At 36.8% G+C, this 60,948-nt stretch overlaps 2 protein-coding genes across 2 annotated transcripts; one reads left to right on the top strand and one right to left on the bottom strand.

The window, feature by feature from the left end:
• Window positions 1-5,445: 5,445 nt before the first annotated feature.
• Proser1 (proline and serine rich 1) lies at window positions 5,446-28,535 on the bottom strand. Its single transcript, XM_027928926.3, has 13 exons — window positions 27,703-28,535; window positions 25,809-25,874; window positions 23,406-23,474; window positions 21,012-21,106; window positions 19,698-19,791; window positions 17,637-17,747; window positions 16,980-17,063; window positions 15,629-15,707; window positions 14,928-15,023; window positions 12,566-12,610; window positions 8,020-9,805; window positions 7,387-7,540; window positions 5,446-6,815 (listed from the first exon to the last, which is right to left on the bottom strand). Exons 1-13 carry the CDS (start codon window positions 27,745-27,747, stop codon window positions 6,693-6,695), a joined length of 2,847 nt encoding a protein of 948 aa, XP_027784727.3. The 5' UTR covers window positions 27,748-28,535; the 3' UTR covers window positions 5,446-6,692.
• A 327-nt stretch (window positions 28,536-28,862) lies between these two features.
• Window positions 28,863-39,547, top strand: Nhlrc3 (NHL repeat containing 3). The gene is made up of 7 exons (XM_027928946.2): window positions 28,863-29,215; window positions 29,520-29,672; window positions 29,975-30,122; window positions 32,151-32,351; window positions 33,817-33,908; window positions 36,267-36,379; window positions 37,647-39,547. Exons 1-7 carry the CDS (start codon window positions 29,132-29,134, stop codon window positions 37,897-37,899), a joined length of 1,044 nt encoding a protein of 347 aa, XP_027784747.2. The 5' UTR covers window positions 28,863-29,131; the 3' UTR covers window positions 37,900-39,547.
• Window positions 39,548-60,948: the final 21,401 nt, after the last annotated feature.

Genomic DNA, 60,948 nt, shown 5'->3' with positions numbered 1-60,948 from the left:
AGCCACCTTTGCACTGTATCAGTAGAGTTATTTGCGACAGAGACCATCTGACCTGCAGAACCTTTAAATATTGATTAGCTATCCCTTTGCAGGAAAAGCCTGCTGGCCCCATCCTACACTGCACATTTCCTTGAGGGTAGTGATTAGGTTTGGATTATTTACCAATGCATCTGCAGCATGTAGAGCCACACAGGCCCATAGCTGATGTTCAGCAATTTTTGTTGAATGAATGAATAAATAATTGGTCAAGGATTATGGCTCACAATGGCAAACCCTTTTCTTGAATCCAGAGTTAGGCTCCTGGCCAGGACTCTTTCTTTAATCACATCACATGGAATCAAGAACCATGTCAAGCTTATTTCAATACCAAAAACACCAGTTTTCCAATTTCCCAATATTTATCTTTCTCAAAACAATATCCCAAATATTGTGTCTTCCTTTCTGTAAAAGCAAAACAACACAAAACAGACTCCGATCTCTCCTCATTTTGTCTCTTCTGTTTTCTTCCTAGCAAAATCATCTTAAAATATTTCCCAGAGTCTAAGTTACTTTCAACAAATGCTTAATGATCTGCATTGCCTTGTCCACTAATTCAAATTGCAGTAATAATGATGGCTGCCAATGTGGTTTTAAGAGCTAATGTGGAGCTTGGGAACTTCAGGGAAGGAGACTGGGGACCAGAGACAGATGAGAGTAGACACATGCGCATGGTCAGTGTGTGTCACCTTTCTACACTTTCTTCTGAATTGACCTTATACACCCTTGGTTATGGCTCAATATGGAAATGATGCCAGATGCATGGGGTAGGGGGTGGTAAGAAAGGAAGCTTTGTGCTCACATCACACTGCCCCATGGAGAGAAATTCTTGCTCCACTGTGAATCCTTGAGGTGACCTTGGGGAGGTTATATAACCCCTTTTTCTTTCATCTTTCTCATCTGTACAATGGAGATAATAATATCTACCTGAGTTGTCTGAGAATCACATAAAATGTTACATAGAAAATTCTCAGAGCAAAGACTGGCATTCATAGATAGTAACCATCATTACCCTGTGTGGGAGCTGAGCTATATATCTCAGGGTTCAGTTATCACCTAAAATAGGAATATTGGGTTAATTTTCACAATGTCTCCCTTTCCCCCTGGTTTCAAGTGAATGCAAGATTGGTAGTTGACTCAGAATGTCAATACAGTCAGCATCTCTTTGCTTCCTTCTGTAGTCTAGGGTTATTGTTTGCTACAAATTTGAAAGCATGAGGCCCATTCCCGGCCTGCCTGCCTGTCAGTACATAGATCCCATCTTGTTTCTTTCTAGCCACCATGTCATCATCACTTTGTGATGAGAGCGACAGAAAAGCTTCCTGTTTCCAGCCTTTCTCATGAATGGGCCATGCCAATCTTCCCTGGAATGGGAGGCCCCTTTGCCTTTGAATCAGATGCCCCTCCACAGCCCTGCTGCGAAGGCTCTAGGTGAGCTCATTTCTAAATACATTTCTCCTTCATATTGGCCAAATATCATTTATGCTGGCCCTGCCAGTCACTGAGGTATAAGGTTCAAAACAACACAAACAATAATTGTTCCCAAGGGACAGCTGGAAAGAACCTCAAGGGACCTTGCTACATACATCCCCTTGGAAGATGACTAAGCAACTGTTTTTCTTCTTCCTGCAAAATGTTCCAATGTCTTGGCCTAGAAAGCATGAGAGGTTTCAACCAGTAATGAGCACCAACAAGCTGGGTCTCGGTACAGAAGGACCTGGGGAAATAACACCCAAGCCCATTCTTAAGTTGCCTCCTTCTTTGTCCATAAATATCCACAATTACGCTTCAGATGATGAAGCTTTATGGAATTTTTCCCCACTTCATCTTGAAGGAGTGATGGTGGTAGAATTGCTGGAAGGTGCTTTTGATGAAGATTTTTCCGTCCCTACACAAGTCCATTCCTACACTAGTGAAAGTCCTGAAATGAGGAGTTTCCCCTACCTCCTCCAATGTTTGTAAATACTGTGAAGTTTCTACTGTCTTGATAGCTATATCTGCTGAACTTTCAATAACAATAATTGCTCATATTTACTGAGCTGGTTTTCTGTGCCATTTACTGTTTCTAGCTCTTTAAGTGCTGTCTTTTATTGAATCCTTACAACAATCATGAGAAAAGCATATTATAAACTTTTTCCCTTCTTTTGCCTGTGCTGAGGATTGAACCCAGGACCTCATGCATGCTAAGGCAAATGTGCTACACCTGAGTGACATCCCCAGCTCTTTCTTATTTTAAGAAAGGGTCTCCTTAAGTTGTTCAGGCTGGCCTCAAATTTATAATCCTTCTGGCCCAGCCTCCCCAATATCTGGAATTAAAGGCGTGCACCGCTATGCCTGCAGACAGCTGTTTTTAAATGTTCAAATTCTAATCTCTTTTAACGCATAAGACATCTATTCCTAAGTATGAATATTTGCTTTTCCTTAAATGATCATCTTAGGCAAAACTGTTGCTTGCAACAATCCCTTTTATCCCTGAGTCTTTCTCCTTTCCTAAGCATCCAGTTTCAGGAACATTTTTTGGCCAGGTGTAATTCACTATGATTTCTTGCTAAAATGCACACAAATATTCCAGGATATTTGCTACTTCCTTAGAAAACTTTCCCTTTTCTTTAAATGAAGAAGTTCTCTGATTTCATTAACTCTTCACCATACACATCATTCACTGTATCTTATTTCTTCTCATTTCTTTTGGAGGGAGGTACTTTTTCTTAGTTTTATATATAATATGTACATATACACACTTCATACATTATACTTAATATATAAATGATACTTGACAGTTATGAGTGGCAAATATGCTTTCCAAATTCTTTTTTTTCCTTTTACGATGTACCTAATATCAAATATGTGAAGTTTCAATGTATTCAATGTCCAATATACTTTGTTTAAAAATCCTCCCCTTCCTAAAGTTTTAATCACCTAAACCTCTAAATATCAGTCAGGCACAGTGGCATACACTTTGAAGGCTGAGGCAAGAGGATCACAAGTTTGAAGCCATCCTGGACAACTTAGCAAGATTCTGTCTAAAAAAAAAAAAAAAAAAAAATTCTGAATGTTGGGGATGTAGGTCAGTGGTAGAGCACCCTTGGGTTCAGTCTCCAGTACCAAGGGTGGGGATGGGGGCTCTAAATATTGCATTGATATTTGGTACAGCAGGTCCCTCCTCCATTCACTGCCTTCAGAAGTGTTTTGCTTTCCATCCTTTGGCTGTGGACATAAAATTTAAATTAAGCTTGTAAAGCTCTGTTGGGATTTTGATTGAAATTGTGTTGAGTTCCAAGGTTGAGAGATTTGATATCCTAAGTCTAGACACTACCGGCAACCATGATCATTGTATATTCTCCACCTTAAATAGGTTTTCTTTAATGATGTTCAGTTTAAAAAATCCTCCTTGAAGTTATCATTCATCTCATGTTGGATTTTTTCCTAGGTAACATGTCACAATTGCCTTTAAAAATTATTTTCTGGAGTTGCTCATGTTTGATAATGCAAACTGATCTTTGAATATCTGTGAATCCATTAAACTTTGTTAATTATTTGTCACCTCTTGAATATCGTCACATCTGTATTTTGCTTTTATACCTACCTACATTAGTATGTCTTGTTCAATGGTGGATTGCACTTTCCTTGATTTCTGATTTTATGCTGATATTTCTAATGTTTCATAATTAAGAATAATGTAAGCTATAAATACTCCATATAGATTTCCTTTAGCTGATAGCTTCCTTCTTTTCCTAGTTTGCCAAGTTTTAAAAAAACTATGGTGAAGTTTATTACATGCTTTTATGCCTACGCTAACAGCATTTTTCTTCATTTGTTAAAGTGGTGAATTGCACTTTCCTAGTGTTATTTGACTCTTGCACTTCTGATACAACCCTAACTTGATAATGGTATGACATTTTAAATGTTTGCATTTCTATATTTATTTATTTTACTATTCTCTTGAGAATACTATTCTCATACCATTCTTCTCAGAGTTTTGGTTCACTTTCTATTCTCTTGGAGAAAACCCCAATTCTTCTGATCCTGCTGCTTCCTTTGCATTTAGAAAGGTTGTGATCACTAGTAAATGGGAAGTTCAGCTAACATCTTCCTGTGTGCTTATTTCTTCAACTTGTCTGGGCCTTTCTTCTCCTGCCTTCTTTGGACTTTTTTTTTTTTTTTCTTATTTCAATATTCCTCTCTACCAACTAGGAGTTATAAACACTATTGATTTTTAGCTATTACCATACAATTTTATTAGAAGTATTTAAATTTTAAAAAATCATAATGCACCATCTGAATACAAGGACCTTTGAGACACTTTAATTTTGATTACCCTTCCAAATTTACTGGCTAATCTTGTTCAATATTAATGTCTTAACTAAATTAGACATTGTTTAGTAATATGGTGTCACCTTTAAAATAAAATTGGAGGAAGGTCTTTTCTAAAATTGACATCAATTATATTTTATGAATACACAGGTTGAACTTATATGGGAAATCAAGTAGTGAGGATTAAATTTAAGTTTAACCAATTATATTAATCACCTTTACTTTATATGGACTATAGGACTTTACATTAACACTTCTGTTTTCTTTATAGAATGCCAGTCTTACAATTTTTATTTTTGGTTTTCTACAATAACCACCCAGTCTATCACCACTAATCCAACCTCCATGTTGCAGAGTTTTATATATATATATATATATATATATATATATATATATATATATATATATATAAAACCTTTATTTTTATGTGGTGCTGAGGATCAAATCCAGTGCCTCACGCATGCTAGGTGAGCTCTCTACCACTGAGCCACAACCCCAGCCCTCTCTTGCTTTTTAATTTTGAACTGTATATTGTGCTTCCTCATATACTACAGTCTATATACTATAGTCCCTAGTAATTAGTGTGAGTGTTCCAAATGTTTTCTTCACTTTTATATAAATCTCTGAGTGCCAAATATGTGCAAGATGCCAGAAATACATCTGAGATGAGGAGGATACAGTTTCTCTGCTCAGAAGCTCATAGGATAACAAAAATACACCTCGCAGTAGCAGCACTCTATAAAGATCACTCATTGAATAACTATTTTCTGAATGGTCAACGTATATAAGCAATAATACAATATCATCTTAAAAAGTTTTATGAACATAGACTTAAAATGAAAAAAATGATAAATTCTGGCAACTGGTATCATAAACTGTAGGAAATATATGTATTCAAAGACAATTCAATGTATTTATTCATCTGTTTCAATTGTTAGTTATAACTTTAGCATATTATTTAAAGGGTTGGGTAATCAGTAGTATAAGTAGGGTTTCAAATAAATTCAGACAAAGACTATTCAGTATGTTCGTTCAAGCACATACACAAAAACCCAAAAACCCTATCCAAGCATTTAATAAAACACTTACAAAATATTTGTCATATCCATAAAGTTTATTTTAAAAAATTGTTAAAAACTAACCATACAGGAATATTTAATATACTTAAAAAGTTTGTTCCCCATGTTGAAGGAAAATACATTTGCAACATCTTCCAGACACCATCTTTATAAAAGTAAAACTTCTAGATGCTGAAATGTACTACAGTAGATTCTATAATTTACAATTTTAATCACAGGATTAGAATTCATTTTTCCTACACCCCCCGCCCCCAATGTGGCAGTTGTTATTCTTAAATTAATGACATTCAATCATGTTATACTACCACAGGTCCTTAAATAGAGTACACACTGCATTACTAACAGAGCAAGTATTCTCTATTTGCTGTCACATAATTATTTCAGATAAGCATTTGACTTTAAGTACAAAGAGAAATACGACATCCCATGATTGTAAACATTCACCAAGAGCTTCCAGAGTACAATGAGTAATAGAGGTGGCCCAAGAGTCAGTCAAGTGTTCCTCACTCATTTGGATACTGCTGAGATTGGGAAAAATGTTTTGAAGGCAAATATTATCATAAGCCTTCCTTACTTATATTTCCGTAAGAAAGTAGTTCTGGATATATATTTTTAGTCGAAAACCTGAAAGTCATTCTAAAGACTACATTAAGCACCATTTTCACTTACCTGAAATATATTGAGTTAAATTCAGCAGTATGTATGATCATTAATATCAGAAATAAAAAATAATAGTGGGTGTCAAGTTCCCTTTTGCGTATACATGTGGAGTATTGAGTTCCAACTGATGCTAATAGGAACCATTCATGCATACCAAGGGTAGTAAGTCCCCCAGGGCCACATGCAACCCATAAGTCTGAGGCACAACTATTACTTCTGTCCATGGATGCTATACAAGCAGATTTAAGGCTGTATTCGGCTATAAGGAGTTCAGTCTCCTGCTTAATATTCTTTCTATGTAGATCACATACATGATTCAAAATTTTGCAGACTGGGAGGTGAAAAGTTCCCAAATACTTTTTAAATACTATTCTCCATACAATTTATTGTCAGCATATTTACATAAAGAAATGGGGAGTATTCATACTTAAAACCATTTTAAAAAATGCAACCAGACTTTTCAAATTCTTGCCACAACTTTCCTAGGATTATCCTCATTTTCATATTCTGACTTTTGGCCAACTTCACATTTGTCAGATTGTTCACTGCAGTTCTTAAGAAAATCTCATGTTGCTCCCAAGAATAATAAAAATTAAAAAATATTCACTGCCATCCACTTTGGGACAGGCTTGGCTGCAAAGAAAATGGAGTTCCTGGTGTTGAAGGATAGCTAGGAAACCCATCAGGCTGAGCTGGATAGCTTTCCAGAGCTGAAGCTGAATGCACCTGAAAGAGAGAACACACATGCAGGTTAGCACAGGGCCAAGCTCAATTAAACCTGACTTGCTTTGGCCTGTGCCACACTTCAGATAATCAGAATAGGAAGAACATATTTTGGGCAAAAGAACATTTGCTGAATCTTTTAAAGAAATATTCAGTCTTCTTCAAGTGGAGGAGAGACATAGAAATGCCAATTAAATAAAAAATATTCTTGCAAAGAAAGAGTAACAGGTTTTCTACAATGTGTTTGAAAGGCCTATTATAACTTAGAAGACAAGTTAAAATTTAATTTTCAGGAATAAAGATTATATTTTATTAAGTAAAATCTCCAAACAGATTTTTAAAAATCTGTTAAGTGGGAAAAACAACTCATACAGATGGACTTTATCCTACCCTTTTGTTATTCTTCTAAAAGAAGATAAGCATAATTTGCAAGTCTGAGGAGAACTACATATTAAAACTCTAGGCATTCTGATAAGAGGCACTTTTTGCCAATACTGGGATGTCACAACATCAACACTACTGATTACCATTACATGGGTGACCATTTTATTCATGCAAGACATCGCCTGCCTACCTGCTGTAACAATGCTGACTGTGCCGCTGCTGCATTATGCTGTAATTCTTGCAAGGATGACTGTGAAGGATTCTGGGAAAACCCAGGGATACCTGGGAGGGACAGGAGGCCTGGAAAAACAGAACTGCCTGCAGCTTGAAGTCCAGACGATAAACTAAAACAATTGATAGAAAAACAGGTCAAACTGCAGACAAGATAGCAAAGTTCTTTTTAGATTTACCAAGTAGTATCTTAAGGTATGGAAAACAAAACAAAAACTTAGAATTTATTCTTCTGTTGGAAAAAACCATAAAAGTCAGCCACTCAACTAATGTAGAACTTACTGTTATGAAGTGTATTATTCTGAATTCATCAGTCTGTGTTTTACATATAATTCTTCCTATTTTGAAAGCAAGTTAAATTACCAAATATAAATTCTACAACTTTGCTAATAAGTATTAATATTTTATATGCATCTAAACTAACAGTCCAAGAGCCATAAAACATTTTTTGAGCACTGACGTTTTGGCCCAGAAAGACATAATTCAGCACGACTGAATGACTACATTTTGACTTTCATTTGAATAACTTAAGACAATGAATTACATGTTAGGTGAAGAATGATTCAATCCTATTCCCACATTATTCACATACCCGGCTTGTGCAACAAGAGCAGAGTTGAAATTAGAACTAAACGCTGAAGCAAATCCCGGGAGGACAGGAGCTGGTGACGGGGCCGTAGCTGCGACAGGTAGTTGTGTGACAGCTGTGACTGTGGAGGGCGCCTGCAGCCCCGGGAACGAAGGGAGAGCAGGGGTAACACTTGGGGTATTGGAGACAGAAAAGCCAGGATAGGAGGGATTTGAAGGGGGAAGAGGTCCTTGGGTAACTGGAAAAAGTGAGGGGACGGCAGTGGATAAGTTGAGGGGGAAAGGTGCTGCCGAGACTGGTGCTGAGGCAGAGAGCCCTGAGAGAACAGCTGCCGTGGAGCTAGGAGGAGGCATAGCTGCGGAGGTGGCAGTGGTAGATGAGGTGGCTATTAATGACCCTGGAAGAGACACCGATGGATTAAGAGACGGGTTGCCAGGTAAAGGAAAACTATTGGTCAGAGAAGTAAAAGGAGGAAGAGCAGTAAACACGGGAGCAATAGGAGTGGAGGAAGCATGAGGTGGAAGGGAAATAGAAGAAAGGGGATTTGAGCCATTTAAGGGAGTACTCAAACTGGAGAGACCTGATAATGCAGGATTAAGGCAAGTAGATAAACTGACGGGCACTGACGCCGAAGTATATGCACGACCCAATGTCCCTGACAAACCTAAAGTGCCATGAGAGGGAGTCACAGAATGAGATGGGCCTTTGAAGGCCGAGGGAGTAGGACTTGTGGGCTCGGTTTTGATCATTACAGGAATGGTAGTAACTGCAGGGGTAGGTGAAATATGCAGGTCTGAGGTACCTGGGTGGGGGCCATGCAAAAGGGAGGCTGAGGAGCCACAGCTAACGGGCACTGATGTTGAGGAGGACGTAGCAGTAGCCAAAGGAGACTGCACAGGCAGCGTAGGGGGAGTGGAAGTTGGGTTAGCCACAGGGGACGGCAGGCCTGGGAACATGGCCAGCCCAGGAGTGGAAGACCCCTGCGGGGTGGGGACAGTTGGGGGTGCATAGCACTTGCTAGGCGCTGAAGCAGGAGAATCAGAGTTTCGCTTAGTAAGAGAGGATAATGAAGCCAGCCCACTCGTGACAGCAGATGACAAAGCAGAGGAGTTGATTAAATTGGTGTCATTTGATGTCAGAAAGCCTTTTAAAGCAGACAGAAGAGGACTATTTACACCAAGTGGACCAGCAACACTGGGGGCAGAACCACCCGCAATTACAGAAGGAGTCGGGTTGGATATACCTTGGGAGGTTGGTGTTAAGGGCAAAGGGAGACCTGCAAAAACCGATGATAATGAAGCCGAATTTGGATTGTTGGTAGAAGCAGCAGCAGAGGTGGCAGAAAAGGAGAGGCTAGTGAAAGGAGCAGAAGTAGAAGCAAATGATTCACTGGAAGCCAGAGTAGCCCGAGGAGTGGTTGTGGCCTGAGGGGCTGGGTTAGGAGTAGCAGAAGGACCTGGCAGTGGCACCAGGCCAGAAAAAACAGAAGGAACAGGAGCAGATGTCGTACTGTGGATGGAAGTAATGGGTGCCGTAGGCAATGAGAGGGTCCTGATAACTGTAGGGTTTGGCGTCGATGGCTGAGGTGTATGAATGGCTGCGGAGACCTGCCCTGGGAACACAGGGAGGACAGTATTGGGCATGTTCATTCCAGAACCGGTGGCAGCTGCTGAGGCTGATGGATGGTTTACTGTCTTGACTGGGGATGCAGTAGGGACGGGAGTCGCAGCAGGTGTTGAAGGATTAGAACCATGGGGAGAAAAGAGTTGACTTGCTGGGGTAGAAAATGCTGTGTGAGGAAGAGAAAAAGGCAAGAATTTATTATGTCGAAATGCCCAATTTGAACTCCAAAGAAATGTATAATGATTTTTGTCATATTTCACAAATATATGACATCTATAATCAGCTCTTGTAATATCTAAATTTCTAGATTCCACTATCCTATCTTCACTCTGAAGTCTCAGTCAGATCCAAATGTCTTCTAGACAGTGCCCAGAACATCCACCAAGTCACACTGAGGAAGCCTTGAGAAGCTTAGAAAATTTCATATTTTTCTTTTTTTAAAATAAAAATAAAAAATCATTTAATTGTGATTAGTGTTAGTACACTGACTTTCTTTCTTTCAAATCACTTAGAGTAATAATAACAAACCGGTCCTCTTCTCAAGAGCTTTCAGGACACCACTTCCCTTTCAGGGACATACTAGGTCTTCCAGGATTCACGTCCCTCTCTCTCAGTATTGTTTGTTGCCACCCAGTGAGGTGAATTTAGTAGTACATGTTATTAATATGTACGGTCCCCACTTGCTGCTTTTGCTAATACTGACCAATATTGCACTCATACTATACTTATACTGATTCAACAGGGAATGTTCCTTCTGCAGTGATAATCAACTGAAATCATTTTTATGAACTAAAACAGACATTTAAACATCTACGCATAAGTAAAACTATTTGATATGAAGAGATGACATGTTAATGAAATAATGCCATGTTAATCACAGGGGAAGGACATCCAAGGAATAATAGAGGTAAACAAATAGACCTAATTCATTTGTAATGGTCAAAGAGTGCACTGGGCTGAATAAGCATTGCCGTTGTTTTACAAAAGAAACATAGGAGGAAAAATTCAGAAACCATAATACATAAATGCATAAAACTGCAAACTCAAAAGGCCAAGCCTAAACCATAGTCATGCCTTTGTTTTTTTGAGGGCAAGCTTTGAGACTGAACTAAAGCACACATTCTACATCTGAACTATATTCCAGTCCCACCGTGTTTGTATTGTTAAGTAGTGATTTAATTTCAGGAAAGCTAGACTATCATTTTAGAGTACCTATGAAAATGGATTTAATCTTATTTCATAAGAACTAGACACATAAGAAATATATTTCTAATTTTGATTTTGTAAATAATGTACCAAAAAAGTATTTAAGTCTACAGTGGTTGGAAAAATTTGAGAATCCACTATCTGATTTAACTATGTGCTGAAGACTATATAGTCAATGATAATCTCAAGAGAAAACCAAGCTAATCCTAGAGTGATCTTTACAGCTACTTCTACTAGATACTTTTTAATATAATAAAGCACAAGCTTTGCCCTATTAATAATTGTGCCTACAGTTAAAAATGAAACAAAACAAGGTGCCAGGGTTGTGGCTCAATGGCAGACTGCTTGCCTGGCACAAGATCTTTATTTTTTTTTTTTTCTATGTGGTTCGATCCTTAGAACACATAGGAAAAAAAAAAATAGAGATATTGTGTCCACCTAAAATTAAAATAAAAAATTTTAAAAATAGAAACAAAAACCCCTATAAAATCCCAACTACATACTATGATAAACATCAATTTCTGCTATATAATTTAGTTAATAATTAAAACACTATCTGCCACAACCCCTGCTAGTAATCTATAGCTATCATTTCATTTGTTCCCAAATTAATCCTGAGATAGACAGTAACACTTCCATTTTATAGGCTTAGTGAGGCTAAGCAAGCTATTAAAAGATCATGCATCTATTAAGTGGTAAAGCCAAGATCTGAACCTAGTCCTGTCAGATCCTTACTCTTAACTATTACATTAGTTTGTCTTTATTAATGTTTCCTAACATGGTTTAAAAAAAAAAAAATAAGAAAAAACTCCTAATCACGTTCATATAACATAGCATAGGAAATCAAACTATGCTACTCCTACCAATGGTATTTATGACACCCTGGTTACCTCTTTCCAAAAACAGATTCATGAATAAAGCTGATCATAAAGGATGAAGTTTCCCTAATCATCTTTCCATAGAAATTAAATGAGTCAAGGTCACAAAACCTCGTGGTTCCAGAGACAGGATGAGACACTAGGTATCCTGACATCTTACTTGGTATTCTTTTCACCCCATTTTGCTCCTTCCTTTAGAAACCAGCTCAAAAGCATCCTTTTTACGTACTGTACTCAGGAAAGGGAATTTCCCCACTGAAACCATCTGCTATAGTAATTAGATTCATATGCTACTCTGCTACATAAGAACTTACTCCAGGTCTCATAGCTGAAACCATCTCATATCCTCCAAGAAAGGAAGAATACAATGGTATCAAGCTGCTGCCACAGGACAACACTGTCCTGGCCACACTTCAATTTACTTTCTGCTTCGGCATCACTTATTCTTTTCTACATTCAGTTATGTTTAATAATACTGAAATAATTAAAAGTAGAATCCAAAATAGCACTTGTCAAAAAGGATTTTTATCATTCCATGTGTTTATATCAAAAAGAAATGAGGCTTTCAAAATCACACAATGTATATATGGATCCACATGCTACACAGCACTTAGATTTCATTACAAGTTTTGCAAATAACATTAAAGTAATAGAATTAATTTTAAATGTAGTTATTATATGCATTTCATTAAGCCACTTTTAGTAAGTATCAATTACATTCTTTATCCAGGAACTTTTCTTAGAACATTCCAAATATAATCAATTCAAACTGTCCTCAGTGAACAACAAAGAGCAGACAACCATGACAGACATGTTATCTCTGGATCAGATCTGGTACTTACTTTGATTTTGTGTAGGTTTTGACTGATTGGAAAGGTCTTCATTTTCTATGTAAAAGTAAATAAACAGAAATTGATTTCAAACTTTAATCAAATTTTTTCACCACCATAACAATCAGAGATTGGTATCAAAATGAGAAAAACAAAGGACATGAACATACAAACACTAAGTTAGAAAACACAATGAATACCTATGGAGAAATAAAGGAAATACACAAAAGTCATAATGAATCTGAGAGGATTATAAATGATTGTTCTTTCCTTTCTCTTAACCCATTCTCTTCCCCTGCTGGTCTCCCCTGAACTTGTCAAGGTTTAAATTCACATTGTTAAATTCACATTATTGAAAAGGAGCCAGCCTGAGTGTAAATGCAGGAGAGAGTGCAGACACCATTTTTATTGGCTAAGCTACCAGCAGGCCCCTCTGCACTGCTGCCTATAGGAGTGGAAGACTAGGAAGACCGAAGCAGGAGGCGGCTGCTGGGTGAATGAGAGCAGAATCCCCTGAGTGTAAGAGGGCAAGTAGAGTAAAAGCTACATATTTAAAAATCAACATTAAAGTAACGTGAGAGTATACAAGATACTTTCATACTTTTGGGCTGAGGAAGGGTGTCCTGATCAAGGCACAAAAACAAAGAGCTAAGTAAAATATAATTAATCCAAATAAAAACTAAATTTTTGTCACACACACATACACACACACACACTACAGTCTACTATTAAATTGGCAAAATTAGAAAACTGATTATCTACCATGTTGAGAAGGTGTGAAGAAACTAATTCATATATGCTCATGGGCAGAAGTAACTGGTACAGGGTTGCTGGAGAACAGTTTGGCAATAAATGAAAAAATATTTATTCTTCATATACGGTATGAACCCTTCTCATCACGCTTTACTTTCTCTCTTTTTTCCCCTCGATGTTGGGTCTCAAACTGAATGCTCGCACTACCTTTTCAAAGTCCTTGCTCCCTATGGTAGGAGAAATTTAGCCAAACTGTACACTGTACCATTAAGTTAATTACTTCTTCATAGTTTGTCAAAAGTTTATCACCCATGAGAAATGGTTCTTTTTTCTATAACAACCAGCCCCTGTTCAAACATGTGGCTCAAAGGCACTCAAGTAGAACCCTTGTCATTAAAGAATGAGTGGGCACAATCATGCCAACTGGCAGCAGAGCTCAGGCTACAGGAGGACAGATTCCAACTCCCTTCCTGTCCCTCTAAGACATGGGGTGTCCAACTCTTCCATAGGGTTTTACCCTTCCAATATGCACAAAATAAATTATCTTAGGGCAGAGTATCCTCTGCTACTCCACCCTCTGCTCCACATACCAATATCCATCAATTCTGGTTTCCCTCTCTATCACTCCTTTGGCAAAGCAGACAGGCATCTGTCCTAGTGTCTGAAATTTTCAAAAAATGTTTGGAGGCAGAACACCCTCAGTTCTCTTTAACTTTGCAGTTAATAGACAGTCTTTGTAAAAAAAAACCCTGATATGCTGATACTTTGGGAATTCTGTGTGCACAGATTCTAGTATTTCCCAAACATGCTTGAAGATAAGAATCACTTGGAGTCATTGGAAAACTGAAGATACCACAGCACCACCTCTCATCCACTGAAGCAGAATCTCTACTGAAGATATTTTTAACTGTGCCCCAGGTATTTCTAGGCCACAGAGAAACTACCTTATTGTCACCTTGTCATTCCTCTCATAGTATTTCATTACCAGTCCGTTTTTACCTGTTTGTACTTCAACTTAGGACATTACTGAGTCAACAATGTCTACTGATACATGACACAAGCAACTCATATTTATTTTAACAAGACTGGTTTGGATGCCCTTCCTCTGAGATTGCACACCACCTGTACTTTTTCACAGAAATAATCATTCTTCTATCTCAGAATCTTAGCTGCTATTTGCTATAAAGCACATTCCAATTTCAGAGAAATTAAACTATAAAAATGTGCAGTTTAGAATGAATGAAGTAAAATAAACTGAAATTGTCTTCTCCTTCCTCGCCTATATTTCTCATTGATCGCAAATTCTTTGCAAACAGGACTTTGTTCACATTCTTTCATTTACATATATATAGCACATTGCAGATCATCTCTCTAATGTTAATTGAATGTTACTAAACAATAGTTTTTAAAGTATTATTCTGTATTTCAAATGGAGAAATGGAAGTCATTAAGATTATGAAAACTGCCCAATGTTACCAACGACTCACACCACACTGGTAAGGCTCTTGAGCTCATGCTCCCATTGTTAGGACATGCCATGTCAAACAACTGTCCCTGCCAAATGTATGTTTGTGAATGACTAATTTAGTTACTTTTAACACTCCAAATATCATGACTTTACCTGTTCCTACAGGATTCGGAGTATATGAAGATGGAGGGGGTACACCTGGAGCTATCATGTTGGCTAACGGTACCAGACCTGCATTGTTGTAAGCACCTAAAATAATAGAATATATGTAATTTAGTATTTCTCTGTGGTTAGGAGTTCAAAGTATATTAATGCAGCTATCTCATTTATTATTTGAAATTATTTATATAATGGATTTGCAACTTATAGATTTGGGTCTAGGGTTAAATAAAAACTGAGATAATGAGATAACAGGAGATGGCTATTCCCATTACATGTTCATTTCAGGCATAAGTTCACTGAATGGCATGGCAGGCAGAATCTGCCATACATTTAATTTAAATATCTATATTTGACAATATTGTAAGTTAAATTACCAAAAAAATAAAAAAGATTCAAGGTCATTTACCACAGTGAAAACCCATAATAAGGAATGATTAAAAATAATCTGCAACTAACTTATAGTAAGAAAAATAAATATAAATAAATATTAACAAATATAAATAAATACCACAAGGAAAATAAACTCTGCCTGATATAGTATTGCAGACCTAGAAATTGGTAGCTGACTGTGAGCAAACTCTCAGAGAACTTCATAAGTGCAGCAGGTTTCCCAATTACATAAAATTAGAATTTACTCTCAAATTAATAAACAGGAAAAAAGAAAAAGAAGTAAAAATAAGAGAACTCCTTACTTGGTGCAATGGTTGCATGTGGCCGGCATGGAGGTATGGGATAAGGAACAGGTTTATGTGGGTTGTATGTCGAAGGAGGCTAGACAGGACAAGAACAGCAGTTAGAAGGAAGCCAAGTAAGATGTCTCCTGGTAAAACAAAATACAACCTGCCTTTTAAAATGTTTAGTTCTAATAGGCTAAAAATGTCCCCAAAGATCAAATGCTACTGGCCTAAGAAATGGCATAAATGAGGGAAATTTCTTTGCTTTAATAAAAGTAGTTTCTAGGTACTCTGAAAAGTAAATTCTGCCAAAGATGGCCAAGTATTTTTTTTTTTTTTTTTTAATTTCACTACCCAATCATCTCCAATGAAGGGTCAGAACTTATCCTAAATAGCAAACTACTCTCTGATCCAGACAAAATTAATCCAAGGATTCCTCTCCTCTTATATTAACTAATGCAATAAATCCACTAGGTTTTGGAATCTCAGCTACATAAGAACCCCAATGGCCATATCCTCCTCAATTGATTAGGAATTCATCCTATAATTTTTACCCTCTTTTCTTCTTCTGGAAGATAAATGCACTGTTTGTTTTAGCATTTGGCATTTTGACAACTTTCATAAAATGTATACTAGAACTAGGAATTGAATATTTCAGGGTTTTTTCATTTTCTAAAATTCATAAATGCACAAATACTTTTATAGTTGATGGCATTACATAAATAACAAATATTCAAAGAATGGGTTTTTAGAGAACCGCAAGTATTTGAAGCTAAGGCAAATGCTGTACTTTTTACCTACAGAGAGGGGGGCGAGCATGAATGCCTTTAGTGCAGAAGGGACCCACTGGGGGAAAGGGACCCAGTTTCTTTCTAGCTGTCACAAAAAACAGCCACTGGCATTCTTGTCATATGGATGGGCAGAGATTACAAGGTGGCTGAGTACAGGCCTCTAATACTTCAATTCTAACAATACTTTAAACCCATAGGGCTACCTCTGCCTGTTCAGTTTACATTCTAATCACCATAATCACACCCTTGAAAAGACTCTCAGTCTCCTGGTGTCATTCTTGTTTCACTAAAATTAACCCGAGTTTTGTTAAACCAGAATCTGTTAAAGCAGACATCACACTTTGAACTGAACAACTGAATGTGTCCAGAGAAAACAATAAAAATAATTAACTCATCTCACTTTAAAATAATGCTTAACCTCAAAAAGGGTCTTAACACTGCTGATTACACTATACTTCTCTAGGCTACTCTCTCTTACTCTTCCAGCATTTCTAACATAATTAAACTTTGCAATACAAAAATTTAATAGAAAACTACTAGGAGTTAAGAATTATTTTCTCTTTTATTTTCACACATACTGGCTTGGATGGTCCAAGAATCCGTGCAGCTATGCCTTTGCCCTCATTTGTACATTCTTCACCATCCTTTTTCAAAGGGGTTCCCTGTGTTATTAAAAAAAAAAAAAAAAAAAAAAAGAGGGGTGAGGTGGGGAAGAAAGGTAATTGAGATTTCAAATAAACCCAAGCCAGAACAACCACACTGTATTATACTAAAACAGAAAACAACGATAAGAGATAAAGCTGGTAAGAATAAGACTTGAATTCCAGACCCAGTTCTGCCCTGGCTGGCTGCATGATCCTGATGAAGTTCTTAAACTTCCTCTTTGCATGCAAAGTTTCCCAAACATATTTAACTGTAAAACTGAAAATTACTGACGATTTGAGAAATTTTCCTTTATTAAATGTAAATCAGTACTTTTAAAATATGGAAACAAAATAAAACAAAATCATCATCTTTTTTTGTTTGGCTTGAAGATTTTACACAAATGTTAATGAAATTTACACATGAACTTTCAATCAGTGATGAATCCATGAATTATGCTGATGACATGATGAAATTCCTTTCCTTTGCAGAAGCATCATCAACTGGTATTTTCCCTTAAATATCATTAACTTGGGTTATATTTCACACTTAGTCATGAGAAGTTTCATATACAGTCATAAAAGTATGCTTACTGGGAAAATTCCATTTATACGACTAGGTCTTCCTTTGGGATATGGATTTCCTGGGATTGTTCCACAAGAAGATATCATAGCGTGAGGAGCTTTGCAGCCCCCCTTAAAAGCCTGTAATATACAAAAGAGGAGAGTGGTTAAAAAAAAAAAAAAGTCAAACCCATAAAATCAAATATTTTGGATACTAGGAATCCCAGCTAAAAAACATGAATTAAGGAACAGCATCACATTCAATCTGTTAACACATCAGTCAGCACTTGCAATGATTAACATGTTCAAAGGCAATATGCAAAATCACTTTATTTAGGTGGAATTATTAAAATGGTATAATATACTTTAAATTGCAACTAACAGACCCTTAAACAAAGAAATCTTCACAATGCATTCTGTAAATTATGTGCAAAAAAAAAAAAAAAAGTCTATTTATTATCAAATCTGTTCCATTTCACCAACCAACAAGAAATAATACAGTCCAAATCTCTAAACACCAAGCTCATTAAAGGCAAGGCAAGAAAAACACAGGGGTGAAAGAGGCAAAGTCCTCGCTCCGAAAAAGTTTACATTTTAGTGGGAAAAATGCAAACAAATAACAGAGGATGCTACTATTCAAATAACTGCATTGCTCAATACACTTGACCACATGATGTCCAGAATAATGTTACACCCTTGAGACACAGTAGCAGAAGGGATTTGGGTCTAGGCTTTTCATTACTAGATCTCTGGCTTCTAAAATGATGCTTCACATATACAGAGTTGAAGCTCAATATTTATTAGATGAGGTCTGGGAATGTGGCTCAAGTGGTAGCGTGCTCGCCTGGCATGCGCGGGGCGCTGGGTTCGATCCCAGCACTACATAAAAATAAAATAAAGATGTTGTGTCCACTGAAAACTAAAAAATAAACATTAAAAAATTCTCTCTTAAAAAAAATTATTATTAGATGAATGATAAACACTGCAGAAGGCAAATATATTCCAACAAGACTATACTGTATTACAGGAATATTCAGTTATATATAGACATGTAAAATATAATATATATGTGATTGTGATTATATGGTTTTACATATATATAAAGATTTTACAAGTATGCATGATTTTACACACATTTTTATAGTTATATCGGTTTCATAAATTCATCCACAACACATATCATATCGGTGATATAATCCAGCCCCCTACTAAACACTTCAGCTCTAAAAATCATCCCTATTTTTGGTTATTATAAATTTATGTAAAAGCATTTAGATAAGACTGTATTTCTAGTTGTTCCACTGGAAAAAATTCTTAGACGTGGAACTTTTGTGTTAAAAGGTAACATCAACAAAACACTTTGTAAGGAATAAAACTACAGTGGCAGAGGCATGATACCATAAAGATTTCAGTCAAGAAACCCAATGAATTCATTAAAAAGTAAAAGAATTGTAGGCTCAGACCTTATCTCTACTACAATAACATAGGACTAAAGCAAAGTTGCCTACCCTCCCTAAGCTCAGAGGAAGATATAAGAATTAAATAGGACAGAGTTACAAGAGCAATATGCATCTTCTTCAAGGAGGTTCTGAATTATTAATTCAATTTATAGACATCACAGTCCCAGGAACTTACTAACTTAGATGACATATCAAGTTTTCTAGGCTTGGACAAGAACTGCTTTTCCCACTTTGGTAGGTTTAAATAAACCGGAACTTGGCTTTGGTATTAATCTCTTAGGAATCTAATTAACATAAGCCTGAAAACAAAGCAAATTTGAAAAAATCAAGTTCCTAAATACATAAAATTAAAAACAAAAATCGGCAGCAATGGCAAAGCTATCAAAGGACCAAGACGTAACAGCTTCATGGGGCACAATGTGATGCTTTTCACTCTCAAGCCATCTCTCCCTGCTCTACTATCCCCTTCAACCAGATCTATTTTACTCCATGAGCTGCAGGAATGTACACTCTTAACTCATCACATACCAGCATTCGGGTTATTCTCAAAGTTAACAGAGAAAAAAGACAGGTGCTTTTTTCATCTGCTACCATTCAGAAAAAACGGCACAGCAATCTTGAGAACAATTACCTGTTCAAGTACTCTTTTGCACCGTTTCTTCTCAGACATATTTATCCTGAACAAATCTTCAATGGGACGAGAATTCTGCGCATCGACAATGTTTCTACCAAGAAAATACAATTTAGTTTTTCATTTAAGAATACACACAGAGTTCAGCAGCTTTTGATTACCACACAGACAAATCTGAGTAAAGCTTTCCCATGACATAGGGAGAAAATGTGATTATTTACTTTTAATAGGTCAATTTATATTATAAAGATAAATATAATAACTGAACTGAGGTTTACCTTTCTGATTACTGGAAAGTGACAAAGTAATACTGTAAATAAAATGATTATTTTGAGAATCTTGAAAATATGCCCTCTCTGATGGTGTTGAACGTTATTGCAATAGAGCCAAACCATGTATTTTTTTTTTTAAAGTGAGAGAGAGAGAATTTTTAACATTTATTTATTTACCTATTTTTTAAGTTTTCGGCGGACACAACATCTTTGTTTGTATGTGGTGCTGAGGATCAAACCCGGGCCGCACGCATGCCAGGCAAGCGCGCTACCGCTTGAGCCACATCCCCAGCCCCATAAACCATGTATTAAATGCATAAAAATTACAGTTAATCTAAAAATGAAGTCTTACCTTATGTTTTATTTTAATTTTGTGTATTTATGGACATGCATAAAGACATTAAGGACTGTAAAATATATGCTCCATAAATAAACAACTAATACATACTTTTCAATCATGCAAAGAATTAGGTTAGGTCCTCTCCGTTTCCCTTCATGCTCACATTTATCATGATCACCTATCAAATGCTGCCCTAGGTAGAGACATTTTAAAAGCTCTTCAAGTTTACCTTCCAGATAAGTTGTACTAATTTACATTAATCAGAAGGACTATTCCACAGAATACTTAAAATATTTACATATTGCTCATAGTGTTTAAAGTATCCCCAAATATGCTATGGGTGAGCAGAGAACCTCTGCTTTAAGTTGTTTATTCTACTGACAATTCTTAAACTCCTATGTCTTTACCAACTTGCCTGTTAAGTCACTCAGAATATGAAGGCAAAACAAGCTACTAAAATGTAGAAAAGTAAAATTAAAAAATCTTGATAAGCCCCACTATTTTCTAAGTTACAACCATATGTGTAATAAGTAAATTGAATGTTTATCCACAAAGAAATCTGAATTCATCCCTATGCTTTCAGACTATATTTTATGAGAGATTTGTTTACTTATTGTTATATCTTAATGTATTCAAATTATATAAGTTAGAAGAATTAAAAAGCATCCAAATTTGAAGTAAATAGAAAAAAGAAATACTTACGAAGCTAACAGTTCAAGAGCAACTAGCTTATCTTTACTGAAGGTGAAACAGTTGAGTATATTGACCACTTCTGCTGGGTGAACAGCTACCATTTTCTATTAATATAAAAGATAATTTTATTTTCAATGTAAAATCTTCATGCTGGAAATTGCCATATATTTTTATATATATATATTATATATATATACACACATACATATGTATATATATATATATATATGTATACATACTATATATATATTTGTTTCAGTTGTTGATGGACCTTTATTTTATTCATTTATTTATATGTGGTGCTGAGAATTGAACCCAGTGCTTCACACACGAGGCAAGTGCTCTAGCACTGAGCTACAATACAAACCCGAAATTGCTCTCTTTTTGAAATAGTTAAATACTCTTAATGTAAACATTTTAGTTAGGTGAAATATTGTATATTTTCGGTGAAACTTCAAATGAAAGTTCTGAAAATATGTGAATTATCCTTACTTTCTTTCAATGTAACAATTTCAGATCAAGATCTCAGTTCTCTTATGAGCTCTCTTTTAATCCACATTTCTCAATGTGTTCATTTATAGAATAAAGAAACTAGCAAGTACTACCTTCTCAGAAAAGTACATATCTAGGAGGCTCAATTGGTCAAGGAGTGAGAAAAAATTATATTCCCGAGTTGGGAGGTGGGAGCAGGTATGCCACAGATCACTTGCCAAAAAGCTGTGCAAGAGGCTAGTGTTACACAGCAAAGGATATACTAGTCACAAAAGCTAGACCAAAACTTAGCTAAACTGGGCTCCCTGTTGAACAGCCATCATAAGATTGATACGTTAAGCATACATTGTGACTATCCAAGATGATGTGAGATGTTACATAATTATTTCTCTGGGGTATCTCTATTTCTGAAGAGTATTCAAAAAATTTGAGCTGGGCACAATGGCGCACACCTGTAATCCCAGGGGCTCAAGAGACTGAGGCAGGAAAATCTCCAGTTTAAAGCCAGCAACAGCAGGACACTAAGCTGTCTCTAAACAAAATAAAGTAGGGCTCAGGATGTGGCTTAGTGGTTGAGTAACCCCAAGTTCAACCCATGGTACCAGAAAAAAAAATTTTTTTTTTTTTGGTCGATTCATAGTTAGTTAACAGTTATGGAAATTCAAATGCAAAAATCAATGAAGAACTAAGATTGGTTAGGATTAATACCCTAGCTCCTAAAACTCAGAGCAGTGATTTTCAAACCCTTTTATAAATGTACTACCAAGGAATTGATTTATGTACTCCTGATAGTGTATATCTGTAAAAAATACAGAACTGCTAATTTAGCTCATTTAGTTTCTAGAAATGTTCATTATACAACCTTTTTGGCAAAGTTAAGTCTTCAGTGTGAAAGCACCAGTAAAATCCAATTTTTTTTTTTTAATCTCTCCTTTGTTAGAAAAGGTGAGATTTAATTTAATTCAAGTAAGTGTATTGAGTTGTCCCTGCAATGTACTTCTCACCTCTAAATTTTAATCATAAAGTAGGTAGACAGGCAAGCAGGCCTCAGAGTTGTCATGGGTTTGCTGTCCTGATAAAATAAGGCAAAGCCCTCTCAGATATTTCTTGCTGAATAACTGTACTCTGCTTATCTTTTTGGTTCACAAAGATTTTCACCCTTTCTTTTGTAAAGTAGAAAACAAGCAATTGTTAAAGAGGTAGATAGAAGCATAACACACCTAAATTCTTTCTTAGGCAGATCAGTTTAAGGAAGTTAGGTCTTGTAAATTGATTCTATTAAAGTATTCATGCCAATCACTTCTTAGAAAATCTTCCTCTGCAGCCAGCTAACACTGTATAATCTACATACTGTTGTTGATCTAGGCTCCAGGCTATGTTATCTCTTACAGTAACCACAAGGCACTTGTGTCCATTAAATCTAATTACAATAAAATAAAACTAAAATAGTTCCTCAGACTAAGTGTTCAATAGCCACATGTGACCAGTGGCTCCCAAAATGGACTGTGCAGATATAAAAATTTGCATCATCACTGAAAATTCATTTGAATAGTGCTGATCTAAAGAATGTAAGTGTAACCTGATGACTCTTCTAAGACTAAATACAAGCAGGTAAAGATAAGTATTGAACAATAGAAGAAAGTGCATAAAAATACTTAAGAATTCAAATCCTTTGTTTTGTTTGTCAATTTGCCACTTAGGACATTGTGGCTTACAATTTAATGATACAGTATATGCAATTTAAATTTCACACTTTAGAAAATCTTGTAACATAGTTTTGAATAATCAAAGTATAAAATTTAAGGTTAACTTTTCTAATTCAAACATATTACAAGTTAAGATGAATCCAAGAAAACTGGGAGAAGTAAAAATACTTAAGATCTGTATTCTAAGCAAAAACAAACTACTTACATGCTGTAATGCTTTCATTGCTTTCAACTGAGGCTCAGCCCAGGAAAAATATCTCAGTAAATCAACTACCTGAAAGCAGAGAATTAATTACAGTGTGGTTTACAAACATTTCTTTAAGATTTATTTCAATATGTGAAATTCAACACAGCCCAAGTCCAGGGGATGAGCATGCACCAGAGTCTCCACCTGCTGTCAAACACAGTTAAGTGTGGTTGTTCAAATTTAAATCACTTAAAAATCAAAATTTAAAAATTCAGTTCCTGGCTGGGTGCAGCACAGATCTACGATCCCAGTTACTTAGGAGGCAATGCAGGAGGATCCCATGGTCAAGTCCAGTCTGGGCAACCCTGTCTTAAAATAAAAATTTTAAAAGGGGGATGGGGACTTAACTTAGTGGTAGAACACTGGAGTAGCATGGACAAGGCCTGGGTTTATACCCCAGTATCCTCCACCACCACAACAAAATTCAGTTCCTTTTTAGTATAAGCCACATTTCAAGTGCTCAACAGTCATACCAAATTTATGGCTAATATAAGGGACTGTAACTGAAGAACATGTCTATCATTACAAAAGTTCTATTGAATAGCACTGGTCTAGCAAGAAAGGAAGATATTCAATGGGGGGTTATCCTAATGAGGGCAAAAAATCTGAAAAGTACTAGATAGAGATAAAAATGACAGCTTATGAACACAAAGATGTATTTGAATGAAAAACTTTAAAACAATAATGGAGAGTGGCATAGTTTTAATCATTCACAATGGTGTGACAGTATGATTCAGCATAAGTCCACTAACTTCTACCTTTTTATTTGGATCTGTAATACTCGTAAATCATGTAAGAACCACCAAGATTTACTCTCCCAGTTCACAGCTCAGAGAACCAGGCTACCATCAATTCCCACCACCACCAGAGAACTTCAAATGAATGAAGGGGACATTGTGAGATGGGCAGTAAGAGGTGAGCAGGGCTTCAAGATCACAACTTTCAAGTCTCAGCATGATCAATACCACTCTGGTTCACAGCCTCTGAGGATACTCCAAAAGGGAGAAGAATTAAATAGGAAGAGTCTTAAAATCTGAGTTTTTTTACCCTGAATTCTTGAAAATGTGCTAGGAATTTAATTATTCCACAAGAACCAGTCAATGGTGTAAACTAGAGTGATATGGGAAGAAAGTGAAAATACTTTTTATTGCTTATAGAGAGACGCATAAATAACATATTAGGCATACTCTCCAGTTACTTTGGGAAGAGTTTATGTCCTTATTTTATGGGAACAGTGTTCTTACTATACAGTGAAGGCTGTACTTTACAAACCATAAAACTTAACTATCAATCTTCAATAAGGTAGACTCAGAATGTCTCAGTGTTTAATAAAGTTTTAAAGGATGTCAGCAAAGGCATCACTAAAGGAAGATGTTTTCTACAAAATGTCACATGCATGTATGTGGGAAAAAAAAGCTGTTAGTTGTAAGAAATCATAAATCTTTCAAAACATTTAGATTTAAAAAAAGAGCATAAGGCAACTTGTGAAGCAAAGGGAAAGCTGAAAAACTATCCCTAAAAAGGCACTAACAGATGCAAATCCTAAGAAGAACTTCAGGCGTAAAGTTATTCAAGCTGACATGTATTCAAACTCTGGAGAAATAAAAAGTTGGTACTATCTCTGAGTCTGCAGATTCATCCATGATTCACCCTTTCCCAACTTCTTTCTAAATGTACGTTTCTATGTCTGCCCGATTTTGCTATCAAGAATTTTCCTAGTGCCCTTCAGAAATCCTTCTTCTGTGTGTTTATATACATACACAATTTTTTTTTTTTCTTAAATATGATCAAAGTTGCCCAGCACAGTGGCTGCACTTCTTCTAATCCTAGCTACTGGGGACCCTGGGGTTGGGGGAGGCAGGGGGATGATGGGCTAGAGCCCAGCCTGGGGAATACGGCAGATACCATCTTGAAAAAAGAAAAAGAAAAAAAGAAAGAAATCAAACTCCTAATGTGGGGTTAAAGTTTTCATTAAACTATTATGCTTAAAACACTAGTCTTCTGGCTATGGCAGAAACTACTTATTAGACACAGTGTTTATATTTCCTTATTGCTAAGATTTTTATTTAGTGGCTTCACATAAGAACACATTTCATCACTTATTCATGTTTTCTTTTGAATTTTGCAATTACTGACATTATATTGTAAGTTTATCATTAAGGTTATAATTTTTGATTACTGTGTCCAGACTAATTCACACTTTTAACTACTTTCAGGCTCTGTCAAAACCACAAGCTTCTAAAGTTCCTGAATAAATATAAGAACAAAGTACAAGCAATTCTGAATTTGAACAGCTGGTAAGTTGGTATTAACCAGAACAATGGTGTAAAAAAGTTCATTTAAACAAATAATTAAAAGTACCTGTTCACTAGAGAAGTATCCATGCACATATTCAATTGCTTTTAATTTATATTCTGTCAAAACAGCCTAAAAAACAGAAAAACATCATTAATATATGTAAGGAGCACATATGCATATATCAAAACTGCCCAAGCAGCTCAATGGTGGCAGGGCTTCTTTAGCCCTGGCACACAGCAGCAGCTAAGGTCATGTGGTGACAGAACAGTCTATCCTTTCAGGTCCCACATTGTAGGGCCTCCCTACTCACTTTTACAAAGAAAGGGAATAAAATTGTAATAGGCAGATTCCACATTAGTAGAAATTACACAGATAATTCCTGAATATGTAATCAATATCTGAAAACCAAACAAATTTTCATTGTTTAAGAGTAAATGTATAATTTATCTATTATTTGTCAAGTACCCATTATGTGCTAAGTTATAGGTAAACAAGAGGACAAGGTCTAGCTGAGGCTTGGTATTTCACCAGGGAAATGAGAAAACAAAAAGCCCCAAAGTCCGTGAATTCAAGGTCTTTGCTAGGCATTTTAATTCCTTTAGGGCTTCCTCATTCACAAAAGGGAACAGAATTCACCACCTATTTCAAAAAGTTACATTTAGTTAATGGTTCCTTTTCTGCATAGAAATCTATCAGTAGGTGAAAGAGATGTTGGTGGCCTTGACCTCTACTATCTAGAGCTCAATTAAATCAAATATCTCCCCTTGCAGGTATATGCAGAGCTTAAAGATGGAAACACCAGGTTATCACAGCTTTGTGGCTCTAATCATTAAAAATAACTAATCCTTTTGCTCTTACTACAAAACAATTATACACTGATATCCTGTATCATCCAAAAATAGAAATCTGCTGGTCTAGAACTATTTTCTCATAAACAGTATTCACAAATTAGCTCATGAACAAATTGTGACAAACTCTAATTTTACACAGTTAGCAAATTGGTATTTGTTTCCAAACTTGTGGACAAACTAGATTTACAAAAGTAGAAATTTGTTTTAAAAAGAGCATTCAAAAGTATCAAATATAAAAAATAAAACATGTCAATAAAAAAAAGATTTTATAAAAAACAATATGAAACAGCAGCTCCAGAAACAATTTTAGTAAAAAACTCATAAGCTGATATAAATAATAAGCATGGAAGCACGTGGTAACAATTCCTTTGGTGTCAGTTAATGAGCCACAGAAGTTCTCAGAAGGCCGAAGCAAGGCACTCAGTTAACAGAATACTAGAAGTCCTTTAAATTCTAAATGGGTAACTAATTTTTGAGCTTCAGATAATGCTAGGCTCAAAACGACATTCCAAATTTTTTCCTGTGTTCACTCCTAGAGGCAGGATACCCAACTATATCTCAAAAAGAATCACGAAAATAAGAAAAAAATTGAAACTCAAGTTATCGATGGTCAATTTATCAACACAGTAAATTTAATCACATTTAATCATCAGAACATTAACTTTGTTCTTGGCCGAGGCAGATATATTCTGCCTATCTTTAGATTGGGGGGGGGGGGACATAATTGCCGTAATAGAAACTTTCCACCGTGGTACTTCTGGTTTTCAGTCACTTTCGTGTTACAGAAAGGAAAAAAGTAGCCGCAGAAATATTAAATTACTTATTCAAAAATGCACAGCTGTTAAGGATTTGCACAGCAGGCTTCACAACTGAGGAGTAATACAAATTCCACAATGCGGCGCTGATTCTCAAACTGGGATAACATAATTGCTATCCGTACGGTGAAACCTATCAAGGCACAAGCTCCTGCACTACACGTGAAAATTCAAACCAATTTGGCAATGCTCTGATTCTTATTTTGTGCAATCTACACACAGTACCTCCAAGAAACTAAACCACGATGATTCCTATTCCGCAGATTAATTTAAGGCATCAAGTGCAATTACCTTTCTAATTTCATCCAGCACCGTCTCGAAGGACTTTTTGTCCATCTTGACTATACTATTTCGACGTGGTTTTTAATGGTTACACTTTCAATCACAAAACGTTCATCTCTGGTTTGCTCCACTGATAGTAAAAATGTTTACAGCTGAAGAATAAACCACTCCAGGAGCAGGAGAAAGAAGGCGAAGAGGTAGAGTGTAATGCAAACTCCGCGAAAAAATTCTAAAAACGGAGACTTAAAAAAAAAAAAAAAAACTTTATTAAAAACAAAAATCCCTCCTGTCGGCTTCTCCAGATGCTTCACACAAAGCTTCGGGGCACCTCGGGGAAGAGCCAGGTCCTCTGTGTCCTGCAGAGAAACCCGGGGTCTCGGGCCGGGGCTGAGCGCCGTTCCTTTGCAGCTGAGGACCAGGAGCTGCCCGGGAGAGGCCGGGAAACCACTTTCCCCAGTGGAGCGGCCAGGAGAGCAGAGGCACCAGCTCCGGAGTGCCGCAGGCGGCGAGGAGTGGAGCGCCGGCGTCTCGGCCTGCACCAGCGCCTCGGCCGCCGGCCGCGCCCCTCACCGCAGTGATCTTGGACTCATGGTTCGGCTCGCGGTCATTACCAGCCACTCCTCCAGACTTCTGGGTCCCCCAGCCCGGGCAGCGGGCGGCCCAGCAGGCTCTTTGTTACCAGTTTCTGTGGCTTCCGGGAGCGGGCCGCGACCTGAGAGCACCAGAAGCCGGGGAAAGGGGGACACGGCCTCGCACAAGGGGGCTCGCGAAGACCGCAATACCTACAGCGCCAGGCGCCCTGCCAGATTACCCCTACAGCCCCCACCGGCTCCTAGGGACCTTCAATACATCCCGTCGCGCCCGAAGAAACTCAACTCTGCGCCGCAAGCAAGGGCCTCACTTTTCTGGAAGCCAGTGAAGGGTCCTGGTGTGGGAATGTAGGCATCCACAGCGGATGCCTGGATATTTTGGAATCGGGTGTAGCTTAAATCTTTCTCGGAGCCTAAGAATCATTTTTTGAGTGAGACTCCTCCCTTATCACTCAGGTGTTTGGTGTGAAGCTTTGATCGTTAAACCTGAATTAAAAGCAATCAACGACAAGAGGATAAGGCATATCTAAGGGAGCCGCGATATGGGTGGCTGGGAGAAGTCGGATGCAGAGACCTTCCGGAGGGCGGGGAAGGGTGGTCACTGGTTCGGCCCTCTGGGCACCTGACATGGGGCGGGAACCTGGAAAGTCGCTACAAACCCGGAACTGGTCTTCCTGGACTTGAGTTTCTTTTGCCTTCTGTTTCCTTGTACCTCTGGGAAGGGGGTAGGATATAAGGGTCTTCAGCCGGGGCATCCAGACTGACGCTCTGCAGCTACCAGCCTCTCAGGCTTGGGGGGTTGTCCGGCACCCCTCACCTGTGGACCCTTCCCTCCCGTAACTCTGGTCATGGCGAGATTTTGGGTCTGCGTGGCCGGTGCCGGCTTTTTTCTTGCAAGTCTGGTTTTGCATTCGCGTTTTTGTGGCTCCCCGGTGAGTTGAGTAGTGAGGAAACGACTGTCAGTGTTGTGAATGGCACGGTTGGGATGAGATGGTGGGCCCTGGCTCCTGCACCAGCTTGTCCCCCAAACCTACACTTGAGGCTGAACCAGTCGCCTCTTGATGTTAAAAAGGAGTGTGGATGCTATTTTCGCCTCTTCCCCAGCTCTAGAGTTTTATTATGTTCGTTTTGGTCTTTCGATGCATAACCTCATTCTTTAGAATCTTTAAAAAAAAAAAAAAAAAAAAAAAACACCTGGAGGGCACACTGAATCTTTATCTTCTAATTTTACTTAAGGTTTTAAGGAACTTTGCTTTTCAAATTTCCTGGAGATCAGAGAAAGTTGCTTACCGGCTGGATTTGGATTGGCCTAAGTATTCAGACTACTTTACAGGAACAACATTTTGTGTTACAGTTGACTCACTCAACGGATTGGTTTATGTAGCCCAAGTAAGTAAAATGAGGATTTTTTTTTTTTTTTTATGACAGAGGAAACGGCAGACTTCCTGTTTCACTGCACTAAGTATACATGTACACGCATATTATTCGAGCTATGCAACTTTTTAAAGTTGGCTTAAGAAAATATTTTGGTTTTAAATGTGATAGATATTAATATTGGTGGTTTTGAAATTGTTTTTTTTAAACATTACTAAATTTCTCAATTAACTTCATTTTTGTTTCTCTCCGACAAAATAAAGATTACCATTCCTTAAACCGATGCCATCTAAGCAGTTATTTTTGTATACCTTCAGAGAGGGGATAACATCCCAAAGGTATTAGTGTTCACAGAGGATGGATATTTCCTACGAGACTGGAATTATACAGTTGACACACCTCATGGTATGTTTGCAGCCAGTACACTACATGAACAATCCGTCTGGATCACAGATGTAGGAAGTGGTATGTGTAGTAATATCTATTAAATTACCTTGCGGAAAATCACATCTTTGCCCATGTTCTTGCTTGTACATTTTAAAATCAGAGTTGCCAAATCTAATCGAAATTTCTTTTATAATTCATTGAAATCACTGGTTCCTAAAAATCTTTATATTGTACTCCTGCAGAATCAAGAAATTAAGCAAGGAGGCTGTAATCATTATGATCTTTTAAACTTGTCAAGGTCCTTTCCTCTTTAAATCATTGGTGGTTCGTCTCAAGTTAAATAAGACTACACCTTTTAATGAAGCCCAATAAGACAGTGATCCTTAAATGGAATGACTGGAGTCCTTAGCTCTTATTTTCTTGCACCAGTTCTCTTTCAAAAGAGGTTGTGCTAAGAAGTCTTAATTACTTTGTTGCCCAGAGTACAGAGATTTATAGAAACTGGTGTTAATGGTTTTGAATTTCCGCTGACTGAAGCATGTCTGAAATCTTCTGTCTCAAATATTTTCAGTAGACAGTGCAGAAAAACGAAGTAAGCATAATTTAATTTGCAGCTATGAAGAAACTTTTCAGAGAAAGCAGTTCACTTGGACTGGTGGCTAAGACCACACCAGAAATAGCCTGTCATTACCTGAAGAATTCAGGAAGGCACGGGATCATAAATAGAATATTTCTAGTGTTCCTGGGCCCAGTTATGTTCTTGACTTAAGGGACATCCTGTTTTCCCATGCTAGCTAGTTTAGATATTAGGATTTTTTTTTTTTTTTTTTTTTTTTTACTTTTTCCCCCTATTTATGTCATTCTTTTTTTTTTTTTTTTTAACATTCCTTTTTTTTTTTTTAACATGACTTCACTTGTTCCCAGAAATAAAAAGAGCAGATGAGCTTATATTTCCATAATTTATTTTGCTACCCATGGATCTGGAAAGCAGGTTTTTTTGTTATTTCTCCTTTTTCAAAGGAGAAGATTTCCTCTAATGAAAATGTGACTGCAAGTCAATCATTTAAAAAAAAATTTACTAGTATTCCATCCTTTTTGTCAATTCTTGAGAAATTTTGAGGTTTGCTTTCTCTGATAATACTGTGTTCTCTTATTGCTGCAAACTTTGGCTCAAGGATCCAAAACATGCATTATACTAAATACACTTTTTAAAATGGAATGCAAGCTGATATGCTTTATTTCTGGTAAGCTTAGGGTAGCCAATTAGTTTGTTGATTACCAATCCATTAGTTCCTTCTTATATGCCTTCAAGTTGATTTCTGGTAACTGCTTTATGATTTAACATTATTAATTAATGTTCTGCTTTTTTCTTTTGCTTATCAGATCATGTTAACTCAAATTTCAATGTATGTGAGAAAATAAGATGCCAGTGATTTGGAAAGATTTTTTTTTTCCATGGGAAAAAAAATCAGTGGGTTCAATTTTTAATTTGTATAAGGAAAATATGTAATTTAAGAAATCTGTGTTATAGGGGCTGGGGCTGGGGCTCAGCAGTAGCACACTTGCCTGGCATGTGTGAGGCACTGGGTTCGATTCTCATCACCATATATAAATAAATAAAATACAGTCTATCAACAACAATAAAATATTTAAAAAAAAAAGATCTGTGTTTCAGAGAACTTTTTCTTGCCTACTGAAATTTAAAATCTGTACATTTATGATTGAAATAACAGTTTCCCATGTAAATTGTACATTTTAAGTTCCTTCTGATTTGCTTTTATATTCCATCTTTTTTAGGTTCCTAAGATAAAAGAAAATAGTACACATAGTTTGTTAACATTATGAACATTCTTTGTAGTGAGCCAGTGTTTTTTATTTTTTTGAATTTAGAATTCACTTATGTTGGAATAACTAAGATTTTAATTCATGAACAAATTTGTAATTTATAAAGAAGCGCTATTGCTTATCAATTATAACATTTAACTATTTCAGCCATTCAACCTTGAATTACTGTTTAATTCTATCAGGGTTTTGCCCCCAGTTTATTTGAAAACTGAATGTTGTACAGTAATTTTATTTGTGAGACATTCATGTGTATCTTTACAGGATCGTATGGCCATACTGTTAAAAAATACAATACCTTTGGTGATCTTGTTCAAGTCTTGGGTACGCCCGGGAAAAAAGGCACTGGTTTGAATCCTCTGCAATTTGATAACCCTGCAGAACTCTATGTAGATGACACAGGAGATATTTACATTGTGGATGGAGATGGTGGATTGAATAACAGATTGATCAAACTGTCCCAAGGTACATGGCCTTGTTTCTCTGGTATTAAAATAATCTCATTTTTAAATTGGATTTGTTTGCTATTTTGTATAATGTTGTAATAATGGTGGGTATAAAGCTGCTTATAAAGAGCTAAAATGTATTTCTGGGAGAAAACTAGAAAACTACGGGTGGCATTATCAACAATAAATGATTCTACTATAGGTCTACTTGTTCTTCATCAAGGATAGGGGTTTTCTTCAAAAGCAACTGGAAGTGAAATGGGAATGTATAATGGGTGCAAGAGATAAGTAGAGCTGGGTGAAGTGGCACATGCCTTTAATCCCAGTGGAAGCTGAGGCAGGAGAATCAAAGCCAGCCTCAGCAATTTAGTAAGACCCTATCTCAAAAAGAAAATAAAAAACCAGGCTATGGATGTGGCTCAGTGGTTAAGCACCCCTGGGTTCAATCCCTGGTATCCCACAAAAACAAAATAAAGAGAGGGCTAAGTGGATATCCTATTCAATTAAGAATGGAGAGTTAGGAGCCTGGAATCCCACAGTCTGTTTTAATGTAGAGTAAAAATTAGGAGATGGAGAAACTAAATTGGTGAATAGGACAAGATTTCCTAAAGAAGTAGTCCATCAACTAAACTGGTTTCTGTGGGAGGCAAATAGAGGAACGGGCAAAAAGTTCTGGGAGGCTTTATTTTGCAAATCCACAGGTGGTAGATCTCAGCAGGAAAGGAGCTTTGTGTTTCAATCAAATCTCCTCTTCCTTTCTCTTGCAAACTGTGAGAATACATTTCTGTTGGCCACCTGTTTGTAGCCATTTTTAAAGGGAGCCACAGGAAACTAATATACCCATATTCAATCTGTCTCTTAAATTTGGTTGGTTGGTTTTTTTCATCGGATTTTTTAGATTTACCACGCCCTATTTTCCTTTAACTGTTACTGAACAAATTTACTACTAAATGATAAAATGACTACATAATCTCCAAATGATAGAGCTCACTAGAAATATATCCTGATATAGTCCTTCTCTAAATTCAGAATAATCTCATTTCAACTTAATTGCATCTCCAGCATCCCTAATTCCAAAGTCGGTTACATTCACAAGTAAAAGAGATTAGGACCACAGTTAATCTCTAGAGAATTGATAGTAAAGGAGACAAACTATAAAAACATAATGTTAATTTTTAAGCTCAGTGAAATGATAATATGAAATAAAAGTTGGGAAGGGAACATATTTGAGAGAGAATGATGTGAACCCTTAATGGTGATTTTGAAATCATTAAAAAATTCAAATGGAGATAATGATTAAAGAAGTAGATTAATTGCTTGAAGCATTGTAAAAATTAGGCAAATTGATGATAGAAAGCCAGGAAAGCATAGTTAAGTGAATGGGGGCATAATTAGTTTTTTGCAATTTATATCACAAAATGTAATATACAAATACTTAAGACATTCTTTATATTGCACTGACCACATAAATTTACTATTTATAGATTTCATGATCCTTTGGCTGCATGGACAAAATGGGACAGGGCCTGCTAAGTTCAACATACCTCACAGTGTTACACTTGATTCATCTGGTCGGGTAAAAATACAGTGTCATTTGTGTCTGGGACAGTTTCTGTGCATGTGTGTGTGTATGGGCGTGTGGATCTGTGTGTTACTAGGTATGTCTGGGCACATGTTCTGGTGCTGGGTATGCACTCACACTCATGCAAATGTTGGGGTCCTGTACTGAAGGGGTTCCCCAAGTATTTAGAAATGAGCACAGTGGATTAGAAGGAACAAATAAGGATCCAAACATAAAGTTAGGTGAAAAAAATGTTGCCCTAATGTTGAAAATAGAGGAAAACTATTTCCAATTCATGAGAAAAATGTATTGATCATAAAGGGGCTGGGAGAGGTTAATCTTAAACATGAAAAAGAGCCTCATGGGCGAACTCTGATTCCTACTAGTTCCACTCTGAGGGACAGAAACCTTTAACCAAAAAATTTCAGTCTGTTCTTATCTTTTCCACCCCTACCTACTACCACCTCCTTCAGCTTTTACTCACCTTCTGAACAGATATCACTTCTTTGGGATTACCTTTCCACAATCAAATCGCCATCAAATATTTTTGTATTTCTCTTCATGTTTTCTTACAGTAAGTAGCTTGTACTTCCTCATTATAGTAACTATCATGCTATATTATCATCATTTAATTGTCTCCTGTAATAGATTGTAGGCTGTGTGAAAGCACATATTGAGTCTCTCTTGCTTTGTATGTTAGTGCCTGCACATACTAGCCACACAGACTTATTAACAGCTATTCCTCTTGATACACAGTGCTTCAATTTGCCTTTATGTCATTAGACATTTCTTCCATTTTCATTTCTGATTCTGTGTGCAATGAAAACTGTCTAATTATGATTTGACTTTACATATTGATGAAGAATGTTTTGATCACTAAATCTACCAACCATAAGAACTTAACTGACCACATGAACTTTGTATATAAATTGAGAACTAGAATGTTAGAATTCTAGTTTTATATATTATCCTTCTGAGTTTGGTTAATTGTTCCCTTTGTGGACTAATAAAAAGACCAAATTTCAAAGCGTGCAAGACCTAGACCCATGCAAATAAAGAATGGTGAGGAATGTTCCAGGAGGCCTTGGAGATCATTCAATGGGAGTACTCTGTACTTAGTGATAAAAAGTGAGTGTTAATTTCTACACACTTGTGTTTTTATAACAGCAGCAATGCTATTCTAAGCATTTTACATGATTAACTCATTTGATCATCATGACAACTTTATATAAGTTAATTCACTCCAGAGTTGACAGACTTAGTATTTCTTAAACAGGATTTCCTATCATCAAAATTTGTTGAGTATTAAGAAGGAAAGATGTTGCTAACAATATAAAGTGTCAGTCAATCCCAGAGTGTTAACTTTATTTACACCTTGGTCATTTGTCTAAGAGAGTGATCCCAAAATCCTTGAACAGACCTGTCCATAGTAAAGAATCACAGATCAGGAAAATGCCTTGAGAAATCACCTTGCATCGTGTTTCTGCTTGAAAATGAAGTCAATGGCTATCAAAATTCACATGTTGATGAAGATAAAATCAGAATATCACTGCAGAAAAAGTCCCTAAATCCATAAACCCAAGAAACCAATGGACCTGAAGTGCAGGGTTCGGGGCAAAGATCAGCAAAGTTAGCTCTCCCCTCCTGTTCATTCTTCATACATCTCTACAGCCCCTAGGCACATATCATCAAAATTCTTATACTTTATGCATGATGTAAATTGCACACACACATGAAATGTCATTTAGAATGAATCTAACTTCCTATTTTCTACCAGGAATTCCTTAATAACTCATTACCTATAACAAACCTAAATTAAGCATATTATTATAATAGTTTATGTGTTACTAACATCCCACCCTCCTTTAAATAGTTCACTTTGGACAACCCTTAGTAATAACAGCAGTTTTAATGATATTGCAATATGAATGAGTAAATGCCTCATTCCCCAGTATACTGAACTGCTGAGGGGCAAGGCTGCTTTTACTTACTTGTGTCTAGGAACTGGCAGACCAGCAGTGCTCAATGAAGGTAGATGCTTGTTCAAGGATTGAATGAATGTTGTCTTTTCAGTACATCAATCCTCAGCATTGTGTCCAGTTTTTAGTTACTTTCATGTTTGGTTAAGTAGACAGACCATTACAGCCTGTGGATTAAGACACTTGGCCATAGACTGTGGCTTTCTTGCTTGTAAGAGCTTTATAGACAATGATTTTAACCTTTCTTTCCTTATCTGAAAATGGGGTTGATACTCCTTAGTAACTGTAAGTACTAAGAGATAATGTGTTGGAAATGGATGAAAATAAACATTTATTATTCTTTTTTATTGTATCATGGATCTTTTTTACATTTCGAGTGTTTTCGGTTTTTCAGGTATGGGTTGCTGACCGAGGAAATAAAAGAATCCAAGTATTTGATAAGGAAACTGGAGAGTGGTTAGGAGAATGGAATAATTGTTTCACAGAAGAGGGACCTTCTTCAGTTAGGTAGCTATTTCTTTTTATTTTAAAATGCTTGTTTTAACTGATTTGTATGATTAATTTCCTCTGAAGCTAGCTAAAGTTTATAATATTGTTAACTTTAAGCAGGGGAAAATGAACAGAAAAGTATACAGAAATATTTGATGTCTGGGATTTTTAAATCCCAGATAAAGTGAAAACAGTTAAATTTCCAGTGCTCTGTGGAATTTCAGTATCAAAGATAATAAACATGTGTTAGACATCTCCTACAGCCTTTGGCAAATTTCTTTTTTTTTTAATTTATTTATTTGTTCTAATTAGTTATGCATGGAAGCAGAATTTTGATTCATAGTACACAAATGGAGCACAATGTTTCATGTCTCTGGTTGTACACGAATTAGAGCCACACCATTCTTGTCATCATATATGTACCTAGGGTAATGATGTCCATCTCATTCCACCATCTTTCCTACCCCCATTCCCCCTCCCTTCCTCACCCTCCCCTTTGCCCTATTCAAAGTTTCTCCATCATCCCATCTTCCTCCCACCCACCCCCACCCCCTTTATGAATCAGCATTCACTTCTCAGAGAAAACATTTGGCCTTTGGTTTTGGGGGGATTGGCTTACTTCACTTAGCATGATAATCTCCAACTCCATCCATTTACTTGCAAATACCATGATTTTATTCTCTTTTAATGCTGAGTAATATTCTGTTGTGTATATATACCACAGTTTCTTTACCCATTTATCTATTGAAGGGCATCTAAGTTGGTTCCACAGTTTAGCTATTGTGAATTGGGCTGCTATAAACATTGATGTGGCTGCATCACTGTAGTATGTTGTTTTTTAAGACCTTTGGATAGAGACTGAGGAGTGGGATAGCTGGGTCAAATGGTGGTTTTCTAAGGAATCTCCATACTGCTTTCCAGATTGGTTGCACCAGTTTGCAGTCCCTAGCAATGTAAGAGTGTGAGCCTTTGGCAAATTTCTAAGCAAAGAAGGAGAATCAAAATTTGAGTCTATAGTATTGGACCCAGCCTAATGCCAATTCTCTATTTGTTTCTATTTGTTTGCGGCTATCGTTTTTCTTAATTTAAGCTAATTTTGGGCCACAAGTACTATTTTAGATGTTTTCCCCCTCAACAGAATTAGACCAAATTAAAATTCTTCTTAAAAGAATATTTCTGGGAGTAGCTGCCTATTGTTCAGTATTGTAGGGGAATAAAAATATTTACAAAAGTAAGCATTTATCTTTCTTCTGTATAAATTTATGTAAAATGTCTTTCTCCTTAGATTTACTCCAGATGGGAAGTACTTGATTGTGGCCCAGCTGAATCTCAGCAGGCTGTCCTTTCTGGCAGCACCCCCGGTGGGAAGCATTGGTGACTGCTCTGTGATCAGCACAATCCAACTACCAGATCAAGTTTTGCCGCATCTCTTAGAAGTTGACAGAAAGACTGGAGCAATCTATGTAGCAGAAATTGGGGCAAAACAAGTTCAAAAATATGTCCCTCTGAATAGCTATCTTCTTGCATTCAATGTATAGAATTTTATTCCTGGCAATACTTGAGGGCATGGCAGTTCAGCTTCATAGATTCATTAAAGGTTTACCATTGCTATCCAAGCACAAACATTTTGTTTATTTTTACCTAATACATTTGATCAGAAGTATTGATTTTTGATTTTATGCCATTAAGAATCATGTTTTGTTGATATTCTTGGGATTTAATTTTACTTATTAAGTGCATAAGGACATTTTAATGAAAGAAATATAACTTAAAAAAATAGTGTCAGAAAGAGGAACTAAGATTGTAACCTAGTTATTTGTTCTGGCAGATTAACTTCCTTGGTTTACAAAAAGTGGGAATCAGATGAGTTCATAGGATAATTTATTGAATATCACATGAAGAACTACATTCATTCAACTTATATAAAATGACCCCTTGAGAAATTGTGAATAGAAAGGGCTTTTGAGTAATTTTGAGTACCTGCAGAGTGCCAGGACCTGGAGATTCAAAAATGAGGCAGCAGGATTGTCTGCCTTTTGAGTAGCTCAGGATCCAGTGGGGGGAAACAAGTGGACAGTCACAGCACAGACAGCAACGCACAAGTGTGGGACTTTAGTAGGAGCGTGGTACTCTGATTGGATTCCTGGAAACTGCAGGGGAAGTCAGCTTGAGCTTGAACTTCAAAACTCAGAAGGATCTTGGCAGGGGATGCAGAGGGGAAAACATGTTTAGAAACCCAAGTTGTTTTTTGTTCTTTAGCTAAAAGATGCTTAATGACATCTTTAAATATAGGAGTAAAATTACATTTCATAGCACTTTACTAAGAGGAGTTTTTATAAATAAGTAGAAATTTTTTTAAGTTAATGATGGAAATAGGGCCTATCCTCAATTTTTCCTATTTTTCTTTTCTATTTTTAGCATAAACTAAGTACATTTCTAATATTTGCTACCTCAAAAATTTTTTTTCAGGAGAATTATTTGTATGGATATGTGCCAAATATTTGGAGCAATTCTGCCGTTCTGTTTCTGCTTCTATTTCTATCCTCTTCCCTCACATTGGTCTGAATATTGGCTTCCAAAAAAGGGCCATTTTTTCAGTTTGTTCCAGTTTATTCTAGGTTTTGGGGGAACCTTATCATTGTGATCTTTCAAGATTCTTCTGCTTTATCTAGTGTTGTACTGTGAATTGTATAGCATATGAAGAGTCTTGAGCTGACTTTGCTCCTCCCCATTATGACTGGAGTCATAGTGAATTTATGACTGAATCTGTACTTGTTATATGCATGGATCATAATGTGGTTAGGAAGGTAAATCTACCACCAGGAAACCCTAACCTGTATTCTAAGGCCATTGATAAATGTGTCTGTGCAGCTTGAATGTGTTGTCTTTGTTGAGTAATGTGGGAGCATGATGGCTTTTCCTCCTCCTTGAAGGCTGTGAGGGTGAGGTACAGAAGTGCCCTTCAAATCTTATAAAACTTGCGGAAAATGTTTTTCTGTATATATGCAAAAAGTGTTTATTTGATTGGTAATTTGCAATCACAGTATTACACTTTTTTCCTTTGGATTAATTGGTTAAATTAATGAGAAATGTGTTTTCCATTTTAAAATATGCATATTAAATTTTTGAAAAAAAGTTAATATTATCTGGCTTTCCAAATAAAGATTGATTTTATTGTCATAAAAAGCAGTTTATGAGACTTCTTATTCCATTAAATATTCAGCAATCATAATATCACTGGTTGGTGCTAAGAGAACATATCCATCTTTATAAAATGTTAACTGCTCTGCATAAATATTGATAGAGGTTGCTTGGAAGATTTAAACAGCGTGGCTTCATTTGAGGTGGCGGGTGGTTACGACTGGGGGTACTAACTACCTAATTGTCTTATGTTTCTACAGCAGAAGTGGAACCTCTTTATGCCTCTACTTTCTAGGTTCATTCTTGGGGTAGAGAGGAGAGGAAGTGTTCCAATCAAAAACAAAGGCTAAGGTTTTTTGTTTTTGTTTTTTTTACCTCCTCTATAAGAGTAAATCTTTAGAATGACATATTTGTCATGCAGAGAAAGCTTGGGTACAGTCTAATGAGAAACAAAGAGGACCTGTTAATTTGTGTGTAGGTCTCTTAGCAAAAGACTGCTTCAGTCACTGGCTGTAAGGCTAAGACAACAAAATCCTAACTTTTTTGACTTTTGCTGGTTTTAAACACTTAGTTTTTGAAAGCAGGATGGATTGTATGTGCCACCAGCATTAAAATTGGGACCCAGCCTAATGCCAATTCTCTATTAGTTTCTATTTGTTAAAATTGGGAACTCCTAGGATTTTACTTCTTAAACTCCCTAAAACATGTCTAACATTTTTTTAAATCCTGCATTTATGACTTTAAATTGCTTTATTTTCTGCAATAATTAAAAAAAATTAAGTCAGAATAAATAAGCTTTATTCATAAAAAAAGGGGGGGTTGAGCCAAAAAAAAAAAAAACTGGATAGAGTTACTCAGGTAAGTGTCTTCTGCCTTAGTAGTTGGCAGCTGGTTAGAAAACAACCTACTTAAGCCATTGCTCTAATTCTGGGAGTTACCCTGTTTTGCACTTGGGTTGCATTACATTCTTCATACAAAAGAGGGCACTAGAGTTCTGCTTATGGTAAGCATTTCTTGAAATAAATGTGGGCAAATGTCGACCTCTATAACTTTGACTTTAAAATTGAATCTACATTAATCATATCTATACTTTTTGTTCATCTTGCTTACATCTTGAGGAAAATTGGTTTATAGAGGACATTTTTCAAGGATTGGAAATTCACTGTTTAATTGAACTTTTCTACATTTAAAAAAAGTTTAAATTTAATTTTCAATAATTCAAACTGACAGATTGAGGTGAATAATTCCCTTTAAACAAAGGAAAAACTATAAACTGATTATGTGAGTTCAGTACAATAGGAAATGCATTTAATCGGCAATTCTTTTTCTTATACTAGTTTTTTTTTTAAACAATTTTGCCTTCTGGTTTATGATTCTTTTACATATAAGAAAAATGGGTTATTTATAGAAATGCCAAATCATTTCTGCACCTGGCACTTGATCAATACAGTCTGAGTTGATAGAGTGAACTAATCCTCAAACATGTAGATACTCATTTTATACAAAAGAGCTAAGTAGAATTGGAACAATAAAAACAGCATTTCTTAAAACCTTTACTTTCTGTATTGTAAATAATAATAGTTAAAATTTAATTCTGCTTTTGTGTAATTTGTAAAGAAAAGATAAGTGGTTTTTGGTGTTGATGTATACTATCTGTTGATGTAATAAGTGTTACAGATTTTTTTCCCCTTTCATTTACCATTGGAAAAAACTTTTGGTCATATTGACTTGCTTAAAACTTTCATTCATGAAACAAAGAGGGCAGTAGAGTTCTATTCATATACAACTTATTATGTTCTACATATCACCCAAAGGAATTATGTTTCCTTAATATAAAATATTTAGAATATATTAAGGTAGACTGTCAGACATTGTATGGGAGAGGGGATAAAAGTACATTTATTCAAAACCTTAGTTAATAATAGTTACAGAGATTAAGCATTGAGTTATTTCTGAGTAGCTGTAGGAAAGAAGGAAATAAAGATATGTATCTCTTACCTGATTAAAGCAAATGAATTAATTCTTTAGAGAGAAAGGACTTTTTTCTCTTTTCATTGCAGGCATCCTTACAGGTGAAACAAAATAGCACATCTTCAAATTTTAATAGAATATGAAGAAACTTTTATTTTTTATGTGATGAAAAATCAAGGGCAATGTGAGAAGGGGATAAAGTCTTTAAACCAGTAACAGTAAATGTCAAGTATTCCTATTTGGTGCACACGCCATTCACTGCATGCAGTCTTCAGCACTATCTAATAGAAGTGATGGTGGGCAATGACCTGTAACTCTGGCATTCAATATGGTAGCCTCTCGCTCATGTGGATGTTGAGTACTTAAAACATAATGTGGGTTTGAGGAACTGAATTTTCTACATATTTTAAATTTAGATGTCATAGGTGGCTATTGGCTACTGTTTTGGATAGCATAGGAGGTGACTGCAGGTTTGTCATCCTAACTACAATTTATTTTCATTCAATTTCTTTGTTTTCAGAGCCCCAGCTAAATTGGGGTTTGCAATACTAGAGCAACTAGTAATCCTACACTGATGGGAAACAGGGGGCTGGATATGGGTGTTTCCAGTGTGCCACGCACAGGATATACTTTAACCTGCTGGGTAGCCTAATACTTAGTTTTCAAACCAGAGACCAGGTGTTCTGTCACAGGAGAACCTGTTCATCCACCAGATGCCCTTGTGGCTCTTATCTGACCTGTGTCCAGCTATGCCTGCTTGACCATCCTGCTTGCATTTGAAGCTCAATTCTACGTTCTCTCTGGTGTCCAGGGAAAATCCAGCCTGGCACAGTCCCTGGTTCTTCAGGTAGAAGTCACCACTACAATAGGAAACACATTCAAAGATTTTTGCCTTGGAGATGCTGACAAAGAGGGCATAATGAATCAGGGAAAACCTCTTTCCTGGATTGCATAGGTCAATTTAAGTTTTAATGAAATGCCGGAATGTTCTATTTAATGAAAGCACCAGTCTGCTAGTGGGGAGATGCCTCTAAATTTTCCTCTCTGGTTGCTGACTTGAGCCATTTGGGTGTGGTGTAGAACTGAAAACTGCATTAAGGGAAACTGAGTCCAACTTCAGGTAGAGAAAGTTAAATTTGTGTTCGAAGTTGATGCTGACGCAATATAAAATTATAAGAATTCACTACAGCCATCTCGTAACCCCTTGAGATCAATAATTATCTAACGTGATCCTCCTGATTAGATATTTGAGTTGCAGCTGTTTGGATTTTAGATTTTCACTGGATATAAGCCCAAGGATATGGTCACAGACAGAAAAGACCAAGCATCTTCTCAAATGTTATTTTGGAATCTGAACCAAAATGACTCTAAATTTACCATGCCAGAGTATAAACAATACAGATCTTTATTTAGTAGATAAAGGCAATTTAACCAAGAAAAATTTGGAGAAGATGGTGTCTTGTATCCACTTAACTTTTTCAAGGAGCTCTGCTGATTTGAGACTTTCAAATTGAGTTAGCTACAAAAATGCATGTAACTGAACAAATGACCTGTAAAAGGGTTGTTCAATATTTTTCATTTGAACTTTACAAAATACCTGTGCCCCTTTCCCTCCAGTGATTTTCACTTTGGTATGATTAATACTGGACTCGTACTATTAGGAGTAATTATAAAACATTTAGTTGTTGTCAGAGGATTATCCTTATATCTGATTGTAAAACTATGTTATCAGGCTTTTATTCATTTTATTCACTTGACAATTTTTGGCACATGCCCTGTGCCAAGCCCTGAGGGTTTTTAACTTTTTTAAAAAAATTTAATTGTAAAAAAAATCCATTATAAAATCTCCTTTCTAATCATTTTTAAGTGTATAGTTCAGTGATATTAACCATATTCACAATGTGGTCTAACATCTCTAGAACCTTTGCATCTTGCAGATCCAAAACCCTACTCAATGAAAAGCTCCTCATTGCTCTCTCTCCAGTTATTCCTATTGTGGTGGTGACTTCCACCTGAAGAACCAGAGACTGTGCCAGGCTAGGTTTTCCCTGGACACCAGAGAGGACATAGGTTGAGCTTCAAATGCAAGCAGGATGGTCAACCAGCAACCAGCTGCTTTCTGTTTCCATTATGGTATGCACCCCAGATGTCCCACATTAAGTGAAATCACAGAGTATTTATCTTTTTGTAACTTACCTATTTCACTCAACATTTTGTCCTTAAGCTTCAACCATGTTGTAACATGTGATGGGATTTCCATCTGTTTAAAGGCTGAATAATATTCCATCGTGTGTCTGTATCACATTTTCTTTATCCATTCATCTGCCAGTGGTCTGTTGGCCTGCTTCCTCTTGGCTTTTGTGAATAATGCTGCAATAAACATTGAGTGTACTAACATCTCTTTGAGATTCTGCTTTCAGCTCTTGAGGACATATACCCATTAATGGGATTAGTGATGCTATTTTTAAGTTTTTCATGAAACTCCATACCATTTTGCACAGCAGCTGCACCATTTCACAATCTCAACAGCAGTGCACATGGGTTCTCTACATACAATCTTACAATATTAATTTTTTTTAAACAGTGGCCATCCTGAGAGTGTGACTTCTGACCTAGTAATTATACTTCTACAAAATGATGTACTTTGAGTGATATTCCAATGAAAACTGATCATTGAACTGTATTAAAAACTTAGTACTTGAAAGATACTGCTCTCACACTTGCTATCCATTAACTCACTAAACCTCGTGATGGCCTTGAGGTTGAGAAGGCATTATTAGATGAAGAGACTGTCAGAGCAAGGATGAACAACTTGTCCCAGCTGGTAAACTGCAGAGATGGGATTCAAATCCCAGGTAGTCTGGCTCCAGACCTGTGCTCTAGCCACTACACTAATGTGCTTTTTGTGACTAGACACATCTAGACACATCTCTGAGTTCAAGCAAAGTTTTATTGACAGAGAACATCTGCCAGGCTGCTACCCTTCTGCAAGGTGTAGCAGACTGCTGAAAAACAACTTCTGAACTATATAGTCAAGTACAATGGAGTAGCTAAAAAATAGGCTGCCTGGTCCTGTGATTGTTACTTGGCATCTTTGCTGTGGTTTCAGTAGTTAGGGACTCTTGCAGGGTGGGCCTAATGGGAAGGTCATGCTTGAGTGGGCAGGTGGTGATTTTCAAGATAGAGTAAATAGAGTTACCTTGGCCTAAGGACCTAAGACTTTTCTCTTAGAAGGATGCACATATACATGTGCACAAATGTATGCATGTATTAAAAAATATCCAGGACCAGGGTGTTTACTAATTAAATAGCAAAGAATTAGAATTGCCAGTGTCGCAAGACAACAATGGTTTGTTTATCCTACAGAGAAAATAGTGATGAAGAAGAGTGAATCCACATGGAAGATGATTGGGAAATTACATGAAGCAAGAAAGACTTGGAATAATACAAGACTGTAAGATGTTCTTTATGGTTATGTGGTTACAACTAAATAACAACATATGCAAAACTTTCTCTGAACCAAGCTCTGTGGACTACTTAATCCTTACAGAAATCCTTTGAGTGGGCATTGTTACTGTTCTCATTTTACACCTGAGGCAACTGAGCAGCAAACAGACTGAAGTCAAGGTCTCACAACAGGAAAAAAAGAACCAGGATTTCAACCCAGGCATTAGCTCCAGATCCTAAATGTTGAAAGAATGATCTATGCATTCTATCAACAAATGCCAGGAGAGATCAGAATGATAATAATGATATTGTTTATGTGGTAGTAATATGGAAAATATGTATTGTCCATATACTCCCCAAAGATTTTGATCTCCTTTATAAATACAACCAATAAAGTAAAAGGAAAATCACCTTTTTAGATTGCAACCCTCCCAGGCCAACGTCTTTGAGCTGCTTCTCTGTTTCTCCTTTCTTTCTCCTTTTTGAAAGTTACAGTCTAGCAATCCCTAATCAGTGCATGTTTATACTAATTTAAAATATAGTATAAAAATCTGCTAGTAAATGTTAAAAGTTAGAAGTCTGATTTTCCAAATTGCATTCTCTTGAAACATATTTTTCACATGGCTTCCAGCTTTCCACATTCCTCTGGATTTTCATTTATTCTTCTCCAGTATCTTTATTTGGGACTGCATCTCTCTTCCTGACTCGTAAATGCTGGAGTGCCTCAACGCCTGGGGCTTATTCTTGCTCTCTATCTGTACTCAGCCCACCTCATCCAGGCCAATTAAATTAATTATCATCCAAATCCAATGACTTTCAAATTAGAATCTGTAGTTCCGAGTGCTCTTCTCTGCTCTGGACTTGGATAGACAAGTCCTTGACATTTCCACTTGGAACCTTAATAGTTATTTCAAATATAACAGGTCCAAAAAAGATATTTGATTCCTCTCTCTCCTTCTCGAATAGAATAGTACCACCATTTATTGGCCTAGCTGCTCCTCTGTCTCTATTTGGAACACCATTACTCCAGATCTTCACTTGGCTTAATCCATACATTCTTTCAGGTTCTTCTCAAATACAGCCTCCTCAAAGAGATATGTATTTAGTGCTATCCTTTGATCTTAAATATTCCCCAAATGTCCATGTGTTAAAGATTTGGTTTCCATTCTGTTCCTCTATCAGGAGGTTTGGGAACCTTTAAGAGATGGGATTGAGTGGGAGGAAGTTAGATCACTGGATATGTTTCCTTGAAAGGGATATTGGGACCACAGTTTCATCCTGTCTCTTATTTTTGCTTCCTGACCACCATGAGGCCATCATGTGCTTCCATCATGATATGTTATGTCACCGCTGGTCCAAATTAATGGGGCCAAGTGGCCCGAAATCTCTGAAACCATGAGTGTTATAAAATACCTAAAATAATCAATGTAAATAGAGGAAAGGTTTATTTTGATTTATGATCTCAGTCTATGGTTGCTTGGCCCCATTGATCAGTGCATATTTATACTAATTTTAAATACAGTATAAAAATCCACTGGTAAATGTTAAAAGTTAGGAGTGTGATTTTCCAAATTGCATACCCTTGAAACATTTTTCACATGGCTTCCAGCTTTCCACATTCCTCTGGATTTTCATTTATTCTTCTCCAGTATCTTTTTTTGGGGCCTGTGACAAAGCAGCCTAGCATGGTAGGATGCATGTGGTAGAACAAGCTGCTCAACTCATAAATGTCAGGAAGCAATGAAAGGAAGGAGTCTCTGGAGTCCCCAAATCTCCTTCAAGGATATGGCCCCAGTGACCTAAGTTCTTCCCACTAGGCCCCACCTTTTAAAGTTTTCTTACCTTTTTTTTGAGTATCAGGGATTGAACTCAGGGCCACTCAACCACTGAGCCACACCCCCAGCCCCCAAAGATATTTTAAGCAAATAAATGTCAAGGATATTTACTGCCATCAATTATGTACTACAAAAAAATATTAAAGGAAGATCTTCAGGCTGAAAAGAATGGAAATCGTACCAAATTTAAAAAACAAAACAAAACCAAATGAAATTTGATGCACACAAAGGAATAAAAAGGACCACAGTAATAAACATCAAAGACATTTTCCTTTTAAAAGTTTTCTTTTAAAGTTGAATATCTGTTGGAAACAAAAATAATAACAATGAATTGATACATTTATGTAACATGTAAAAGCAAAAAATATGATAAAATAGCACAAAGAATGAGAAGTGGGAGGTGAGAACATGCGATTATAACAATGTAAGCAGTGGTACATCATTCAAAAGTAGACTGGCGATTTGAAAAGGAGTGTTGTGAATCCTAGTGCAAGCAATCAAAACGAAAACAAGAACATAATGATCATAAGCCAACAGAAGAAGGTAAAAGAGTATACAAATAGTCAATTCCAAAAGAAGCTAGAAAAGAGAAAAGGAACAAAAAACAATTAAGACAAAACAAATACTTAAAACCAATCATACTAAATATCACATTTAATATAAATGATTTAAACACCCCGTTAAAATCAGTGATTGTCAAAGTGGATTAAAAAAAAAGAAAGAAAAGCAAACTGTGTGTGGTTTACAAGAGATAGACTTTATATATACAGAGTTAAAAGGTGAATGAATGAATGAGAAAGGATACATCATTGCAAATGGTAATTATAAGAAAGCTAAAGTGGCTGTATTTTTACCTACTAAAGTATATTTCAAATAAAAGTTTATTTACAAAAATTATACATCCAACCACATGAATGAATGCTGAGCACAAAAAATAGAAATCAAAGAATACATACTGTATGATTTTTTAATTTTTTATTTATATATGACAGTGTAATGCATTACAATGCTCATTACACATATAGAGCACGATTTTTCACATCTCTGGTTGTATATAAAGTATATTCACACCAATTCATGTCTTCATATATGTACTTTGGATAATAATGACCATCACATTCCACCATCATTTCTAACCCCCTGCCCCCTCCCTTCCAACCCCTCTGCCCTATCTAGAGTTCATCTAAATTCTAGAAAAGGCTAAAGCTCATCTATAATGACAGGAAGCATATCGTTCTTTGTCTGAAGCCATGGTGGGCATTGTAAATCAATTGAATGATATGAGGTAACTTTTCACACAGTGAAAAAACATTCTCTTTCTTCATGTTAGTTTGATGGATATATACACATCTGTCAAAATTCATCAGATGGTACTCTTAAATTAGGTATATTTTATTGAATAAAGTTAAACTTCAATAAATTTGATTAAAAATAAAGCAGAAGATTGGAGAATAGGAAGGAAAAAAACAAAACAGAAGATTGGAGAGTAAGAATGAAAACAGAACAGAAGATTGGAGATTGGAGAATGAAAACAAAAAAGTGAATTTTAGGTGGAGAAATGGTAGGTGAAAGAACACTTGCTCAATTACCTTGACCTAGAAGTCAAGGTTAGAAGGGGATAAGAGGAGGTAAAGGGGGTTTGGATAGCTGTTGCATAAAGCATGTTAGGAAACACAAAATCAATGAATTCCTTACTAACTGGAATCACAGAGTAAGAATGTTGAATATGAGCAGGGTCTGGTAGTCCTTACTTGTAATCCTGGCCACTGACAGGCTGAGGCAAGTTCAAGGCCAGCCTTGGCAACAACATAGGAAGACTCAGTCTCAAACAAACAAACAAACAAATAAATAAATAAAGATTGTTGACTGTGTCAGGTATTCCCATTTTCCTTACTTTCTCTGGCTGTAATTTTCAGCCCAGAGAAAGTAGAGTAGGAGTTGCTAAAGATTAAGGATTTCAGAACATATGATCAGTAAGAAGCATTTTATGTTAAGAAAAGCAATATGGATATGACTCAAGAGCTTGAACAGAGCTAAGTGTGGTGGCACATGTCCATAATCCCAGAGGTTCCTGAGGGTGAAGCATGAGGATTGCAAAGCCAGCTTCAGCAACTTAGCAGGGCCTTAAGCAAGTTAGCGAGACTCACTCTCTCTCTCTCTCTCTCTCTCTCTCTCTCTCTCTCTCTCTCTCTCTCAGTGGTTAAGCACCCCTGGGTTCAATCCCCAGTGTCCACCCGCCAAAAAATACAAAACTTTTTGAACAGAAAACTTAACAGGTGGGGAATGAGAGGGAACAGTAAATATCAGAGTGAAGAAAGGGTTAAGCTCATATGAAAGACAGTAAAAAAGTAACAAGTAAAAATTATTTGGACTAGGAAAAATTACTTTCTATGATAGGTTGACATGTAATATGAGCTTACCAAGTTACGCAGCAATTACAGGTAGCTACGCTAAAAATACAAAACACTTCTGTCGGGTGCAGACTTATAGGAAGTCCTTCTCCTTTCTATAGAGAATATCTATGAATGGAGAATGTCTTATTAGCTTCAGTTCTGGCAAATAAGTATTTTGCATCCTCCTTAATTTATAGCTTCTAAAGACAAGATTGCTTATCCAATACCTGTAATTCAGGTGGTACTCCAGAGTACAACTCCAAAAAGATAAGTCCATTGCAGAGAAAAAAATGGAATATAATGTCCTCAACCTTTCAGGCCCTTAATAGGGTTGATGATGGATGATTCTACCTGAAAAAAAAGAGGACAAAGAGGCTTTCACTCATCAATAAAATGTCCAACTCCTTGGAAATAACTGGAGATCATATTTAAAGTCAATCTTAATTTGAAACAATGCATATAAAGGTTATTACCTACTTCATTTGGATATGTCAGACTTTTAAGTATCTATGTAGAAACAACAGCTTATAATTAACACAGGGAAAAAAATGAACACTACTTTTCCTGTTTAGAAGAATATCAAAAGGTTGGGTACTGTGGCACATGCCTGTAATCTCAGGGCTTGGAAGTCTGAGGCAAGAGGATCACGAGTTCAAAACCAGCCTCAGCAACTTAGTGAGGCCCTAAGCAACTCAGTGAGACCTTGTCTCTAAATAAAATACAAAAAGTTTTGGGGATGTGGCTCAGTGATTAAGTGCCCTTGGGGTAAATTCCAGTACAAAATAAAGAAAACAACAACAACAAAAAAAAAAAAAAAAACAGAATAATATCAAAGGCAAGTTTTAAACCAGAGCACTATTGGTGCATTTGATGTGACATTAACGATCAAGACCATTATGTTATTTTTAAATACTTTTGAAGTCTTTAAGACTCCTCTCTGCCCTTTCTCAGTTCCTACAATATTATCCTTCATTCCTCAGTTTGCGCTAACTAGATCGTATTCTTCATTGTGTCCTTATATCTTAACCTACATTGTGTTTAATAAATAATTGAGAACAGAATCTTGATATTGTCCAGGGGCCTCACCCAGTACCATGCACTGTTTCTGGATTCAAAGATCCTTCAGTGGTAGAGAATAGGAAAGCTACATAAATGGAATTCCCCCATTTCCTCAGAGTCCAGCAAGGGACCACAATGCTGTGTCAAAGGGTTGATTGACTCTCACAAGTTCCATGAATGCAGAGAAAGACAGGCAGTTCCCCTAGAAACTAGGTTGCTAGTTCCTTAGGCCCAAAGGACCTCTCTGTTGCTAAGACAGCAATAGAGCCATAAGCAGGTTTTTTCCTCACATTAACACAAAAAGGTAGGGAGACTTACCCCTTCTCATCAGGAAGAGATGGAAATGGAGCACAGAGGTCTGCCATGGACATGAGCTACTTGATTCCCTGCAGTCTCTTATCCCCCATCTATGGGCCTTCAGGACCAAGGATTCCACCAACTGCTACAATTCTTACATAGGATGAAGCAGGGAAGTGAAGAGTTGGAGAGAATTCTTCCCAGATATAGTGTCCCACTCACTGGTCTGCCATCTTCCACCTTTGTGCATTTAGTCCTCAAAACATCAATACATTTTAAATAAATTGCCAACTCACACAGGTACAGAGCAAGAAATGTCTTCAAGGCACTGCCCCTAGATAGAGAACAATTCTATTCAGGGATCGCTCCATGTCCACAGATACCTAGAAGTACAAATTTTCATTTTAACTATACAAATCCACTGATAATTGGATTACTTCTGAGTAGGAATCAACATTTCTTCTCATGGAGTCCTTCATCTTAAAAGGAAAGAATTTGTAAAAGCAGTGGGTGATGGCCCAGTTTTCACCTCTACTTGAAGTGCATCTCAGGAAAAATCACTTAACTTCATTGGACACTAGTTTTCTTCTCTTTGGTGAACAATAACTATTCATGGTGGGGCACACTTGTATCCCCATTACTCAGGAAGCCAAGAAAGGAGGATCACAAGTTCAAGGCCAGGCAGAATTTATAAACTTTGGAATTCCCTTGAATTCAGGTGAGTCTGGGGCCTCATATTTGCAAGACCCCACCACATATCATCACAAAAGAAATAAAATATAATTTTATTTCTGTGTCTTTTTTCATTTTGGAAAACAAATGTTTAGGTATAAAACATTTTTAAATGATAATTTCTAATAGCTCTTGAATACTTAATACCTATGAATCATGTATTAAATCATTTCATCTTCACATTAGCCACAAGATGGGCACCTTTATCATGTCCATTTTACAGATAAAGGGAAGAAAAGGCACAGAGCTTTACACAGCTTCCAAAGATGGCACAGGTGGTAAGGTGGAGCTCAAGAATGACATTCTAGCTCAGTTAGTAGCGTGCTTGCCTCACATGTGCAAGGCCCTGGGTTCAATCCCCAGCAAAAAAAGAAAAAAAGAAAGAAAGAAAAGAAAAATGACATTCCTCTTAGAAATAGAAAAAGAAGTCATGAAATTCATCTGGAAAAATAAAAGACACAGAATACCTAAAGCAAACTTTAGCAAGAAGACTGAAGTAGGTCGCATCAGTATACCAGAACTTAAACTATACTACAGAGCAATAATAACAAAAACAGCATGGTATTGGCACCAAAATAGACTTGTAGGCCAATGGTACAGAAAAGAGGACAGAGAGACAAATCCACATAACTACAGTTTTCTTATGTTAGATAAAGGCGCCAAAAACATACATTGGAGAAAAGATAGCCTCTTCAACAAATGGTGCTGGGAAAACTGGGAATCCATATGCAACAAAATGAAATTAAGTGGATCAAGGACCTAGGAATTAAACCAGAGATCCTGCACCTAATAGAAGAAAAACTAGGCCCTGTCTTCCTTAATAAGACTCCTATAGCACAAGAATTGAAATCAAGACTCAATAAATGGGATGGATTCAAACTAAAAAGCTGCTTCTCAGCAAGAGAAACAATCAGTGAGGTGAATAGAAAGCCTACATTTGGGGAGCGAATTTTTACCACATACATATCAGATAGAGCACTAATCTCCAGGATATATAAAGAACTCAAAAATTTTAACACCAAAAAACCAAATAGCCCAATCAATAAATGGGCCAAGGAACTGAGCAGACACTTCTCAGAAGAGAATATACAATCAATCAACAAATATATGAAAAAATGTTCAACATCTCTAGCAATTAGAGAAATGCAAATCAAAACTACTCTGATTTCATCTCACTCCAGTCAGAATGGCAGCTATTAAGTATACAAACAACAATAAGTGTTGGTGAGGATATGGGGGAAAAGGCACACTCATATACTGCTGGTGGAACTTCAAATTGGTGCGGCCAATATGGAAAGCAGTATGAAGATTCCTTAGAAGATTGGGAACAGAACCACCATTTGACCTAGCTATCCCACTCCTTGGTCTATACCCAAAGGTCTTAAAAACAGCACACTACAGGGACACAGCCACATCAATGTTTACAGTAGCATAATTCACAAAAAAATGGCTAAACTGTGGAAACCAACCTTGATGACCTTCATTTGATGATAGATAATGAAAATGTGGTATATATACACAATGGAATACTATTCAGCATTAAAAGAGAATAAAATCATGGCATTTGTGGTAAATGGATGGAGTTGGAGAATATAATGCTAAGTGAAGTTAGCCAAAACCAAAAAGCCAAATGCCGAATGTTTTCTCTGATATAAGGAGGCTGATTCATAATGGGATTGGGGGAGGGGCATGGGTGGATTAGACAAACTCTAGATAGAGCAAAGGGGAGGAAAGGGAAGGGAGAGGGTATAGGGGTAGGAAAGATGGTGGAATGATATGAACATCATTATCCTAAGTTATGTATGAAGACACAAATGTGTACAACCAGAATATGAAAAATTGTGCTCTATATATGTAATATGAATTGTAATGCATTCTGCTGTTATACATAACAAATTAGGAAAAAAAAACACATCCTGTTAAATAATAAAATAGTAATCTGACTTGATCAAAAATAAAAAAATAAAAAAGAAAGGAAAAAAGAAATGTCCCAAACATGGCCTGTTAATGAGCTTCAATAATTTTCCAAGATGACACAACTAGTAAGGGCAAGAGTTTAAGTAGCTTATTCAGGATGGTACTAGAAGTGGGGTAAAGCTCAAATAACTCGCCCAAGATGGCAAAACTAATTAGATGTGTGGCTAAGGAAACTTGTCAATATGGACATTAACTGGCAAGTGGCAGATCTCAAGTACCTAACCAAGACAGTCAGGAGCAGCCCTCAAGTAACTCCTCCAAATTCCACTTCTAGCAAGGGGTAGACTCAAATAATTTGCAAAGCACAACAAAACGTGTAAGACGAACACTTAAGTAACTTGACCAAGGTGACACCACTACTAAGGAAAGACTTGTCCCAAATCGCACAACTAGTAAAGGATGGTACTTAAGTAACTCTGTCACACTGCTGGTGAGGGGTGGACATGGCAGGTTGTCTAGCACCATGCTCTCACCCTCTCTACCTTCCACTTGCCAGGCTCAGCAGCTCTAGGCTCTGTGCAGGTGACTCCTAACAGATATGATGTCCTCCTTCATTTTACAATTGTTTTACCCTTGTTTCTTCAAAGAGTCTCTAAGTCATGAAGAGCCTGAACTTCAGAGGCTGCCTCCCACTGTACCTCCAGTCTAGAGTTGAGACTAGAATGTCAGATTCCAAGAGGAAAAGAAAGGATATGGAGACATGGGGCCCGCAGGAAGGAAGAAGCAGGTGGGGATCAGAAGGAGAGAGACCTGCTTGGCTCGGGTATAAAATGATTACCCCCAAATTCAGTAATTAATATAAATAATATGTAAACATTTTAAAATGGAAATAATGTGAAAAAATCTATGGCAAATAAAATATCAAACTCGCCGAGACAGGATCTGACAGAGCCAGTGCTATAGGGAGGCAAGTGAGGCTAAGTCCTGTAAGCGAGGGCTGGATCCTCTCTTCCTATAAAATATTGATGTTGTCTTCATCATGTGGTTTTTTTTTTTTTACATTGATTTTGATTTTTTAAAATATTGCATTATCATATCACTTATCTTGATTGACACGGTTTTTACCATGTCTTTACATCTTGTGTACAAGTGTCTCATTCTCTTCATCGGGTGATGTGAACCTGGGACCTCAGTAAAGCAGGAAAAAGGCAGAATGCTTCACTATTTCATTTATTCTGGAAAGCCACCCTCTGAGGCATTATCATTTGTATAAGGAAACAGAGTGCCAATGATCTAAGGGTGAAAAGTGACCTTGCTGGGTTTCAGCAAAGGTCTCTCTGCCTCTAGAGCCTGGCTATTCCCACCCCTGGCTCGAACATGCCTAAAAACCTAAAAGCAGAATTCTTGACATTTTCTCCATCTTTCGGGCCACAGGCTCTACCACATGAAGACTGGAATCACAAAGGGAAATTTTATTTCTCCCTTCTTGGAGCTGCCTAAAATGTTAAACCACAGCTCTCCCCTACTGATGTTCTTGAATAGATTTCTACTCTTCCTGAGTTACTCGTATGCTATGTCTACTAAGAAGCTCAGACAATAGGAGTGTCTTTTTATACATACCATTTATTACAATGCTTGATTGGTGTACGATTTGCCATACCACAACATATTCAAAACACAAAGGATCAGTCAGGGAGGTGGATTCCAGACACTTTACACTTGTGTTGTAAGTTGCTTATGGTAATCCAGTCTGGAGTGTCATGGGAGGAAGGTGGGCTTGGAATTTGAAGTGAAATTTCTTGCCAGTATGTCACTTTGAATCATTTATTTTACTTACTCTAGGGTGATTTTTTTCCTATTTAAAAATAACATAATTATTTTTCATAAAGCTAACATTGTATGAAATTCTGCCTAAAGTCAACAAGATCCCCTGGTGAAGAAAATCCATTGTGATTTCCACTTTTCCATCAGGAATCCAAGTCCAGCCAATACTTTTCCCTATTACCAACTGTAATTAAGGCTTGGGGCTCCCCTTGATCTAATAAATGAACCACTACACGTAGATCTGGCTCCACTGATTACTTCATCATTGCAATCTGTTATAGCCCCTACGGGCATCCATCACAGCTTGGGCTCCTGCCCATAAATAGAGGGCAACTGTTAATGAATGCATTATTGTCATCTTGTTTGTACATGTTCTATAAACAATCATCATTTACTATCTAAGATATTACTTTTGGGCTTTCCCAAAACCAATGTTCTATGAATTCATGGTCTGAGCATAGTCATTCAGGTGGAATTAAATATCTCTATGTGCCCCATAGAGATTTTGGGGCAAAACTCCATTATATTTACTTCATTTGTTTAATGCCAAGTAAAATGTCTGATATGTAATAAATTCCCTAGTAGAGAGATCAGTTGATCCTTGATGGACACACATCAGATAGTTTGTTTTTGAGCTATTAGAGCTTCATCATATAAACACCTGGCTATTAGAGCTTCATCATATAAATTTATATACTCTTTAGCAAATAGCCCAGAAACCAGAGTATCAGATTAAAGAGGAAGAATTTGCCACTCGAAGGACCAGTGGCTGATTCTAAACAAGCTTTTGAAGCATTGAATTAATTTCCATCAAAGATTGAATAATTCTTGTCATTTAACTTCAAAAAATATTTGGGGATTCAATCTTTTGGGGTGATATTTTGCAGAAATTCATTCATTCAAGGTATCTAATATCATATATGTGTTACATATTGTTTAAGGTATGGAAACTCAAAAATATCTAAGATAATATCTCTGTCTTTAAGAATATCAAAAGCTAGCCAGGTCTGGTGGCACACACTTGTAATCCCAGCCATTCAAGAGCCTGAGACAGGATAAGACCTTGATTTTCAGGATATACCAATAACTCAAAAAACTTAACACTGGAAAAATAAATAACCCAGTCAATAAATGGGCAAAGGAACTGAAGAAACACTTCACAGAAGAAGAAATACGAATGGTCAAAAAATAAATGAAAAAAATGTTCAACATCTATAGTAATCAGAGAAATGCAAATTAAAACTACACCGAGATTCCATCTCACGCCATCTCAGAATGGCAGTTATAAAGAATACAAGTAACAATAAATGTTGGCAAACATATGAGGGAAAAGATACTCTCATACCTTGTTGGTGGGATGGCAAATGAGTGCAACCACTATGGAAAGCAGTATGGATATACCTCATAATACTTAGAATGGAGCCACTATTTGACCCAGTTATCCCATTTCTATACCCAAAAGACTTAAAAACATCATACTACAGTGACACAGCCACATCCATGTTTATAGCAGCTCAACTCACAATAGCCAAGCTATGGAAACAACCCAGGTATCCTTCAAAGGATGAATGGATAAAGAAAATATGGTATATATACACAGTGGAATATTACTCAGCCATAAATAAGAATGAAATTATGGCATTTGCCGGTAAGTGGATAGTACTAGAGAATGTCATGTTAAGTGAAATAAGCCAAAAGCTGAATGTTCTCTTTGATTTGTGGATGCTAACCCACAACAAGGGAGGTTGGGGAGGGGAAGAATAGAAGTCCATTGAATTAGACAAAGGGAAATGAAGGGAAGGGAGGGGGAGGGGAATAGTAAAGACAGTAGAATTGATTGGTCATAACTTTTCTAGCCTTGTATTTGTATACACCACCAGGATAACTCCACTCATGTATGACTACAACATTGAGAACCTAAATAGAATAAGTTGTACTCTATGTATGTATATTCTGCCAAAATACATTCTACTGTCATGTATAACTAAAAATAAAAAATAAAAAAAGAGATGGAGGCAAGAGGATCTTTATTTTATTTTATTTTTTAAATTTTTATTGTTGGTTGTTCAAAACATTACATAGTTCTTGATATATCATATTTCACACTTTGATTCAAGTGGGTTATGAACTCCCATTTTTACCCAGTATACAGATTGCAGAATCACATCAGTTACACATCCATTGATTTACATATTGCCATACTAGTGTCTGTTGTATTCTGCTGCCTTTCCTATCCTCTACTATCCCCCCTCCCCTCCCCTCCCCTCTTCTCTCTCTACCCCCTCTACTGTCATTCATTTCTCCCCCTTGTATTATTTTTCCCTTTCCCCTCACCTCCTCTTGTATGTAATTTTGTATAACCCTGAGGGTCTCCTTCCATTTCCATGTAATTTCCCTTCTCTCTCCCTTTCCCTCCCACCCCTCATCCCTGTTAAATGTTAATCTTCTTCTCATGCTCTTCATCCCTACTCTGTTCTTAGTTACTCTCCTTATATCAAAGAAGACATTTGGTATTTGTTTTTTAGGGATTGGCTAGATTCACTAAGCATAATCTGCTCTAATGCCATCTATTTCCCTGCAAATTCTATGATTTTGTCATTTTTTAATACAGAGTAATACTCCATTGTGTATAAATGCCACATTTTTTTTATCCATTCGTCTATTGAAGGGCATCTAGGTTGGTTCCACAGTCTAGCTATTGTGAATTGTGCTGCTATGAACATCGATGTAGCAGTGTCCCTGTAGTATGCTCTTTTTAGGTCTTTAGGGAATAGACCAAGAAGGGGAATAGCTGGGTCAAATGGTGGTTCCATTCCCAGATTTCCAAGAAATCTCCATACTACTTTCCAAATTGGCTGCACCAATTTGCAGTCCCACCAGCAATGTACAAGTGTACCCTTTTCCCCACATCCTCGCCAGCACTTGTTGTTGTTTGACTTCATAATGGCTGCCAATCTTACTGGAGTGAGATGGTATCTTAGGGTGGTTTTGATTTGCATTTCTCTGACTGCTAGAGATGGTGAGCATTTTTTCGTGTATTTGGTGATTGATTGTATGTCCTCCTCTGAGATGTGTCTGTTCAGGTCCTTGGCCCATTTGTTGATTGGGTTGTTTGTTTTCTTATTGTTTAATTTTTTGAGTTCTTTGTATACTCTGGATATTAGGGCTCTATCTGAAGTGTGAGGAGTAAAGATTTGTTCCCAGGATGTAGGCTCTCTATTTACCTTTCTAATTGTTTCTTTTGCTGAGAAAAAACTTTTTAGTTTGAGTAAGTCCCATTTGTTGATTCTAGTTATTAACTGCAAGAGGATCTTTAGTTCAATGCCAGCCTTAGCAACAGCAAGGCCCTAAGCAAGTTAGCAATACCCTGTCTCTAAATTAAAAAAAAAAAAAATTAAAGGCTGGGGATGTGACTCAGTGGTTAATCATTCCTGGATTCAATCCTTAATGCAAAAAAAAATAATAACAAAGGCTAATGGATAATAAAATATAGTTAAAATGCATTGAAAGTGCAAAAATAGAAATATGTCCCAGGAAGAATATGGGCATGAATGAGAAGTTTTTTGCTCTAATTTTCTAAGCCTAGAAATATTTAGTAAGAAGATGCTTGAAAGTAGTCTAAAAGATGATTAAGAGTGTTCCAGGTAGAAGAGGAGAAAGACATTCCAGAACCAGGAGGAACATCTACAAAAATAGAGGTACCAAATAGCATCATGAACTTAGGAAGTTAAAAAGAGCTCCATGTGGTTGGAACACAGGATTCTTGGAACGGGCTCTGGAATGAAGAGAGAATTAAGGCAGGAGCCAGATTATAGGGGCCCTCTGTACGTGCCAAGTTTTGACTTGATCCTACTGATCAGTGGTTCTCAATAGAATTGGGAAATATAGGATACCACTTGGGTTACAATTCCACTAGCAGAAGTGGCTCTTTGAGAGTGATCAGTCCCTTTCGACCAATTGATTTCAGTTTGGCCACTTCTCCTGAGCATTTCAAACCTGACTGTTCAACAGAATCCTATGATGGGAGCTTTTGAAAAATGGAAGTGTTTCTTATTCTCTGTGTCATACCTTAAATCAGCTACTGAACACAACCCAGCAACAATTATGGAGCTCACGCTTGGGTTATTTCTGAAGTGCAAAGACATCAACAGGTGTTAAACAAGAATATAATACAAAGGTAAATATTCTATTACGACAGGTCACATTGGTCACTTTGGGGAGAAGGAGAAGGGAGATAAATGGCTCAGATGATCAATTGATTGGGATTCTCCAAGTCACTAAAGTAGTTAAGTCCAGTTAAGAAGAGGAGGTGAACTAAGGCAGTTAGGTAAAAGGGGAAAAAAGAAACGAGACTTAGATTGCATGGAACTGGACCAAGAGAGTGAGTGATAGGAAGGAGTTTAGAATGACTCTAGGTCTCCAGCTTGGGGTTTCTGGCAAAGAAAACAGGATAGTGCAAGGAGGTTTGGAGAAAAACAAAACAAAACAAAAAACCATTAAATTCAATTTGAAACATGATTTGAACTTGAGATGCTTGGGATGTATTCAAGATGAGACATCTTTCAGGCAATTGGATATCCTAGCCTGGAGCTCAGGAGGAAGGTCTTGGCTGAGAATGGGGATCTGGGGAATGCCATTGTTCAGGTGGAAATTGGAAGACAAGCCCAGAAGGTAAGATCACTCAGAGCAGAAAACGAGACATAACACACAAACAGAAGACTAACAACCAAGGTCTCAGAGTGTTAAGTTTTGAGGGGACAGTTACAAGAAAGAATTAGCAAAGGAGAATGGGATGGATCAGCCAGAGGGATGGTGGGAAATCCAGGAGAGAATAACAGGACGGCAGTAACAGAGGCCAAAAAAATAATAATTTCAAAAAGAAGACATGACCAACCATGAAACTTGTTAAAGAAATATAAAGACAATTCAAATAATAAAATGACCACTGGGTTGACTCAAGAAGAGGTTCTTGGTAACTTTAGTCAGAACAATTTCTGTGAAGTAATTAGGAAAAATTGGATCCTATTTGCTGTGGGTTGAAAAATCAATTGGAGGTGAAGAGAGAGAAATAAGGAGTATAATTTTTCAAGAAGCTTGACTGAGAAGCAACAAAGAAATAGGCTGGTACCTAGCTAGAAAAGGCTATTGGGTTGAATGCACTTAATGTGTCCCATTTTAAGACTGAAGAGAACTGGAAATACTTTCTGTGAAGAAGATAGAGCTTAAAAATTGGGAAAAGAAATGAGAGTTGAAACAGGAAGAGCTGGGAGCCTACCGAATGAGGAGTGGAGTTTGCTGTAGTTTTCTTTATGCAAAGAACATATGATAAAGGAAGGAAATATTCATTTACTCCCTGTATCATCACGCCTAATTCTCTACCATGACCCCAACCCCTTTGTACTATCTCAAGACAGAAAATAAATACATTCGTGTACTGCAATTCTGTGACATAAGAATATCATAAAAATGTTAGTGTTGATTAGCACAAATATGTCACTTAAACTGCACAAGGCTGCAACACCTAGACTTCACTAATGGTACAATAGAAGTAAATGTTAATTTTCTTAACCTGCACCTTTAGTCTTTTGTTGTATTGCAGAAATTGGCAGTTGCCAGCTCCCAGACACAATAGCTTCTCCTGTGAACCCTACGAGTTTTAGTTTAGATACATCAGAGGGGGAAATTCTATCCCTGAACAATTCACTCCATTTGGCAAGTAGAGCTGAAAGGATTAATATTTGGTCCCGTTCTCTATCTTCTATTTTTGAAGTGAGGAGACAGATAATCATGGAGAAAATGCGGTCTTATTCTGAGGTTTAATTATACGGGTCTGCAGGGACTAGTGAGAGCACTATGCATTTGGGTTTTTAAAAAGGGGAAAAAAATTAAAAAGCATACACACACACACACACACACGCACACACACATACATACCAGGGATGATTGATCCCAGGGGTGTTTAACTGCTGAG

The sequence above is a fragment of the Marmota flaviventris genome, chromosome 4 (genome assembly GCF_047511675.1).
Source record: "Marmota flaviventris isolate mMarFla1 chromosome 4, mMarFla1.hap1, whole genome shotgun sequence".
Classification (NCBI taxonomy): Eukaryota; Metazoa; Chordata; class Mammalia; order Rodentia; family Sciuridae; genus Marmota; species Marmota flaviventris.
Note: the sequence above shows the minus strand (reverse complement) of the source record. Positions and strands in the feature narration are given on the sequence as shown.

Excerpts from the sequence above, each read along its gene's own strand:
- Proser1 (XM_027928926.3), bottom strand. The coding sequence starts at position 27,747 with ATGGACAAAAAGTCCTTCGAGACGGTGCTGGATGAAATTAGAAAG. Across the intron at positions 19,792-21,011 it reads GCTCTTGAACTGTTAGCTTC|AAACATTGTCGATGCGCAGA; the intron begins GTAAGTATTTCT and ends TTTTCTTGGTAG. Across the intron at positions 9,806-12,565 it reads AAAACCTACACAAAATCAAA|CATTTTCTACCCCAGCAAGT; the intron begins GTAAGTACCAGA and ends TTCCTCACACAG.
- Nhlrc3 (XM_027928946.2), top strand. The coding sequence starts at position 29,132 with ATGGCGAGATTTTGGGTCTGCGTGGCCGGTGCCGGCTTTTTTCTTGCA. Across the intron at positions 29,673-29,974 it reads GATTGGTTTATGTAGCCCAA|AGAGGGGATAACATCCCAAA; the intron begins GTAAGTAAAATG and ends GTATACCTTCAG. Across the intron at positions 30,123-32,150 it reads GATCACAGATGTAGGAAGTG|GATCGTATGGCCATACTGTT; the intron begins GTATGTGTAGTA and ends GTATCTTTACAG.